The following is a 72,089-nucleotide window of genomic DNA, read 5'->3' on the forward strand; positions in this document are numbered from 1 at the left end:
CGCATATAGGCCCAATACGGGTTGCTCATCTCTGTGTCCCACCACAAACACTTATTTTATCATTTTCCCTTTGTTTGTAAGTATCAGTGTGCACTCTCCCAAAACTGGAATTGTTCTTCCATTATAGTCTTTCATGGCTACTTTTGACTCATCCATTTTTATGTGCTCCTTACATCTCTCTATTTCAGCTTCTGTTATTACATTTACTTGTGCCCCAAGCTCTTGTATATCGCATAAATGCCATTTGTGCACATTTTAATTAGCCAATCTTTTGAGTTTTCAACCTCCTCCATTATTGTGCTTAAGAACAGCTCTTCCTCTTCACCTGAGGAATCCATTTCTGCACTTAATACATGCAGTTTTGAGCTTTCTTTGAACATTTTAGCATAATGGGCCTATTATAGTTTCTACTGATTTACCTGAATGCTGGGCATTTCCTGTACTTATGTTGTTGCCACATTGCTGGCATTGTTTCCAGCTTTCCATTTTTCTGTCCTTGGACAATTTAATTTCAGTGAACTTTTCTCTTGCTGATTGAGCTGTAGTACTCACAGTGATGTACTCTCTGGCTTTTTCTAGGCTTTTTATTTATGTTTGTTTGTTCCACTGCTTGGCATATACCTATTGCCCTTTCTAGTGCCAGATCCATCACCCTTAGTAAACATTCACAGACCTTTTTATTGTAACATCCTAGAACAAACTGGTCTTTAATGAGAAAATCTTTTAAAGGATTGATATTTTAGTTTTAAGTCTGTGACAAACTCCTCTATTGTTTCCCCTTCATTCTTTGTTCTCATCCTGATCACATAGCTTTCAAAAGTAACATGTTTTTCTAGGGACTCAATGATTCTCAAAAACTCATTATTTCTGCAAAGCTTTCCTCTCTTTCGCCACAGATCCACACCATCTTCATGTAATTCTTTGTATACCTCCAATGTTTCTGTGCCTTCCCCTGTTAAGAGCAGAGCCATCCTTTGCTCATCCTCCAGTTTATTTGCCCTTGTGGCTTTCATACACATCTCAAACTGTTGTTTGAACGATATCCAGACATAGTCAGCATTTCCACAGAGTATCAGGGCTGGTGGGGGAGTTATGTGCAGTTGCATGGGCTCTGTAGCAGCCATTTCAATGTTAATTCTCACTGGGTATGCCAGCACGCTGTACCCCCTATGTACCTTGTAGTATCTCTCTGTAGAATGTAGTATCTCTCTGATCAGAAGACAGGTATCAAGATAAACCCTTTGTTATGAACAGGAGCCATGTACAGCAATGCAATAACAGACTCCCTACTGCTCTGTGTAGCTGAAACTGCAACTGGCCTGTCCAGGTCTTCTTTCTGTCCACAGCAGGAAGTGTGTCATGGGAAACCAAAGACTGCATCTGACATATACAGTAAGTGTGGCATCTCTATGCTTCTTGAAGGACTTACTCAACAGCACTTTCCCTTCTTTGATTTGTATATATAACATCTTCTTACTTGCTTAACCATCAATGGTGTCACAAATCTGGTCAGATAGACAAGTGTTTATCATTCCTGTAGTAAACAGGTAACTGCAAGCTGAAAAGAGTCTACATTATTTACAAATCAGCGCATCAATCTACTTTCAGTATGTGCAGTAAAAGGCTCTCAGGCTACATTGTGTATGGTTATGCACTAACAATGATGGATAGCTTCCATAAGTCTGTCCAAAATAAATCTAGATCTCATGGCTTGTCTAATCTAATACCTGTTTACAAATTGTGTCAAATTGTGATAGTCTCCTGCTAACTTGCAAAACTATGCTACTTTTGTCTAGAGTGCAACGGACACTTTATTGCTAATTCAATTGCTAACTTCATGGCGTTCTAACTTCTCGTAATTTATTTCAACAAGTTCCATGTCCAGGAGACCTGTTTACAATGTCTCATAAAACTCTGCTCATGCAGTCTGCTCCCTTTGTTTCTTTGACTCTGGTTTATAGTTATTTCAGAATGGTAGACACCAGAAAAGTAACTTTATGTATTTATATGCACCAAGGAGTTGTTCTTCTGAGCTGCCTTGCTAAGGAAGTGGACTTGGAAGAGCAGAGCATAAAGTCAGCTCCCAAGTGATCTATGCCCACTGGTACCCATTGCCCCTCTTGTTCAGATTTAATAACTTTGCTTCTCCTGGAAGGGCCCATCCTAATCCTTGTGTGGTGATGTCAGCATTGCTCAAGGAATCAAAACCATCCTTCTAAGACTCCCTATTGCTTTTTGGGTGATAGAGTGTGACAGAGTTCTCAACAACAGTAGCTGATCCAGCACTCTGGTCACTGCAACTGTAATTACTTGCTCTAGATTAGACCTTATTAAGATGAGCTGCACCTAGTTGATGGATTGGGATGGGATTAGGAGAGTTAACAGGCTAATTAGACAGAAAGACAGAAGAAAAGACAGGAAAGAAGTACAAAGGGGTAGACAGCCTTTCAGAGTCACGGTCTAGAGGGATCTCCAAGGGCAAAGATTTTTTCTTTTTCCCCTCCCCCAGCCTTTTAGCAAAGGGAGCAAAGGATTGTGTGTTAGACTAAATATGGGGTTACATGACTCTGTAAAGGTAATGGGGAAGGATACTGTGAAATCACATGGGGTGCTTACCAGAAAAAGGTCTCGGAGCTCCATGTGACAGAGCAGTGTTCTAGTTTCATCTCTTTTCAAGTTACGAAAAGCTCAAAACATTTTTCTCTATATTGTCAAGCCTTCTGGTAGGTAACTTGGTGGATATTTTCTTTTTTAGAGGCATGTATATGTACCCTGGGCTTCCTAGGTGCAATTAATGTTTTTGATTTGTGGGAGAATAGCCATGCTGATGACAGGACAGGAAATGCTACCTTTTCTGAGGACATCGACATGTCTGCAGTTGGAATAGTGAGGAGTATTTGGATATAACCATCAATGCTTATATAAAAAAAATCCAAATGCAAGCCAATGATTTAATGAGAAGCTATTACTGTAATAGTAGCTAGTGGTACTCTTTCTGGAAGGGTCTCTACTTTATAATAGAGTATTTTTTGAGTAAACATGTGACTATTTTAAGTACACAATAAAGATAGATAAAATAAGCTCATTTACTGAAGTTACTGGTTAAGTCAAGGCAATAGACATATCAGTACTAGAAACCTGCAGAAGAGTTTGATCTTCTAGCTAGGTGAAGGAAATATTTCACTTGGACTTTAGTCTTTTTAGTTTCAATAACTTCCACAATTTGCACCCCCAGAACTCATAGATTTTTACTTTAATAGTCCTGGGCATCCTATATTTCCCTTTCCTCCCATAAAAGTTCACTTTTTTGGTTATCTCAGGAGTCTGAAGTTTCCATAGAAATTAACTCTTTCTTTGCAAGAAAGAAAGCATGCTTTTCAGGCTTTCCACCCGAATCACTGAGAATCTTGATCTCCTGCACTGATTCAAATTCTGAATGCTTACCTCTCTCAATGACCCAGCTGCGGCAGCGCTGAGACATTAACATTCACATTGATATTCACATTGTGTCACATCCTTCTCAGATTGGCATTTAAGCCTTTCAAGTCATGGGGAAGATCTACAGAGGGAACAAGGAGACTGGGAGCTTCCTTTAACTTTCACAAAACCACAGTGATAGTAAACGACACAGAGGAGAGTACAGGCTTTAGAATCTCTGGCCTCTTTGATATTTGAGAGATTCTGCTATGGAAAGGGTAGAAATAAATAAAGTTAATGTAGCAGTGGGAATATTTCCCAGTTTGAAGTAAAATCTACCTTGGATGATTTCTTAGCTTCTCAGATGAGATGAATAAAAATACCACATGGCTGATAGCATTTCTACTAGCTCTTTGTTAGAAAATTTGATACATTCAAAAAGATATATATTCCAAAATTGCTTGTGAAAGGTATAAGGAGAATGCCAGAGTAGCATACAGTACATAGGGGAAAGATTGTAACAGCTGGCTCTACCCTAGTAATAATTCATAATACATAATTCATTCAGTAAATCTTTCCTCTTTTTCTTTTTATAGGGTGTCCAGAAACAGAGTCCAAAATGCTTGAATTCATTCAATATTCAGTTGTTTACACATTTCTTTTGTGAATAATTCCTTACCTATAGATTATTTGTTAATTGCAAATATCTGAAATATGGTATCTGAAATCATGTTGTATTATTTGCACAAGTCACACGATATTGCTTCTCTCTGCTGCTTGAATGATTTATGTAAATATCTGAAATACAAATTTCAATTAATGATTTTACATCATTGCTGGTTAATTATGCAAGCCAAGATTTATTTTTGGTGAATATCCAAATGAAAATGTTCTTTTCACAAGAACTTGTGATAGTAAGATTGAAATGCTTGCCTTTTTGTGGAAAGAGAATGCAAATGTAAACAGGGTTGAATTAAAATTCACTTTTGAATGCAAGCATTTGCAAATAATTTTTGAGCTATTAACCTGGCTGATAATAGGCAAAGTAAACCTGATACAAAATAACAAAGTCTGAGTTCAAAATCAGGCCAGAGATGATGCAATCCCAGGTAGTGTTATCAAGGGCACCCATAATACACACACGGCATGCAATCTCCTCCCATTAGTTTTAACCAATTTCAAACTACCTACTAGAACTTGAGATTTTTCAGGTGAGTGACTCATTGTGTCTTATTTTTTTTTTTTATGGTGAGCAGTGACTATTCCCTCAAGCACTATTTAATGAGAAAGTGAAGTGGACTATTCTCTGAAGTAGCTACATTTACCGTAGGCCTAAATTTTCAAAGTGACTACTGATGTTTAATTTTTCGCACCTGCTGTTTGAAATTCAGGCTTTTCTAACTCTATCAGGTTGGGAACCAGAAACAGACACCCAAAATCGCTAGCTATGTTTGAAAATTTGGGCCCCTATCAGTTGGACTAACGTTTTGGTTTTGTGCGTATCTGGACCTAAAGCAGGAATGCTTGCTAAAAGCTGTACTTCTCTGGAGAAGAACAGTTTATGGTCATATCGGCAGCCCCAGATGAGAGAATGAAATAGGTCTGCTGCTTGTGGTAAAACCTTTCACTCACAGGAGGTAAATAGATCTACTGTTCTGTCACTGATAATGTGTTGCTTTATTTATTGTTAATTTGTTATTTTAAAGTGAGTAGGCTGTTTAGTTAGAGCTGAGTGATCTACTGGCCAATGAAATAGTCCAACTATAATGATTTGGTTTGTATTCCTCTGCCAAGCTGTTTACTTGGTGTTGGTATCTATTATCCTCAGCAATTTTATTAATGAAATATGACTGTTTTTCTACTTCTAGGTGCCTGAAGCAAGATTGCTTTACATACACCAGCAATACAGTAGGTCTGGTACAGCCAGCACTACTGCTGATGTATCAAGGATAGGGAAAAAAAGGCTGATTCAATAATAAGTTTAATAAGGTTCAGAATATAGAAGTGCTTTTGGATTCATGGTTACTTCTGGATAACCAAATATTGATGGTGACCAAGGTTGCCTTTTAAAAATGTATTTGCCATCTTTCCTTTTGGATGTAGACCTTTCCATAATCCTTCATAAATTTCTCACCTCCAGAATGTACTACTACTACTAGATCCAGACAAATCTAGCAAAAAAGGTTCACAAATAGTCATTCACATTTTAAAATTAATTTGCTTCACCTGTTATATGCCCATTGTGTATTGGCATTCTCTGAATATTATCATACATGAATTTACAAGCAAACAGTAATGAATATTAGAGAAAACAAATTCTGAATTTATAAGTACAAGGAGTCACAATGGAAACCTGATGTTAAGCATTACTCATCCTGTCAGGGAACAGAAGTATACCATCTGACCTCCATATCTGTCAAAGCTAAACAGTGTTCACATTTAGAATATTGAATACTTGCAATGAATGGCTCACAATCTAAGCACTATTAGTTAGTCATGGAAATTAGTCAGCAAATGATTATGATTAAAAAATTCCTGAAAGTCTTTGACAATTTGCAAACAGACAAAAAGATTCAATTCACTGAACAAATGACTCATGTCATATTATTTACAAGCTTTGATTACTGCAACTTCTATGTGGACCTGCATCTGAAAACTACTAAGAAATTCTAGCTAGTGTAGAATGTTACTCCTTGAAAAGCTAACTGTATTTTATAACTGGAACATATTATCCCCATGATCCATAGACTGCACTGGCTTCCAGTTAGTTTTCAGATTCAATTCAAATTATTAGTTTTGATTTATAGAATGGCCTTTTCTGGTTTGTGTCCTGTAAATCTTACAGTTCATGTCCCTTTTTCGTGCTGTAACTGAGCAGTTAAATTCAGCTGGGACATTTAAACTGACAGTCTCTAGGTATGTTTGTTCTGGTGCTGGGGGTGTTTTCTGGATTTGCAGGGGACTCCCGACTCTAGAATTTTCTTCCTTACTCTGTCCAACAGAGCCCAAGCTTTTGTCCCTGAGGACATGTTGCAAAGCTTATCTGTTTCCTCAGAACAGTCCTTCAGGCTGGTTTGAGAGAGGGAAGTCTGAGATTTATTTTTTTCCTGGTAGGCCTGGGACTAGTCTTTATTACTGTTAATTGATATTGAGCCAATTACATATGTAAATATTTTTTATAATTTTTATTTATTTACATGTCTAGAGGCTGCAACAGGCACTTTTTTTGTTATAAATCAGAACTAGTAATAAATCAATAAATTATAGAACTTTGATATTGGCAGCTGTTGCTATGAAACATCCACCTTAGGTTTTGGGGGGTTTAGTGGCATTTTCAGAAGCACTCAGCACTGGCCAAACTGCTCGTTGGCAGAATTCCCATTGCTTCATTGGGAGTAGAAATAGGTCAATGATCACTTCTTTTGAAAATCCCACCCTTAATTAGTATTTGACACTTATATAATGGTAGTGCTGAAAGTGCAAATCCAAGTTGGGTCCCATTGTGCCGGGCACTGTAGAAAGATATAATAAATGACAGTCCCTGCCACAAGAGCTTCCAATCTAAAATGTTGTAGCCTTTGGATTTCTGATTCAGAGTGGCAGAAAATGGTTAACATTTTCAAAAAAGCGTCTAAAGTGACTTAGGAACCTGAGAAGTGACAGACACTTAAAGAGCTGAAAGTTGGGAACTAGCATTGTCACAAGATAAACAGCAGCTGGAGGGCTGAGGTCTCACACTGCTTAAGCCTGTTCGGGGCTTGTGAGTGGAAACAACGGCGGAGCAGTACAATCTGGTGTGTGTTCCTGATATCTGCTGGGTAGTTAGGTCAGCGTATGGATTCAAACTTCATTTGGATTAACTAGAACCAGTGGTATAACTGAAAGAATAGGAATTGGTTGATTAGTCTATTGGACCTAATTTTGTTATCCTGACAAATTGTTTATTTTGTCAAGACCTTGAAAGTTATTTCTGCATTGCACAGTACTGCAGTGAAAAGCTATCAGAAGAATGTGTCACTTCTTGAGAGTTGTGCATCAATCCTATTGTGGATTTCAGAATATAAATGATCTGCCCTTGTCATGTGAACAGCAGTCCTCATTACCTTTCAAAACAATTTCAATGTGCAATGGGATATGGAGTCACTTTGTTCAATTTGCACTTGCTGCATAAAGTGTTGATGTACTAAGACTGTTTGGATTTTCTGAGTCCTGGGACTCCTCCACTAAATCAAATGTACATTCATTAATACCAGATCTCTAGTTAGGAAGGGCTGTTTTAATTAATGATGGGAATCTGTATTTTGTTGTGTCTTCTGGACAGAATGCTGTGTCTGTATGTATCCACCCCCCTGCATTATTCCTATAGAGCAGTCAGAGATGGGGAGAGAAAGTTGCTTGTATTTTTTATTTTATTCTCTCTCCCAGTACTGGAAAATATGGCAGTTTAGCATTTTAATGTTGATACATTCATGTATATCCTCATGTCTCTGGCAATTCTTTATTGTAAACCAAGGAACTGTAGGGATTTTCTCACTCAATTTGTTTCAGAAACTATTATAATTGTTTAGCTGTTTCTAATCTGTTAATCAAAGATTATTTTAATATTCATGCTGATTTTGTAGTGATTTTATGTATGTGGAAGATTTCACATCCACTTTGGAATCACTGGATCTTTTCCAGCTATTTGATATGTAATGCTATAAAAGCTGAGGAATTAAGTGAGACATTTTCATTCTGGATATAGGACCTCTGCATAGCTTGTTTATTTAGTTCAGTAAAAGAGAATAAATACATTTTTGCAGTACATTTTATAAGATCATGCTTGGTATCTTTGTTTTCACTGCTGTTACTATTGTATTTTTGATGTATTTGGGACAAATTTAGCTCATTCTGAACTCTGAAACATTCAGCCTTTTTATTATGAATGCTTCTATATCATCCAAATGGCTCCCTCCTCAGACTAAAATATGCTTTTCTTCCTTTTGTGCAAAAATTCCCACCAGTACTAAAGTGGGGCTTAAATGGTCTAAGGCCACCTGCAGTGAGGTGAAAATGTTAACATACATCACCCCCTCTTTCCAATTTTCCATTTGTGGCTGAAATATTGAATTATTGTACTGCAGTCTTTGTTTGTACCTTCAGCTCATTTGATCTAATCTGAGAAACTCTCATTGCACTGAGGCTTGTTAGGCTCTTAGCAGTGTTTAGTTTTAGGTTAATTCTGGTCCACTTTCATTTAAATAATTCTTGAGTTATTTGGCACTATAGACAAGAAGGGACCTGATTTTCAGAAGGACTAAGCCCTGAAAACCCCAGATGGAGTCAAGGGAGAGCTGAGGGTGCTGAAAATCGGTCCATAAATTCTTTTGACTGGTTAGAAGACCGCATAGGGTGCCCTCTTATTCTTCTGCATAGTCCGTCTGAATCAGGGGTCAACAGGTCTGCTATTTCCCCACCCGCCCATGTGGGTGGAGACAAGCAGGTAAAGACCAGAGCCTTGAATCTGCTCACTTGAATGTACCAGCCAGCATGGAGAGGGAAGCAATCTGCCTCTGGTATGGCTACTTCTTCTCAGATCAAGGGGAGAACCAGGGAAGGAAACAGTGACTCTACATTCACAAATCCTTCCCTGAGCTCTCCCTAAAATGGCACAGTTATGTGCCTCATCTTACTCGAAGCGAAATGGTAAGTTCCAGGCTTGCCCATAGGAAGTTAAGTTGGAGTGGGCTAGGGAAATCTGCTGCAGATAAAGGATTGTTGAAAGATGTGACTATACTTGGACATGTTTAAAGCAATAAGCATCAGTGAAGTAATCAATGAATTGACACAAACAAGGGTTAGTTTGCTTTTATGTACATCTAAAGGGGATTTTGTTTTATTTTTATCTGTGCTAGATCCACAAAGAGGAAGAAATAATACACATGAATATTGATTTAAAATTAAAATATATAGTGCAGCAATTGTTAGCTAATGTTCCATGTTGCATCACAGAGAAGATTTCAATTACTGTGCCTTATTGTTAAGCCAATTCCTTACCTAGGGGTTTATTTTTAAAGATAATCAGGGAAAGGAAATGTTTGTTTTGTTTCTATTCGGTAAATATTTTAAGTTGCAGTGTCCGCAAAGTACTTATTTCTTTAATTGCTTTTCCACGACACTCCGATGCAATGACATTTAATAGTCCCTATCAATGCTGTTGATGATTAAGAATCTTCCAGCTGCGACAAATCAAAAGGCACATCTGTAATGTTTTTGGTTTTTAAAATTGTACTAATATAAGAAACTCAATTCCATCTTCGTTTTATGACTATAAATATACACAATCCCTTATGTATAAATTAGTGACCACTGCTTCTCATTTGATATTGTCTTCTGGTTCTTCTTGTACTCTTTTTATTCCTCATCATTCATATTTGATAGACAGACTTTTATGTTTAGCTCTTTTATTACAGTTTTCATATTTAATATCACAAAGATCATGTCATTTTCCTGATGTCCTGCTTCTTAACAGCGCAGCCTTCTTCTGTAAAGTATTTATTTACATGTAAGTTTTGAGATGAGATGTGTGATTAGTTGCTGCTGTACTTTTTCCATCAGTGACAGAAATTTCTGTCATAGGTTGGTTAAACCTCATTGAAACTGGGGGCGGGGAGGAGGAGGGGGACAAGCAGTGAGGGTGTAACCAATGTCCTTCATTTTAAGATAGCTGCAAGAAGCCATTAAAATTCTTTATAGAACCAGGTTGATGGAACAATAGGGGCCTCCAACCAAAACATAGGCACATATGAAGCCACTCAGGAATCCGAACTATGTGGGTAGAGGGGCTTTGCTGGTAATGTTTTAATAGAGGGCTGTGCATGTGAGAGAGAGAAAAGCAGGAGAAACACCCCAGGAGACAAAAGACAGCAACGAAGCATCATCACAGCATGGAAGTACTGATAGCTTGAACATGAGAAAAAGTTAAGAGCACTTCAGGGTTGTTGACCTTTGATCTCAGATCTGATCTTGGAAATCCATATCTAAGATCAAACTATAATCTACATATTTAGAAAAAGCAAAAATGTTTAAGAAAGTGATTGTCAAAACAATTAAAGCTATAATGGAAGTTAGGAAACATACAATATTAAAGAATTGAAATAGGCTTTGTAATAAGTTTGAGGCCTATAGGGCCTAGTAGTTAGCATGAATGCTTGATAGGGGGTTATAAAATTTAGCAATATGCATCTTGTGATAATATGCATCTACGTATTACCATGGAGCAAAAGCACATTTACATATCAAAACCACTGAGAAATGTATGAAGCAAATAGCTTATGCTAGCAATTAAAATCTTAATATGGTCCCCTGGAATGAAACATGGACATAGGGCTGAAACCTAAATCAAATATGGTCCCAGATGTGTGTGTGTGTCGGGGTGGAAAGTAAGGAAAAAAAGGGCATAAAAACACTGTCAGACCAACCTCTAGTGGGGACATCAGAAAAACAGGAGGGTGGCAACTGGATCATTATACCTATTTATGGTGCTTCCTCCACTACTGTTTTTCTACCTTTGTTTCTTATGGTCCCCATAGGATTGTAAGTATTCATAAAGTAGAAAACAATATTACTATACTTATTCTCATACTGATTTTTCTACAGTTGCAGTCACTGCTTGTTCGTATAATAAGCCTTCACGTCTCTATATGTGTAGCTTATCAGTCTCACTCTATATAATAATTTTGACGTAGCCACATGAACAAAGAACCTTTGGTTAGTAGCTTGTGGAATTTGCAGCCAAATTAATCAAAATGATACAGGATTAAATGGTGGCTGAAAAACCATTGGAACTGTGACAAAAGAAACTGTCTCCTGTTGTTTGTTTCCTCCTTTGTTCAAGGGAACAGAGCTTTTGCGCGTTGTTTATAAATAAACAGGAATGCATCAAAGAAGATACCTGACTTTATCATCAATTTCTTCTCTTAATGGAAACAACCCACAAGATCCCACATTTTGGCTAATGCCTTGTGTCCAATCTTCCACCTGCAGTTTTATTATCTTTTGCACCACTAAGGGAAGAAGGGATGGAAAAAACTAAACACGTATATAGAGAAGGCTGGCAACATTGAAAAAAATCTACAGCCACTATGCAGAGGCCAGAATAATCATACATGCAAACATGCACGGATGCGAATGCACGTGCCTGCACATGCACACACACAAAGCAGCAGAAGTCAGAAAACATTTTCATATCCACCCACTCGCCCACCAAGGAAAAGCATATTATCACATTGGTATTTCATGCCATTACTTTCATGAAATTGATTCCACACTTTCATATGCAAGACTAGGTTGGCTTGTGATTTACTGAAACATGCTAGCATGTGAATAATGCAGGAGTTTTCTGCCACCAGTAGGAGCCCTCCAGTGCAGGCAACCCTGTTCTAACTTTCTTTAAATGATCAGCGGCATGATCAGGTATTACCTCTCTCTGAAGCCTGCAAGAACATGTATAATCTTACAGAAAATAGTCAAACTATGATTAGGGACAGATTCTCCCATATGATCCAATGTCTTTACACTGCTTGGACACTAACCTTTCCATAGTTTAGGTTTTAACCAGCTGTCCATTATAAGCTTAATATTGGACAGACAAAAGAACAGACTTGTGAACTCCACAGGTGGCAGGGTGGAGCCTGGATTCTTTTCAAAGGCTTGGTAGAGCTTTACACAGTTCATCAGAATCATTATTCAGAGCAAAGATTCCACCATCTCTCCAGCACTTACGCATGAGCATACACTCCTGTCTTCACTTGCATCCCCTACCCCCATCATCACCAACATAATACCCCTTGTCTTTCTCTCTGAGGTGGCCATATTATCCCCTCCATGGCTTTCTACATAGCCTTGGCATTTAAGAACCTTACTTTCTGGTGTCCTGGCTACATGCAAGAGCACACACAGGTGGTGCTGCAACTCCCAGGGCTCCTTAATAACCCTCCAACTAAATTCTTTTGTGTCCTAAGTTACTAGGAACTTCCAAAATCAAAATACTCGGATTCAACACTGAGGTATGCAACTATCAACTTTATTGAACACCATACTGCATGAGTATTTACAGTTCTAAATATACTCCTAAAGGATTTTCCCAGCCTGCATTGGATTCAATGTAAGATCAGGGATAGATTATTTAGGAGTAGTTTTTGCTTTTGGTTGTTCCAAAATCTTGGCCAGGAAGAGGAAGATCTTTCTTGGACATCATCATGCTTGTATCTTTGGAGGACACATTAGCTAATTTAGCCACTTCTGAGAAACACGGACTTCTGAATATATCTCATGTTACAAACGATTCCCTTTATTTAAAGAGCTCTTCGGTAGCAGAAAGAAGGTTATAAAAGAAACATATCTACAAAAGCAACATCTGAACTATTTGCTGCATATCCCCTACTTTGTCCTTCCCATACACACATACACATGCCTCTTTTCATTCATCTCTTGACTATGTAAGTCATTTCCAAACTCAGTTTAGATCTTGGCACACCATGATGTTTTCCCATCATTTTGTTCCCCCTCCACACATACATTAACATAGTAACCACTTCTAATGCTGCTATTTTATTATAAATTGTCCTTTTTTTTTGGTCTGTAATTTTCAGAGCCAGCTTTCTATTTAATCTGTTATTTCTGGACCTTAGGCACTGTAATTAATCTGTGATATGGAACTGTGTCAAAAATACTTTCTGAAAACAGTGCTGCCATTAGAAAAATTGCAATTGCATTCAGCAAGATTTCTTAATTCAATCTTCAAGGTTACAGTATCTTCAATATCAATAAATAACCATTTGATTGTTGAATGAAGGTTAAAGTGATTTACCTCCACTGACACACACTGCAGAAACAAACAGTTTTTTGTTATGTTTCAGGTGACTGAACTGCCAAACCTGAATTTTTATGGGTGAGTTAGGTAGCTTCCCAGAAATGGGTCATTTTTTATTAAACAGGCAGAGGGATTTCCATACACCCATACAGTATCTCTGCTTTCGACATAGATGCCAGGGGCTTTGGATCAACTGTGGTCTGTTCCTTTCAGCCTAATGCTGATTTGAGAACTACCTCCAATTTTAAAAAGGCAAGTGATATAACCTGGTGTAGCTGAAAATCTGCTCCATTGCAGTCAACGGGACTCCAGTTAGGGCTCCATCTGATCCACTGTAGAGTAGAGTTGACTAAAAAGTCAAGACGATCTTTGTATGAACATTTCTCCCCACTTTTCTTTTAGAAATAAATGTTGATGGAAATTTTATTACTCTCTCTAGCATATGCTATTGTTACAATGGTTAAATGATGTCAGAGATTTAAAACAGCTCATATATTGCAGATTCCATAACAAACTATTACCTGTCCATTGTGGAGCCCCCTGGATTAATATGTGGAGGTGTGAAAATTTCCATTAACTTTAGGTATAAAAAATTACCTGCCTCTAGTAGGGGTTATATAAGTGAAATATTTGAAGGGCCTAATCTTCCAGTCCTTATTGAGACAATGTTTTTTTTTGTTTGTTTGTTTTTTTGTTTGTTGTTTTTTTTTTGCATGAGCATGACTACAGGATTGGGCCTAAATTCAGTATTCAAATTATTAATCCAACTGAAACAGTCTTTACTAGTAGTATCAGAAGGAGAAAATTAATTTAACCTACTTGTCCCCACTCTGTCAATTGTAATGGAGAAAGCATTAGACTACAGTGACATACTGCTAGCATGCCCAAGTTTGTTCCAAGATAATTTTTTGTAATGTTAAACAAGGCACTGTATTCCTGGAAATAATGGAAAACAAGAGAGTAAAGAATAAATAATGTAAAGATAGTCAGAAACTGGTGATAGGAAAACAGCAGCACTCAATGAAAACACTAGCGTTCTGGGTTGGATTTAACAAAAAAAAGTTAACTGCCTTTTAAAAGAAATGAAGAGAACATAACTACCATTGCTCCTTTAGAGATGGAAAGGACGAAACAGAATGAAGTGAAATAAAATTCAGTAGCAAAACCTTCATAGTGACTAGCGAAGGAATTGGATTCAGTGAGAGTAATAATTTCTTACTATGTAATATAGAGGCGTCTGTGTGTCGTTTTAGCATGCAAAGTAATCATCATACAGCAGAAAAGAACTGGGAGTTAGCAGTCAGATGGTTTGCTTCATACCACATTTGATCTGCAGAGCTAAGTGACTAAAAAAAGGGGAAAAAAAACTTTGGAGAAACATTGGCAGCAAGGTAGAAAGAAGCTGAAAACTCAAGCCTATCAGTTTTCAAGAAAGTGTTTCAAGTGATTCCCAGTTGGCCACTCTCTTAGGAGAAATTGTTAAACATGGATTTCTGCTGGAAAAGCCACGACTGAACAGACTGTGCTTGCCAAATGACCTTTATTGTCATCTGACCAAGTCCATCAGTCGTCTTTGCAAAAGAATATGAGTGAAATTTTGGCCCTATTGAAGTGAATGGCAAAATTTGCATGAGACCAAGATTTCTCCCTTATATGTTTTTAAAGGGACATAAGACTTATTTTAATACAATTTGTAATACATGTTAAAAGCTCCTAACATGAAGTCTAGCTGTCTTTGTCACATATAAAAAATATAATCCCATTTTTAAAAAAATACATGGTAATATCAACTACCTATCAACCCAAACCCAGTGTAAGCGTGTTGGCTCCGGGGGAGGCCACAGCAGCTTCCTACAGACGGGGGGAATAGCTCGCGTTCGGCGAGTTAGCAGTCTTAGCAATACCCCTTTATGCAGGGTGAGCAATAGTTAATGGCGCAGGCCATTAGTCAGGGCGAGCGAACACGGAGTTTATGCAGGGTGAGCAGTTAATCAGTTAATGGCTCAGTTGCCCTCAGTCAGGCCCTCAGTCAGGGCGAGCGAGCACGGAGTCAGCCAGGAGAGAGATTCTCCTGAGGGTGGCTAGGGAAAAGGGGAAGGGGAGGGGGACGCAGGCCCACCCACGTCCACTGCGTCCCAGCCCAGGGCCCTAGTAGTGGCAGAAGCGGCTGCCACTGTGTCGGCGGGGCTCCCGCCGCAACACACCGACTATACTGTGGCTTCAGCCACAGGCCGTAGCCGTCCCTGGGCTACTTCCTCCCCACTGACCCCAGTACCTGCCTCCTCCAGGCTGCCAGGGTAGTCCGCCGGGCGTAGCGCCGCCAGTCCTTCCGCATCGACCAGGGGTAAGGCGGGGAGTTCCTCTTCAGGGGGCAGTTCCTTGAGGTCGTTGTAGGCGGGGAGAGGCTCGGCCTCTGGCAGCTCCTCCAAGTCCTGCCCCGACTCAGGGAGGGGCTCAGCGGCCGGCAGCTCCTCTAGATCCGGCCTGGCCTCAGGGGGTACCCGCCACTCAGGCTGCTCTGGGGTCTCGGCCCAGTCCAGGAGTTCCGGAACACGGGCCCAAGCTCGGGGTCAGGGTAGCTTGGCCCAGTCGTCCTGGCCAGGTTGCTGGGTCCAACTCCGTGAAGGCCCTATCAAGTCCCCGGGCCCAGGTGGCTCTGGCCTAGGCCTCTGCGGGCAGGGCCGCACGTCTGTCTCTGACAGCAGTCTGGGGCCTACTGGGCTCAGGGGCCTGGCCTTTGTACTTCCCCTTCCTGTCGGGGCTCCGCCCCGCTGCCGCTGATTGGACTGGCTGAGTGGTCCTATCACGGCCCGGGTCCCTTGTTGCCGGGCAGACTCCGTGGCAGGACGTGAGGTGGTCCAATCAGGGCGCTCGCGCCCTTCCTCGGGCTCTTGCTCCGGGGGAGGCCACAGCGACTTCCTACACCCATAAAATAACTGATGAGAGATAGAATCAAAATCAAATCAAGATCTCCTCTCCTCAGATACCAACCTTATTGTTTCCCTCTCAGTAAAAGTATAGGTAAATATAGGAGTTTTGAAACATTCTCTTAGGACAAAAATCGTGGCTGTTTCAGATCTTGCCAAGGGAGTAGGTCCCAAAGCTGACTAATTATCATGCATAATGCCTTGTCAGTAGCTCCATCTATTTTGTAAAAAGGGGGCTTTGCTGTCTACAATGGTGTCAGGATAGACAGTCGGTTTAAGTAGCCAGTGCCAACTAATTTAGGACTTCATAGGGTCAAAGCAACATCTTTAAACTAAATCCCAATGCCAATATGTAGAATTTGCCACACTGGATTAGACTCAATGTCTGTCTAGTCCAGTGACCTATTTTGGACTGTGGCCCATACCATACACTAAAGGAAAAGTACAATAAACCATGTAATGGAATAAGTAGCTCATACACAAAGCTTTTTACTAACATCCCGCACTTACTAAGTGACATATTAAGCCCTTAATCATGAAGAGTTAAATCTTTTATACATTATCCTATCTAATGTAACAATGGTTGTTCTCATTTTCCATAGATATGTCTAATTCTTCTTTGAATCCAACTTAGCTCTTAGACATAATATTATCTTGTAGTAAAAAGTTTCATAGGTAATTATGCCCTGTGGAAAAATTATTTCTTTTTAATCTGGTTTAAATTTGTTGCCTTTGTTTCATTTGTTATTCTCTTGTTCTTGTGTTATGAAAAACAAAAGTTCCCAGCTGACTACCTCTATCCTATTTATTATTTTATATATCTCTGTCATGTTCCTTCTTATTCATATCGTCTGTAAAATAAACAATTCTAATCTTTTCAATCTCTCTTCAAACAGAAGTATTTTTATGCTTGTGATCATTTTCTTTGCCTATTCCGGCCCCCTTCTGTTTCTATTCTCTCGCAAACCAGAGCTAGCAGACCAGAAATGAACTTGGTATTATAGCTGTATGTGTACTATTGATTTATATAATGGCATTAGAATATTTTCAGTGTTATTTTCTATTCCATTCTTTATACATTCTAAACTTGTGTTTGTGGTTTTGATCAGAGCTGTATAGTGAGCAAATATTTTCATCAAGCTTGGTCTTTTTTCTGGGTGGTTAGTTAATTTAGAATCAAGGAATATTTATGAGCATGTAACCAGGTTGTCTGAATGGCACCCCATTGGTGGTTGGAATGGTATGATTCATTCTACGGTGGGTCCCAGGCATAATGCCTCACAGATTAGGGGTTGTGATGCTTTAGCTCTACAGCTATGGCACACTCAAGTCCTACATCCTTTCAGGGTGGTAGTGTCCAAAACAAAAGGAAAACAACAAACTTCAGAATCAGGATCATCGATGGGATTATCAGTAGGACCTTTGTCCATCTGCTCTGGGTTTATCTCTGGGTGGCTAGTCCCTTTCTGTAAATCCTTCTGGGTTTAGTCGACTCCTCCTTCAAATGGTTCACCCAGGAAGCAAGCTGCCTTCTGCTCTCAGGTGGAACCAGGCTTCCCTCATCAATGAAATAGCAGAGCTCTGCTGCCCTTCCTGATAACCCCTGGAATGGGGGAAGTCTCCCCCTTTCATCTCCCTTCTCCATGCCTGATACTGCCTGCAGGTGTAGTAGGGTGTTAACTGGATCCACAGGCTCTTCTTAGCCCTCTCATTGCCAGTGTGGTGCAGAGAGGACACATAGCAGAGCAGTACAGATTATTTTTTCCAGTGAGCATTTCCTTCCATTTGGCAACACTGAATTTCATCTACCATTGTGCTACTCTGTTGCCTCACTTTGTTAGGTCTCTATGGACTTCCTTTGTCTTTTCTAGTCTTGAATTACTTTTTTTTTAAAAAAGGTATAAAATGTTACTAGCTCAAATTGTTCACTCCCTTTTCCAGATCACAAATATATTTGAAAATAGCATTTTTAATATGAATCTTTTGGATAACCTACACAGAGTAAAAGAAGTTCCTTGCTTCAAAAAGCTTATCTCCAATGCTAGTGGTAAGGTCTTTTATTTCATTATCATTTCTGGCCAAAAAAACAACTGGTCTATTTAAATCTAACCTATTTTCTGGGACTTTGCTGGACCAGAGTCATCCAGAATATATAATCCTGTCTCTACATCCTCAGAAATCCCAAAAGTCATGTGATTGCATGTCATCAGCAGATTATCAAGAGGTTGCCAGGGGCATTAAAACCTCGAGACGGATTTCAGCAAAGGCAGGAGATCTGTGTGGTTTGGGAAGGAGGAGGAGTGAGGATATTACTTATCCTGACCTTTATGAACTTAATAAAAGGCTTATATTTAGTCCTCAGTTATGGCTGTTTCTTCTTTTTTTTGAACCAGAGAGCTTATCCCTACATAATATACAGGTTGAAAAGATAGTTCAATCAAGGCAGATAAATGATGATGAGCCTTTAGAAAAGTAAGTGTTTATCATTTAAACCAATGAATTAAAGAGAGTCAAAAAGTTAAGTGTGTGGAACATTATATTATGGATGATGAATACATGAATAAAAAAATGAAGGACAAGGCAGCTTGTTTCAGCAGAGTCTGCATGATGAGGTAGTACCATCAGTAATGGGAAAGATAGCTGGCATAGGTTTATAATTCAGAAGAGGTGCATAGTTTAAAGAGCAATGTATTAAATGCTAAATAACATTCATTAAAAACCTTTTCTGAAACAAAAGAACCACTAATGTGATTTTTTATTTAGAACATCTAAGAGTATTTGAACAGCATGCTTTTTCTCTTTTCTTGGGTCCAACAAAACCTAAGGTAAAGACTAATACTGCCAAAAATTAGAGAGAGGATGAATAATAAGAATATAGGCAGATAGAAAGAAAAAGACTTGAAACATATTAATAGATGAAACAGACAGTTCAATGCAGATAAGTGAAGAATAATGATGACTTTGATGAGTCTTTATCATACAAGACCATGTTAATAATAAATTATAAGCTATAAAAAAAGGAATTCTACAGTCAAGACAAGTCTGTTTGTATCATTAATTATTGATGAACAGACGACACAAAAAACAAGTCTCAATATGTAGAATAATGACAACTTTGATAAGACTATTACAGAAGTCTCCATCACTCATTAAATATGAAGAATTAAAAAGACAAAGATTTTAAAAAAATTCCACCAGACATGCCTTTGTGTAATTAAAATGTAGGGCTCCTATTGCAATATTTTCTTTTAATGTTTCAAACTAAGGAGTTTTGTCATCATATTAAAGAACATAATACATTATTTTATGTTTACATTATGTTTACTTAAGAGAACTACTCCAACACTTTGTGCCCCAGAACCCCTTTCAGAAATAAAATTAGAAAAAAACCTACCATATAAGAACTTTATTTTTATGAAGAAAATACCACTTTTCGTGGTGTGTTTTGCCTCTGAGTCACCTGCTTGTGAGAGTGCCACTCAAAGTCCAGCTATGGTTCGTCAATAATTCTTTCCCTTTTGTGCAGGTCTATGCATCTAACTACAGTGTGTGAGGAGCTCACAAAGGGGCAAATCCTTTGCTCAGCATCAAGCTGGACTGGATGCTGGGGAGGGAGATCAATGGGGGAAATGGGAATGGAATCCTGCCCGCTCCACTGAGGCTGTAGGGTAACACTGAAATGGGTCCCTGGGGTTATGCCAACCTAATGAGTAGACTAGCTAATGGTCTAAGTGCTCCCGCTCCTTGTTTAGATCAGAAGGAAAACATTAGAATCACATAGATGAAGAGTCTCTAACGCCATACTTTCTGCATACCCCTGTGCGTCCTAGCCCTTCCCTGTGCCATCCTCACCCTTCCCTGTCCCAACAATGAGATATGCTCTGTGCCATGCCTATATGACCTCACCAAATCCTGCTGACACTTATGCAGTGGAAATGCACTGGTTACATTGAACGAGGGCCTACACAGTTGCAGTGAGGGAGGGACAAAATGTGTCCCATAAAAAGCATCTTGCATTAATTGCACTAGAAATCATTGTTTAATTCATTGTTGTCTAAATCATTGTTGTCTGTTACATGTGTAAGCTTTCCTCTCCTATGAGGCAACAGTGACTGGAGCACAGTGGACATTAAGCCCTTTTAGATGTCTAGTAGTGTGTGTGTGTGCGCGCGCGCGTGTGTGTATGTGTGTGGTGTACCATAAGTAGAGCTGGCAACATTTTCCCCTCAAAATTATTTTTTTGACATAAAATTGGGTTTTCGACCAAATACATTTCTCCCTAATTCTTCTCCGAGTGGTCATAGAAACTTTTCCTGCTGCTAACCTATCATCAACCAGAACAGAAGCCAGAGTCAGGCCTTGCTAGATTCATCACACTGCCCTGTGCTGGACTTTTGAGTATTCAGCAATTTGATCACATATTGTGAATTAGGGATAATTGAACTTCTTTCACTGTGATTCAGAACCATTGAACATCATGTGTTTAAAAGATTGTAGCCCTTGTTTTTAAATCTATTACAGATATTTTTGAATGATTGTAGTTAAAAGACTATGGTATTAAGAGCTAGGATACCAGACATATCAAACCTGGCCTGTTCTATCCCACATAATAATTGGTGATTGCACTGACACTAGCAACAATTAGCTATGTGCCAGGTGAAAATTTGTTTTTATAGTTTGATGACCTTTTAGTCATTTATTTTTTACAACAGCTCTGTACTGACTTGAAGCAGGATTCGTCAGAAAAACAGTCTGCAAAACATATACATATCAACTTGCCAAACTAAAGAGGGAGTGAAAATCATCATCATGGGGTTGATGTCTTTTACTGCACAAAAGTTGCTGGATATGTGTAACCCTTCTGCCAGACAAAGGCAGCCTCAGCAGAGGGCTGGGTTTTATATCTAGGGGTCCTTGTCAATGATACAACACCAAACCGGCTCGAGTCCCCATTCAGTCACTTGGGAAACCACATACTATTCCCTGGGCACCCCCAAAAGTCAATACTCTAGCAAGCACAGAGTCTGGTGTAGAAAATAAAGCTTTTAATAAAAGGAAGGAAATAACACAGCACTGGTTTTAGAACCAGTGCAAACAGAATTCATGAACTCAATGAGCTGAACGCACCCCAGAGTGTGAGGGCATGTCCTTCGCCTCTCCCTTCTTGCTTTCCCTTGTACTGACCGTTGTAGTTGCAGTGTCCACCTCTCAGTTGGGAGCACAGCCAATCCCCTTCTGCAGGCTCCTGGCGGACGTGGGCTTGACCAGGCCCTCTCCGCTACTGCCTCCTGCCACCTGTGGGACTTGCCAAGTGCCCATTACTGGCTCCCACCATCTGCAGGCACTGAGTGTTCCTGGCTCCCGCTGCTGGTTGTCAGTCAAGGTTTCCCAATTTCTCTAGTGATTTCAGCTCTTAGTGAATTTCAGCTGTCACAGAAGCAATGTCCCTGCTTTTAGCAAAACAAAAGACTCCAAGAGAAATCATTAATTCTACCTTTTAACAGTGGAAGGAGATAGTCAATCCATGCCTGAGGGTAACCCTTTGCCAGGACTAGTGCAATCTCAACAGGAGACATCTCACCTCCTCCCTGCTGCCCTTACAATGCTGAAACATCTGTCCGCCACCCTTGTTGGGCTCTGTTTAGATGAGAATGAATTTTTCATCAGAACAGGCTAAACACAGATCTGCTGCCATTTGTTCATACAGTCGAAGGACAAGGTTTCATTACCCCTGCAGTTAACACAAAAGTGATTTGTAACCCAATACCAGACACATTGACCATTTCCCATCATGCTCAGCACCTAGTGTGCTTATGCAGTATGCTGAGTACTTAATTGTACTCATGCAAATACAAAGTCCATGCAAATAAAGTGCCCGCCTTTCAGCTGCTGAGCAGGGGAAGTGCCACTCAGACCTTGCTTACATATGGAAATCCACAATGCTGAAGAGAGGGAAGGGGGCAAGGAGTAGCTCATCTGCTCCACTTCCCTTGCCACTTTCTAATACTGTGTTTAGTCCATGTTAACTAAATGCTCAGAAAAACAAAAGGGCCATATTCTCAACTGATGTAAAGTAGTGTAGCTCAATTAACTTAAATATAATGCTTAATACTAATCAAGGATCTGGTTCATTGGATTTTTCTTCCTTTATAGAAAATTTCTTTCCACTCTGGCCAGTCTAGGATTCACTCTCTCTCACAGATCAGATAGTACTCTCATAGTCAAAAATATACTACTGAAATAAAATGGAATATGTGGATTCAAGTTCTTAGGAATTGTGTTAATCAAGGTATGTTGGGATTTACTTTTTTAGGCAGAAGTATAAGTCGCTCACTAGTCATCTTCTGATGCTAGCCCTATTTTGTGCAAAAATCAACTTTATTTTGTTCGGTGTTTTTTTTTGTTTTGGTATTTTTCTATTCTGATTATGAGGTGATTTTTCCAGTTGCTATCTTCCTTTTTCTTTAGTCAGTGTTTCCAATATTTCTGTCCACCATTTATCTATTGATCTACAGTATTTTAGACTTGGAAGGTGAAGTGATCAAACATTGTAGTGACTCTCAGTGCTATAATTTTCAGCTTTTACATTTCTCATAGGGCAATTTTCTGTGGGTAAGCAAATAGCTCCTCTGAGTCTGCTGATTGTACTTTCTTAGGGTGGCCTTCTCAGTGCTTGATTGCAGTGCCATGGACCATAGTGCAAGTAATTGGTTTAATGGAACTGAGCAAGATCTTTACCAAAAAAGGTCTTGCTCAGGTCCATGTTTTATTTCAGTAGTATATTTTGGTTGTGTGGTTCTGATGAATTTCCAAGTGTCGTATAGAATTGCAAGGTTTCATATTGGTTCAGCTATGTTCTACTTCTCATTTCATTAGAGCTTTGTAACTGCATTTCCTCCTTACTCAGGATCTGTGCACCTTTCACATTTATGCATGGCACTTGCTTTATATTTTTCTGGAACTCAGTGTACTTGATGCTGTATTTAGCAATGTACATGCTTTCAGTTAAACCGTGTTACAAATAAATACCTGTTGGTATTTAAATACCATGATTAAAATACCATTCTTTGAAACAGCAGAAACTCTCACAAAAACATGTCACTGACAAATGGTTTAGAAGTACGATATAGTTTTACAGACTCGGGTAATGCGATGGGGTGGTTTTGGTTCAACAAAACCAAAACCACAGAGGCTGATATTTGGGTCCCATTTTATCTGACTCCCAGGAAGGGGCAATTTGAGGTAGATAGTATGGACCCAGTACACTAGCAGTCTTTTGCAAATTTATTGTTTCTAAATGATTTATAATACTTAATAGACTTCTACATCTCTTGTGATGCAAGCTCTCTGCTGCCTTCTACCCATACCAGAGCCAAACCTTAATAATAATGCTCCACTGCTACTGTGGACATTTTCACTGACATTTTCATTGGCTTTTTCTCTCATTATTGTGTTATTATCTCTTATCTTTCCTGGCTTGTTCCCTTGGTCTTTTTTGTCTTTCTGCTTCTGAAGAACACACAAAATCAATTATATCATGAATACAGGCACTAAAAAGATCCAGCATTAAAGATCACAATGTTTTTGAAGAACTGCATGGGAGCTCTAGGCTCATTAATACATGTTTTTGAAAGACCTTAAAACAGAGATTTACATATTAGGTCATAATAGCTCCATTGGTTTTATTAAAATGTATGATGTGTAACTTTGGTCATTTCTTTAAAAAATTAATATAAAAAGGATTTTTTTAAATGTGTCAGGAACATTTACAATGTAATTTTATCAGGGGGAAAAAAAGTAAGTGATATAGTGCTCATGAGAGGTGTTGGGTGAGACACCCTGAAGATGGAATCCTTTCTCCACAGAACAAGAGCTGCAAGGAGAGAAGCAGTACAGTTTGCGCCACTACAATGCATACGCTCCAATATGGAGGGAGCATTTCTTGGTGTGAGAAGGCAGTTTAGGTACCACTTCTCTGCTGATATTCCAAGTGAAGTTCAGAGATCACGGAACAGCCATGAAATTCTAATGAACTTCAGTCACTAAACCTGAGCCAGATCTGAACTAGTAACCTATATGTAAGAGGGGATCTTATTACTAGTTCCCTGACACATCAAGTGTAACATATCTGCTATTCTTTTTATTTAATACACTGCAAACTCAAAGGATATAACATGAAAACTATGTGCAAATGAGCATTTTAAAGATCTGCCAGTATGAAAATACAAGCTAGAGGGGCCGTTCTGCTCTCAGAAGTGACTTGAAAAAAAATTGTATTGTGAGGTTGCTTGTCTATTATATAAGGAATTTCTTAATTCCTTTTCTTTATTTTGAAGCAAGGAGGAGATTTAAAAGAGGGGAATAAGATATTAACAGCAAAATCATATCATGCTGTGGTCCTCTTACCAGCATTTCCTGGTATTTTATACTGTCTGATATAGCACCTAGCAAAAATATAATTTTTTTAATCTCTGGATTTATCCCTGTCCGTTCCTCAAACCAACCAACTCTCAGTTTGGTTAGGAACACTACTGTCATTTTCCAGAAAGTAAGAATTCAAATGATTTCACATTTTGCGCACTGCCTGCACCACAGAGTATTATCATAACAGGCCTACCACCTGAGCCTATCCTGATTACTTGAATCTTGCCTCCTAAAGGGAAAATTACTTCAGAGAATTAACCTCTTGCTCAGTTTTCTTTTTAAAAGACTTCAGCAACTTGAAGCTGCAAAGACTCACTGAAATTCTTTGACACAAACATTAATGATAGAAAATAAACATGATCCCCTGTAGAAGAGTACGTAAGCATGGCATAAACACTGGCATTACTCACTTCCATTCTTTAATCATAGCTGCAAGGTCTTTTCTCATCATATGCGGATATACAGAATATACCTTTTAGACTGCACACTTGATTTTACATAGTAAGTTACATATCTTAAATATTTTGCAGGCTTTCCTCCAAGAGCTCATTTGTAACAATTTAAAACTAAGATTTAAAAAACAGATCTCACATCTAATGGAAACTTTTAATTAGTCTTAGGTTATTTTTAGACTGTCTCAAGGCTCCATAATTGAGCCCTTTGCAGTTATACAAACAAATAAAAGACCTGTGAGATTATGAAATCCATCATAGTTTACTAATGAAATCAGCCTGGAAACCTCTTCATTGAATACTGTAATTTGATTGCCATCATATTCTGATTGGACCCTTGTTTTGCATTCTAATGAACACACATTATTTGAAATGCAAAACAGGGTGTTATCAGGGGTATTTCATTAGAACCGACAAGATTAAAATGAAAAACATCTAATGTTCTGTTTTATAAAAATATTCAAAAATGGAACTGCAGTGCAGACACATTTTAATTCATTAGGAACAGCTTATAGTAATTGGACATTAATTAATTAATTAATGGTAAATTACAAGAAATTCCTGTGACAGAATACATTACATTCTCCTCAACAGTACTAAATGGATTCATTAAGAATATTGTTTTTACAGTGCATACCAAAATAGTTACCACTGATTTTTTAATTCTTATTGACTTGAGTATCCATCTATAACAAAGTAGAAATGTTGCAAGATAAGAAGCAAGAATCTTAAATCACTGTGTATACCAGTGCTTTGAATTTCATCAGCTTCACTATTGGTTAAGGGATCTGAAAGAATGTTCTCATCTTCTGGCCTGCTAGACCTATTACCTAACTGTCGTGAACTTCCTGGTACAAAGGAGTTTCCCATTAGTGTCTGCAGATCAGGATATATTCCAACTGGGATGGAAAAATGGAAGCTTCTCAACTGTAATATTTGAAAAATTGTTCTTGTTTCTGATCTCAACTAATGAATTACTTTCTGCGACTAACAGATGACATACAAGAATAGCTCATGGTTACATTTTTGATTTTATGCAAAAAAAAAAAAAAAAAGCTAAGAATTAAATTATCTTCTTATGTAAATGGATAAAACTCCACTGAAGTCAATGAAGCTGGTCTACAGTGGAGTTTAACCAATTTACAACAGCAGAGAGTGGACTTCAAGATCCTAATTTTTACAGATTTTCTAGCGTTCCATTAAGAATGTCAGAAGTCTCATTCTGGCTAGTATTTTTTTTTCAGGTGAAGAAATATAAATGAAGAAAAAACTACCCCTCCACTCCCAGTAAAGATTGTGGATTCAATTCTGATGTGAACATGATCAATCTTTTAAAAGATTGAATATCTTAAAATAGTCAAGCATTCACCTTTCTTGAAAACCTTTCTACCTCACTAATCACTTTTTATTCTTTTCATCATGAATTCTGAATGGGTACTTGGATAATGCTTCTCAACTATAATGAGTGAACAATATATGTAAAGTACTCCCCCACAGAAATTTTTACATATGTATTGTTAGGTGGAATGAATTTCTTGCTTGCTTCCATGTAGCATTGCAAGTGTTTTAGGAGGGCTTATTTATGAAGGAAGCATAAAAGTTTTGAGGAATTTGTCGTCTGAAATTAAAACAAATTGAACTTTCTCTTTTTCTCTCTACTGCCATTTTTGCTACACCTGATAGTATTTTGAAGGTATCAAAATATACCCAACCAATGCATTAATATCCATACATTTCTAACTTGCAATCAATGGGAAAAAACAAGTTTAGGATTAGGGGAACTAGGCAACTGAGGTGATGTTCAGTCAACAATAATAGCTGTGAATATGAATAGTTACCATCTGAATCATGCACAATCTCTACATCTATGCAGCTGTATTTAGTTCTATTTTGAGTCTATTAAAGAAAACCTCTGATGACAAGGTACTGTAATTCATAGAACTGGTCAATGATCTTTTCATTTTTCTACCATGGTTCAGTTACAGCCCTCCTCAAAAATGATGAAAACAAAACAGCAATAGTTGTAAAAAGTCCAAGTCCATTTATGTTAAGTCAGGTCTGACAAGCTTGCTTTTAGCTCATTCCACATCAGAAAGCTTATGTGAGGTAGAAGCCAATTCTCGAGAATAGGTTCACTGAAATAAGACTTTGGATTATGAACAGAGAGGCTAAAATAACTTTGACTTTCTTTTATAAAAAAGTGTTAATTACAGCACTAATTTTGATTGTTAAGATGCTCATAATAAATGCAGGAGACAATTACACATAGTTCCTAGTGTAAAAAGTGTCCTACTAATACAATGGAAGGCTTTTAAGTGGAATTAGAGCTGTAGCATATTGCCAGCATTGAGAATTCTGAGTAAAAACGCCCTCAAAGCTCCTGAGTTTTATTTGCAATTAAATCTTTAGATTCATTCTACTTTACAAGCCTGAATGTGCCCATTAGACTCAAACTGAAGAGTAAACAGTGGAAAAAAAGGTACAAAGGCATGTGACAAAGCTGCCAGGGAATTGAACCTTTACCTAGCACTAGAAGCAAAGTGACTGCTGATACATAGCTGAGAATTCAGAAGACAAATACTGTGTTATGACTTTTTTTTTTCTGAATGTGATGGATGTTTTCATTGATAAGAATTCTGTGAGACAAACGTGGACAAGCAGGAGGTGTTATCCCTATTAAGAAAGGAAAGGCTAAAGGATATCACCTAGACAGCACTACTGAATGTCTTTTTTTCTCCTCTATAAATCTATGCCAGTGACTGAATGAGTTTTTCTTAGCGATCTAGGGCTTGTCTTCGTGGTAGGGTAATGTGCTCAACAGGGGTGTGATTCCAAAGTGCACTGATGTTGCACATTAATTGGTCTGTGCTGGGGCTCACTAAAGGTTCTCTAGTGTGCTTTAACATACTATTACTTCAAATAGCACTACATTAAAGTGCACCCATTTTACGAGCCCACAGTATGGTATATCTGACAATAGCCAATGACAGTTGAGTAGTAAAAATTCCAAATGCCCTCAAGTGACTTACATGACTAAATCCCACTGGCTTTCCATGGGACTGCGACATGTAGGTTAGGGTGGTTCAATGATTAGAGCGATGGCCGAGGACATGAAAGACCAGGGTTTAATTCCTTGCTCCATCGTGGGCTGGTTGTGTGACTATGGACAGGTAACATCCATTCTATGGCTTAGTTCAGTGAAATGGAGATGTTAATAATGCATCCCTACCTCACAGGGGTGTTTTGTGGATAAATACATTAAATATTATGACATGCTCTAAGATCTACTGATGAAAAGCTTTGCATAAGAAATAGGTAATATTAAGTCACTTAGGCATCTAAATCCCTTAGTGAATCTAATCCTAACAGCTTCTTTTGGCACTAAAGTTCAACATTTTGGTGTCACTGACATTCGCAAAACCACCACTTAGCTCTCACCTAACTCTGTAGATGCCTAAAGTCCCCTAGACACCAATGTTTTCACCAATAGGCATACACAAAGCTGTCCATTTCCTGCTAAAGCAGCTAATGAGCTGTTCAGAGCCCTCTTTCATGCTAAGTCCTAGCAAACTAGGTGTTCCCCTGCCTATCTTGCCTGTGGGGCCCGACCTGGAAGGCATGCTCAGAGAAGACACAAAGGAAGAATTTTAATATTGTGTCCAGAATTAGTGTTGGATGAATCTCAAAGTTTCCAGTGCTTGAGATCAGACTGGATAAGCATCTAAACTTTGGGATATTGATACAGAATTCTGCATTCCACAGAATTGGACTGGGAGGTCTCATGTGAAGAGGCTTTCTTGAGTAACGTCCTTTCTTCCAGTAAGACCAGGAATATCTTGAGCACAGCCTGTCTTACTCATATTATTTTAGTGCTTTGACAGCTACTGTTATTAGAAAGGGCAACCAGGAAAAAGTGAAACATTTATGAGAAAAAAAAATTATTTCCTCCTAACATCCACAAAAAATTCAGCTGTGGTTTTGTTCAGATTTTGGTTGAAAGTTTAAATTGGTTTTATCTGAACAGATTCACTCATCCCTTTCTAGAACAAATCTAATATCTCAGGACAAATATAATGAAAAATAGGACACTGCAAACAATGAATTGGACACAGTGACTATTATGTGTCTTTCTCCTGCAATTTATAAACTCAGTCTAAGTTAGAAGGGCACCCTCCCACCATTACTGCTGTGAGTTCTCTCTGTGTTGAATTATTCCTGGGTGTTTCGGCACTGTATGGGACTGCCTACCTAGTAATGAAGTGCCCATCAATTACACTTTCATATTAAATTATTTTTATATCTCAAACAGAAATCATGGTTATTTCTCACAAGTGCTTGTTGTATTAGAATTTGCTATTATGCTCAAGTGTTCAGGAATGCTTTTATATATGTAGGGCTGGTCAAATTATTCAGTACAGATAATATTTGTTACAAATTTACTCCCTTTTTTGGGTTAGTAAATTGTCCACAAACCAAACCAGATTCTCTTCAAATGCATTTGTTGTTCAGCACTATTTGCTAAATAGTTTTGATAAATTATTTTCAGATAATGAGTTGTTCCCAAACAATTCACTTTTGCTATTTGCTGTTCATTATTCATGGTGTGTAGTTGGCCACTTAAATTTCATGGTATTTTTTTCTGCTCTAGTTGGATGACTGACACTTTTAAAAAAACAATAAAAATCTAAACTGAGGAGGGAATAATAAATCCACTCTGATAAGAATTCTTGGATGAGTAATAATTGGTATTAAAAATTATGATTTTTTATGGGATTCACAGTGTCATATATACCCAGCTGTTGTCTGAGTACTCACAAATATGGCTCCCATAATCATAGTGACACAAATTCAGTGCTTCAATTTGCCAAAATATTCTTGAATCATTGTTTTTAGTATTAAACCAGCTCTGGTTAACAGGTACAGTATGATCAATGTATAATCAGTATAATAAATGTATGCAGAGCATGAGATACTAATATTCAGTGCTGGCACAAAGGAAAATCTTTCAGAGGAGATGACATTTTCAGTGCTATATTTATTGCTTATCTAAACCAATCACAGCCTTACTCCCGTGCTCCAGGGAAAGATCTTTACTTATGACTTGGCACAGTGTGAACTTAACAGATGGACATAAGTATAAGTAGACAAAAGCCAGAACTCTATGTACATTTAGGGTGTTTGCTGATGACAAGATTCCTAGACAGGAATTCCAAACAGCTGTCAATCCTAAATCTATAAGCCTATGTTTAAAATGATGTGTCATTGCTAATCCTGCTCTGAGAGATTTCCATTTACAAAAACAATAACTTCCCAGGCTGTGTAAAGATAGCTTTTGTCTCTCTGAATGTTGTGTTGCATGCCAGGTATATGATACAGAAAAGATTGGCTCTACAGACATTGCATCCTGGCTGTTATTTATTTTGTACCATTGTGAATATAAACAATTGCACGATATTTATTATAAATAACATTGAAAATTAAGGTTGTGACATATTTTGAAACCAGATCAAGTAGGGTGGTGCTATTTCACCACCAATATATGTATTTGTGCAGCAGACAAAGACAATTTTAAATCTCACTGCCCATTGGGGTCATAAGCTCTTTTGATTGTTATACCCAAATAGAGATATAGAACATGCAATGTGAATCTAACTTTTTGAGCTTCTTTAAGGTTCTGTTAAAAGCAGACGCTGCTCAAGACAATCTGCTACTCTGAGCAAAAACCTCGGTGTGCTGCCCCCTCCTACTCGCTAGAATAAAGGTTCTCAACCTGGGAGGATGAAGAGGTCAGATTTTATGGGAGTCTTCTGTTGGTTCAGTGGTTACAATAAAATTGGGGAGCAGGGCAAGCCCCAGATTGCAGCATCACTCCCTCCCTCACTCTGTCATCAAGGGAGAATGTCCAGATTTGAGTGAGCGGCGTTGCAACCTGATGCCCAGGATTGTACTGCCACTCAGGTTTGGTGTGACCATCCTTGCCATTCTAGGTAGCTGCCTAGTTTTCTTGCAGCTAGTGAGGCCTTGCTTGAAAATCCAACTGCTTCTAAAATGTCTTTCTGTCCTAGCAACTGGGGGATTGACGTGCTGAGCTGATTGAGTCTCCCACTGCAGAACAGAAATTTCTTTGTATTATCTGTATGCCCCTAGTGCCTAGCTGATATTGAAAGGAGACCTTATGATCTAGTGCAACACCATTATCAGGAGTATTAAAAGCAAACCTCTCTCTCATTTGAAGTACTGCTAAGCTCTTTTGTTTTGCTTGGATGTCATGTTTATGTACATGATGGTAATCCATAGCTTCTATAGTGGAAGACAATGTAATCAAATGGTCATAGAAAAGAACTGGGGCTCCAGCATCCTGGGTTCTGTTCCTGCTTCTGTCTCTGATTTGCTCTGCCATTTTGGTCAAGTCATTTAATCTCTCTATGACTCAATTTACCCATTCATAAAATGGTAATAATAATAGTATTTATTGATCATACACAGGGATTGTGAGGCTTAATTGAAGTTTGTAAAGTGCTTCAAATCCTCAAATGAAAGGTGTTATATTAGTGCAAAATACTTAACAAGAATGAAACGTGCTCAAATTCTCATAGAACATGTTATTACATTTTTCATCCATATTGTGGCAGTAACAGGTAACCAAAGACCTCCCTTACTAATACTGGAGGAATGTTTGTCAAAATTAAATTTCAAATGTAGAAAATCATACAATTTATTAAACTTTCCCGTGTTTAGAAAGTGCAAATGTGTTAGATATGTTTCTAAGGCTTTGTGTACACTTTATGCATTGAATTTTTGTTAATGATAAAACCAAAAATGCTCATAAAATAGAAATTTGGAAAAAAAAAGGTAATCCACAAACTGCCTTGTAGATTTTGTCAGTTACAAAAATTGTCAAGACAGCTTTGAGTAAGGGTCTTTTAGCATACCTTTAACTTTTCCCCAAAATATTTAACAGAACCTTAAAGAAGCTCAAAAAGTTAGATTCACATTGCATGTTCTATATCTCTATTTGGGTATAACAATCAAAAGAGCTTATGACCCCAATGGGCAGTGAGATTTAAAATTGTCTTTGTCTGCTGCACAAATACATATATTGGTGGTGAAATAGCACCACCCTACTTGATCTGGCTTCAAAATATGTCACAACCTTAATTTTCAATGTTATTTATAATAAATTTGCAATTGTTTATATTCACAATGGTACAAAATATTAAATATTCCATGTCCATGTGAAATACACATCTTTGCACATTTCTACTTTTGATGTTAATGAAAGAAAAGTCCATTTGCTAGAGAGTGAAATCCTGGCCCCACTGAATTGGGATAAAATGTACATTGACAGGAGCCAGGATTTTTCAAATATATGTTTGGGGGTAAGATGAGAAATTAGATAATTGTTAACACTTTTGGGTAGATGCCATGTTAAAGAATGACTGAAAGAGCTATTGAAATAGCACACTTGTTCATAGAGTGAGGGACTGGGATTACAGGTACGGGGCCAGTCCTATATCACTATGGTTAAAGGGAACTCAAAACCCCTGCAGCTGGAGAAGGTACTACTATTGGAGACTGGCACAAAGTTAAAGTCGGGGAAGGGTTACTTGAGGGATCCTCAAAATTCCTGCTTGAGTTCTGAAAACATGAGTCTGATAAAACTAGGTGGAGAATGAATGAATGATGAGTATATGTAGTAAGTGATATTTTAACTACAGTTTTAAAAATGAAATATCTCATCTTTAAATATCCCATTAGGATAAATAATATCTTGTCTCACTGGGGATCATTTTGGGCATATTATATTGAAAAGTGCTTATTTTTCACTCACTTAAAGGTGTCTATTTTATGCTGTGTGATGGAGAGCAGTTTCTTGTTACAGCAGTCTCTTGAGCATGAAAGAAATAGAACATCCTGTTCCATCCTGCATTTTGGCAAGTTGTTTAACTGTTCTTGCTGATTCACATTTTTAAGCCTTGACAGTGACTTGCTCCAAACATAGCATAATGTCATAACTCTGGCAAGGCAGTTTAAACAGTGCAATGCAGTCTCTATGTGAATGTAGTCACTCATCCCTCTTTAATAAGCATACAGATAAATCTATTCTATAAAACACAGCAAGGTAGGGGAAAAACACCCCATTAATCTCTCCAGCAACTTGGGCAGTTTGTTTGTAATGAAATTTTGTTCTCTCTAATACAAACTGGTGTATGGTTCCTATTACTTTTTAGGTTTAGTGGAAGACATGTCTAATAGAAAACCGCCCTTTTACTCTCTGTAGGTCATGCATGCTGCTCACATACACAGCTGCAAAATAGTTCTTCTGTAGAAAAATATTCAACCAGGGAACAATCTGTTCTGAGCTTATATTCACCCATCCGTCTCTGTTGACTACTTTTTCCATACTCACCTTGATCATTAAAGGATAGAAAAAGTATTAATACTCTCTCTCTCTCTCTCTTTCTCTATATATATATATATACACACACACACAAACACGCATATAAACCCTTTAATTCTGTCATTTTTAACCTTTTAAATATGTTTGCACTGATGAAGCCAGGAGATCAAGGGATCAATATTTTAGACACTTCCTCTTCCCTTCCCCAATCACTGGTATCGTTAGTTAAACAGATCACCCTCCCCCACTGATCATTAATATGTTGAGTTAAGTGGTTGATCTAATGTTCATTCTCAGTCAGCAGCATTCTGAATGTGCTTTGGCATTTTTCAAAGGGGGTGGGTAGGTATGTGGGTGCTGAGCCTAGAGGCCTGCTAGGCATGGCTGAGAGCTTTTTAACAAGACTTTGATCCCTAATTCTTTTAGTATCTGTTAACCAGGGGCCAGGGCTACTCATGGAGAACAGGGGTTTAAAAAGCCAGCTTCTAGGTGGTCGGAGGAGCTAATGAACAGGAGCAGCAAACGGGACTTTTGTGAGGGAGCATGAGAGGCAGGAACCCCTAAAATTCTCTAAACTTAGGCCAATAAACATCCCTTCCCTCCCCCCCCCCCAAAAAAAAAAGGCCCAAAAAACAAACAAAAACAAAAATGCTGCAAGAGTGAAAATAATGCAGGCAGAAGTCCAGCATCAGAATGAGGGCTACCTGATTTATTGCACTCTATGACGCATGTTTAAGTACCTGCCTTGTGGGCAGGCAGCATATGTAAGTACTTGGTGGAAGCAGCTCATGGCCCTCGGAGCTAAGGGAGACAGAAAGACATATTCATGAGAGTTTCTGGGACACAGTAGAGCAAGCCCAACCCCAGTCTGACAACTTCTCTGTCACTGCGACTGCACTCTGGGATGAAAATCTCAAGAAAGGAGAACATCAAAATGGAGTGGAGGGAAACAATCCTACATTTGGGACCCTCCTTGCCAATGATGTCTTGATATCCTCTCACATTGAAGATACTCTTCTGGAGAAGGGACTCCTATGATTAGGAAGGGACGTAATAGTTATGGGGAATTTGATTATTAGAAACAAAGATAACTGGGTTTGAGATTACCAGGAGAACCACATGGTGAACTGCCTGTTAGGTGTGATAGTTGCGCACCTCTTAAGACTTCTAGATAGACTTAGGTGCAGTGCCAATGGTTGTGGTACATGTGGGTACCAGTGACTTAAGGAAAGGTAGGAAAGTGGTTGTGGAGGCCACATTTAAGCTGCTAGATAAGAGATTAAAACCCAGCATTCTCTGAAATGCTTCCAATTCCACATGCAGGGCCAGTTAGGCAGAACTGCAAGGTTTCAATGAACAAATGAGATGACGGTGTTTTAGAAGGAGGGAGAGTTCTAGGTTTATTAGGATCTAGGGAACCTTTTGGGAAAGGAGGAGCCTATATAGGAAGGATAAACCAAAATGGAACCAGGTTGCTGGAATGTAAATTTAAAAAGGTCATAGCAGGGTTTTTAAACTAAGAGCTGGGGCAAAGTGGATAGGTGCAGAGGACTACAAAGTTCAGAGATAACCCTTAGGGGAGGATCTATTAGTGGGGATTCTCTATATCCTAGTAAAGAGGAGAGGATAGGAGTTGATAAAGTACAGGCAGGAACTGAAGAAAAACAGTCAAATGAAAGAGTCACATTCAATTACATTATGTGAAGACAGACAACTAAATATTGACAGATTTTACAAATGCTAGAAGTCTAAATACTAAGATGGGTGAAGTCCAGTGCCTGGTATTAAATGAGGATATTGATACAGTAGGCATCACAGAAACTAGGTGGAATGATTATAACCAGTGGGACATGGTAATACCAAGGTACAAAATATATAGGAATGATAGAGTAGGTTGTGTTGGTGGGGGAGTGGTGGTATATGTGAAAGAAAACAGAGTAAAATATAGTAAAAACCTTAAATGAATCAAACTACTATAAAATCTCTATAGATAAAAATTCCATGCTTGAATAATATGAGTATAGAAGTAGAAATATACTATCACCACCTGACCGGGATGGTGATGGTGATTGTAAAATGTTCAGGGAGACTGGAGAGGCTATAAAAATAGAAAACTCAATGATAATGGAGGATTTCAACTATCCTTATATTGACTGGGTATATGTTACCTCAGGATGGGATGCAGAGATAACATTTCTGGACACCATAAATGACTGCTTCTTGGAGCAGCTAGTCCAGGAATCCACAAGAGGAGAGACAATTCTTGATTTTGTCCTAAGTGGAGCACAGGATCTGGTGCAAGAGGTGAATATAGCTGAAATGCTAAGTAAGAGCAACCATAATGTAAATAATTTAACATCCTTGTTGGGGGAAAAATACCAAAGAAACCCACCAGAATAGCACTTAACTTCAAGAAGGGGGACAACACAAAAATAAGGAAGCTAGTTAAATGGAAATTAAAAGGAACAGTCACAAGAGTAAATGCCTGCAAGCTGCATGGAAACTTTTAAAAAACACCATAATAGGCACAAATTAAATGTATACCCCAGAAAAACAACAACAACAACAAAAAACTGTGGAACTCATTGCCAGAGGATGTTGTGAGGTCAAAAGTATAACAGTGTTCAAAAAAGTATTAGATAAGTTCATGGAGGATAGGTCCCTCAATGGCTATTAGCCAAGATGGACAGGGATGCAATGTTCTGTGTGTCTCTAAGCCTCTGATTGCCAGATGATGGGACTGGACAACAGGGGATGGATCAGGTGATATTGCTCTGTTCTGTTAATTTTTTTTGAAGCATCTGGCGTTGGCCACTGTCAGAAGGCAGGATACTGTTCTGAACCGGTATGGCCATTGTTATGTTCGTATGATGTTTCATTTCAAAGTCCAGTATTTTTTAGCTTCTAGCAATAAATCAGAAGCATCTCACTTTTAGCATAGACTAGGGTCTCTATTTCAGAATTTGGGAGCATTCAGGCTGCTGTCTAATAACATTTTGGACTTTGTCGGAGCAGGAGAGAGAGTAAAATTTTACCCTCCCTCTAATTCTCCTTCCCAAACCCTCATTTGGAATCTGCTGTCTTCCTCTTTTCCCAACTCCCCTTAACATGGGATGGAATCATTTCCCTCCAACCCTCAGCTCCTTGTATGGCAACAGACTCCTCAGTCTATAGACCTACCTCCTCCTGTGAAGAAGGTAGCCTTAGCTGCCTCTAGAACATCTGCACTTTCCCATGGACCACACAGAGCATATGCCGCTGATTGTTAAGGGCTAGGTCCTGCAAATGCTTCCCATTGAATATAGAGCTGATCAGTACATGGTCAATGGGACTATTCAAGGAGAAGCCATGGTTGTGTAAGAATGTGGATTCAGAATTTAGGAGGACACTTACTACAGTGGAAGGAGAGATTCTGGATGGCAAGCTGCAGCCAACATCAAGTTTTAGTTGCTGTTTTGACAGAGTTATGTAATGTTTAAATAAAATAATTTAAATGGTAAAATACAAGCTTCCTTCACTTAATACAAACAACACAAGCACTAAGCTTGTTAGGAAGTGTTTGCAACTTCAAGCCCCAATACTGACTGAGAAACTGGAGAATAGTGCTGGACAAATAACTGACCCTCAATTATTTTGCTATCTTCATAAATAAAAGTGCAAGTTGATTTTGCTGTGATACATAGGGTCATATTTGTTGTTTGAGAGTTTTCTGACAGCTGCTGGGTACTTGTGAAACTGTGCATGGCTCCTAAAAGCCTCATGAAGTTTAAACACAAGTGTTTATCTGAGTATTTGTATTGGAAATACATTTACTATCCACTGTTCTCCTCTCTAAGGCTACCTCTACACTTGGAGCTGGGTGTGTGAGTCTCAGCTCAAGTACATACTTGTGCTAGCTCTCATTGACCTCGCTTACTAAAAAATAGCAACGTATCTTCAGTGGCACAGGTGTAGGACCCAAAGCTTGATTCTGTTACATTGATTCTGTGTGAAATACCCTTATTCTTTTGGTACGTGACAAACTACCAGAGCAGTTTCTATCAGGGTTTGCATTTTGGGTATGTAGGGTGATCTGTTCACTATTGATAAGTTGTCCAAAACTAACATCTGATCATTGATTATCCTATTTGTAAAGTTACCAAAGATCATTCTGTGAAACTGTTGCTATTGTTGAAGAACACGTTTTAAGATCACTGCTTAAAGTAACATCAGCAAATGTTGTGAAACAGAAAGATTCCATGTTAAATGAGGATGTTTTGTAATAGTAGTGAATGTTTTAGATTAAAAAAATGTTGTGGTTTCTGAAGGACACTTGTGTCTTCCAGCTACAGGTTTTAAGTAAATGTTAAGAGATTAGGGTATGAATAAATGAATGAGTGATGTGTGCATGTGAGACCAGGGAGTGATGGGAAAAATAACAACAGCAGTCATGCTTGCAAAACATGGGTGATTAATAATCACACCAGCATGCAGATGCAGCATGACGAAGCAGAACACAGAGAGTGGCATAAGAGCTTACCCCTATAAAAAGGGGACAAAAAGATGAGGACCTTGGGTTTGGTTCTACAATCATCCTCCAGGAGCATCGGTGCACACCGACAGACTCCTGCTCCCTCCCTCCCTCGTGTCTTAGCCACCTGGCCAGTGGACTAACATGAGCAACTGAGGCTGCTAACTATACTTCATCTTTGTAGAATCGTGTGTGTGTGTGTGTGTGTGTGTGTGAAAGTGTGCAGGCAATTGCTTTTTGAAATCTTTGTATTCACAATAAACCTGGCATATTGCCTTGTCCCTCTGAATAAGATCCTGCTGTTTATTTTATAAGTATAACACAGGTAGCAGTGAGCAGTGGCAATGGCCAGACACCCCAAGTACATGCCTATGGGGTCAGGGTAGGTTTCTACTCAGGGTGGCTAGCCTGTACCAATGCTCACTGTTCCCTGTTCTACTGTGGCTACACTACTATTTTTAGTACCCTAGCTCAATCAGAGTTAGCATTTGAACTGGGAATCACACCCCCAACTCGAAGTACAGACAAATCCTAAGATGGTTCTTTCATCCAATCGAAGTATATAAACAATATCATGTGACTCAGTTGACCAACTACACAACGTGAACAATGGAATGCCAAACAATTTATGAATAACCCACTAGGAAAGGTTTTCATCTAAACTATTCAGTGACTACTTCTGAAAGAGAAATGCCGTCCAAGGAAATGTGTGGCCAGTTCACAAATCATTGGCTAATGGAAAAGGAGCTGAATTTGCAATTAATATGTGATAGGGTGGATAAACCCCACTGTGGAAGTTAAGAGTGCAGGAACAACTGTGCGCCTGGGAAACCCTGCCTCAGCAGGCCAGCTGGGCATGCTCCAGTTGGAGGAGGGACTTAACAGGGAGTCTCTTCAGCACAGCGGGGTGGCGGGTGGATAGAGGCAGACTTCCACTCGCTGCTGCAGAGGGACTACACCAGGGAGGCTTCCCAGGGGATATCTGCTGCACAGAGCTGAGACTCCCTACCCTGCTGAGACCTGTGGACCAGCTTGCCAGAGACAACTGCCAGCCATGATGCACCCCAAGGAGAAAGACAGAGGGGTCAGAAGAGCCCAGGGGATAGTGTTTGCTGGACAGCAGGCAGCTGACTCATGCATTACGGTGGTCAAGAGTGTCCCAGGGTCAGAACCACTGAAGTGGGAGGGCCCAGGATCCCCTAGCTCAGAATTGCTAGGTGGGGCTGCCGCCATAGACTGCAGCCACGAAGTGGGGAGGCTTACCCCTCATCATGTTATTTATTAGACACTTGAATGTGGAAGTGGTGGGCAGAGCATAAAGAGATGAATGAAAGCCCCATCAGTGGCACCAGAAATTACCAACAAAATGGTGTTCAATCATTAATAAAATTGCAGCTAACTTTGTTTTGTGTGGCAGCAAATATTGCTATTATTGGAAGGATTTATTTAAAAATTATCCTTAACTTTTAAACCAGGCACATGCAATTTTTAATGTGGAATCTAATAGAATTAAATTTATTCCATGATGATAATGCTGGATTAATGTTTCTATTTTTGCAGTGCTTAAATACTTCTAAATTCACGTTAACTGAAGCTTTGCAGATGATTTACAATGGAAAATTAAGACAACTGACTGAACTGTCATTCTGGATTAATTAAACCCTAATATAAAGAAAATTAATTTAGTGAATATCTGCAGTCCTCCTTTTGCTTGGAACTATAAACAAAACAAAAAATCTTCTTGAACATGAAGCTATTTTTCCCCTCAAGTGTTGCTCTCTAATCCTGTTTAGCGGCATCAGAATCCTATTAATTCCAGTGGAGTTACAAAAATCTGCAGCTGTGTAGGCAGTTGCAGTAAATATAGAAGTCAAGTCACATTTTGACACGGACATGGAACAGGCCTCCATAAATCTTCAGAGGCTTCAGCTAATGAGATTAAATCTTTCATTTTTAAAGAATTTGCTAACTTTCCAGTAATTTTACATATGTTACAAAAATACTTTGGTTTAAAGTGAGAAAACGGTGTTATTGATATAAAAAAAATAAAAGCAAATATTTGTGCTAAAAAGGAAAAAGAGCGTGGAGATAAGGTGCACAAAGTTTACAGAAGCGCCACAAATTTATATTCATGTTTTTTCCCAGAATTATTCTCCAGGCAAGTAGGGGAACTTTCAACCCACTGCAGCACTGGGCAGGTTATATAAGGTTCAAGAGGAGACAAAGAGACATTCTACACCATGCAAGGGGGGAAAAAAAAAAAAAAAAAAGACATAACCACCAACACAAACCACCAACTACTCTCAGCTAATACAATTAACAACATACAGAAAATGGAGATGGGTGCTCAGGAGAGGGCCTCGCCTGACCCAATCCAGGGCCCCTGATGGCCTCTTCCAATGTAGTTGCACTTGTCTGCTCGTGGCTGCAGCTACTGCCCTAAAATATGTTCAGTTGCCAACTCTCCAGACTCCAGGGATGGCCAAGAAGACTGGTGAGGAGGAGAAGAGAGAGCTAGAGAGGGAAGGCAGAGTGTTGGATCTGTATAGTACTTGATTAGGGACATTGTGCCCTCTGAGGAGCAGAGATATTGCCTTTTGGGTGGGGCATCCTTAATGCACCACCTCACCCACAGTTGTACATGCAGGACACAAATAATACACCTCAGGGTCCAGCATAAGCAGCTTGACTTAACTGATATCTACCTAGAGAAAGAGGACCACTAAGCCTGGAAGAACTCCCCCACACTCCCAAGAGCCGATCCCTTAGGATGCAGGACTGAATTACAAAGGGACAAGTACCCTGAAGAAATCCAGCCGTTTCCTCCCAAACCAGGTTTGTGGGGTAGCAGGACAAAAGCAGGGAGGAAGCATGTCAACAAGAGAAAGATGGAAAGATATTGGGGAAGGGGCAAGGCGAGAGGAGAAAAACAAAGAGAAGGGGGTTGCACTTCCTATAAGGGAAGCTAAGTCTATTGTTGATAGTTATTGTCTACAATGCTCTGCGATTAGCTGTGTCTGCACATTCAAATGGGAAACAACATGTATATAGGGGAGAGAGCAGGAAGGTATTGACAGTCCATTGTACAATTGTGATCCCACAGATCATATCTATCATACTTATATAGGCCCCACCACTGTAGCCCCTCACAGTCTAACATTTAGCCTCATAATACCCAGGTATTATGGTAGAGAAGTAGAGGTAGAGAAGTGTTATTATTCCCATTTTACAAGTGGGGAACTGAGGTACAGAGAAGCTAAGTGACTTGCCCATGGCCACAGAGAATGTTTGTGACAAAGCAGGAACTGGATATGGGTCTCTTACAGCCCAGGCCAGTGCTCTAACCACTGGTCCATTCTTCCTCCCTAAAGAAATGACTGGTACCATATGCAAGTTTCAGTTTTCATGTAGTGATCTAGAAATCCCTCATGTATTCTATTTGCTCTTAATTGTAGAAAGAAATGAAAAATCAGACCGAAATTATATTTAAAACAGTTTAAGCCGCAGGTAGATATGGGAACAAATGTAAAATGTGTTATGTTTCCACTAAGAACCCCCTTAGGAATGCTTTGGTAGGAATTTTCAGCCTAGCTGGTCATTCCAGTACAGAATCCAGAGGCTTGGGTTACATCACCATGCTGCACAAGTTCTGGCTCTGTGAATTTATTGATTTGAAATAAAAGTAGATATTAAATTAACCTAAAAGCTTTACAGAGTTGTAAAACAATAACTTTGCCAAACACATACAATAAAGTCACAGTAATTGCATATTCCTCCATGCAACTAGATGATTAAAAGGGAAACATTTGTTCACACTTCATTTACATTTATTAAAGTGCTAGTGCAGTTACTCATCTAAGGAATGGTTATATTCAGGATAAATAAGTTAAATGTGGAGAAATTAATTACTTCTACTAATTATGCTTATTCTTATAAATTAATAAACTTCAAGCAAATGTGCACACAAAGCTGCATATTTATTTGCCTCTATAATTATGTATGGAAAGCATTAATAACTCATGACATAAAGGTTCCAGGGCAAATTCAAATATATTTCTTGCAGATATAGGAAAAATAAACATTGAATGACATGTTGCAAATTTGTTGATTCCTAGCAGACCAGGAAGTGTTTTAGATAAAGGCCAATCATACATTCAGAATGCCCAGATTGTATTTGAGATGATGTCACAGGACACACCAATCACCACCAGATTAGTGCCTCCTCCTGGCAATCTGGGGATTAGCTCAAGGCCGATGCCCCCCAATCTACAGTTTGCTCACAATGACTGTTTCTGATGTTCACCTGCAGCTCCTCCTGCAGCCTCAGGAACCACAGCATCCTCTTCATGGCTTGGTCCTCCGGTCATGTCACTGTCAGTGTGTCCCCTTCCAGGGGAAGTTCAACTCCTCAATAATTCTGGACTGTCCTCTTCCTCACTGCCTTGGTGCCATTTGCCTAATGGCTGGTAGGGAAACCCAGACCTATCCTCTTCTCCAGGTTCCAGCCCAAGGACCTTCAGCTCAGCAGTCTGGGCCTTCTCTCTCTGGCCTCATTGCTCTATCCTTAGGCTTCTTCCTCCCACTGGTTCCCCTTTTCTTCCTGGGCCCACCAGTTCCCAAAAGCCTCCTCCCTCTTCTCACAGAGTGACTGCAGCCTGCAAGCTCTATCTACTTCCCTTCTCCTAGGAGTGACTACCTTTTCCCAGCAGCCCCTTCAGCTTTCACTCCCAGGCTTTATAGGCCCCACGTATTCCTACCCAGTTAAGCCTCCTTAAACAGCTGCCCAGTGAGTTAATTGGCCCATTTGCAGGGTGAGTGTGGGGTGGTCACCCCATCACAGATGATAATAATATATAATGTGCCTGGAAAAAGCACTGCAATCTCCATGACTGCCAATCTGATAAACATTAACAAAAAATTACACACCATTAAAATATCAATAGATATACTCAAACAAGCAAATTATAAAATGGTTGGATCAAATTTTCAAAAGTGCTCACTACCCACAATTGGGTCCATATTTACAGATGCTCTCCTTTAAGCATCTAAATGGAGTAGTGGGAGGCTGAAAATTTTGAAATTCTAGCCACACCTACAAGATGTCAAAATGGAAAAATTAGCCACTTATTTAGGTGCCCAAATGGGAGCTGTTGAGCACTGGGCTTTTTTTTTTTTTTTTTTTTTTTTTTTTTTTTAAATATAGACCGTTGTGCTGCTTAGGCCAGAAAGAACATTTTTTTCTAAATCAAGAATGCAATTAAATATTACTACCTCACACTGTAGTTTACCAGTTATATAAAGAAATTAATATAATTTAGAACCTAGTGTTTATCTGTATCTATTCTCATATATTTTCAAATTATTTCTATTTTCAGCTACACTATTAGTCCACTATAAGGACTATTTTTTGTAAAACATAATTGGTCAGATTCTTCAATCCTTAATCAAATAAAACTTTGTCATTGAAGTCAAAGGGAGTATGGTGCAAATAAAGATTGCACATTTTTAGCTAATGCAAATATTTATAGAAATAATTTATATAGAAGTGGGTTGAAGCTGATGACTAAGGGGAATGGTAGAAGTATATGAAGCCTTTCATAGCAAAGTCATTAGTCTGACTCCAACTCAGGTGGTTAATGACCATCTGAGGGGGAACTTCTGCCTATTTCACTGACATTAGTAATACCATAAATGTCTTTGGACTATTCCCATAAGTAAAATGAGTAGGAGAGCCTAGATGAGATGGGTAGACTGTCTCAGTAATTTTCTAATGAAAAAACCATCATTACACCCGGCTCTGCTGATACAGATGTTTAAAATCTCAGCAGAAAGAGAAAAACATGGAACAAATATGGTTGATATTCACACCTTTAGAGGTGGTCTGTTCAAAACAGGTTTGAAACACATTAATAATATGTGTCGTTCTCCTCTGCAATCTGGACTGGTGTATTGCTGTATCACTCCAATCTCTCACTCTTAGAACCTGTCTTACTCTGCTCTGCTGTGTGAACCGCACTCCTAGGTCAGCCCACACACAGCCTAAAGCAAGCAAGCTGATCCCAACTAAGTGAGTGAGTGATTCTGGCCAAGCCACTCTTGGGAATATGCACTGGTGTGACCCCAGTCAACACCCCCAGTCCCAGATGCAACCCTAGGAACTGCCATCTTACAATGTTCAGTGCTGCCCACTGCACACTGCAAGCTTATATATTCATCAATTTATCAAAGAAATTGATGTGCACCAGCCTTGTCATGTCAAATGGAGTCTTAACACACCTTAAAACACGTGCACTACTTTAGATAAAACAAACAAACAAATTTATTAAGTACAGAAAAAAATTTAAGTGATTATAAGTCAGAGGAAAATAAGTCAGGTTTGATCAAGATGAAACAAAAGCCAAATACATTCTAAACTAAGCTTAACACTTTCAGCAATGTTAAAGTCTTAGTGATTCTCACCACAGGCTGGCTGGATTACTTTCCAGCCATGCTCTCCCATGGGTCAGCATTTCAGTTGCTTGGTGGTGTTTGTAGATGGAGGTGGAAAAGAGAGAGAGAACAGCAAAATGTCTCTCCTTTTTAAAAATGTTCCTTCAGGTGACAAACAATGTTTGTGTATAGCTCCCTCCATACCCTGAGTCACTGTGTTTCTCTGTGGATTCGCTTGTTGATGTCTAGGTCAGTCCTTTGTTCCTGTAATGTTGAGCTAGGTTGTTCTATGCACGCCTTAGTGAGGCGCAAACTGCTCTTCAGCCCTGTAGAGTTTTGCCTAGATCTGTCTCAAGCCATGAGACACATAACTGGGAATATGACATAGCAGAGCCTCACAACCATACACATGACATTGTAACAAACATACTACTATCATAATAATATTCAGTATGCCATGAGCATTCCAAAAACATCTTGCATGACATACTTTGCATTAAAAAATACACAATTATACTATAAAGGTGAACATGAATTATACAAAGTTCCAGAGGGGTGTCCGTATTAGTCTGTATACAGCAAAAACAACGAGAGTCCTGTAGCACTTTAAAGACTAACCAATTTAATTTCTGCAGGCATAAGCTTTTGTGGGCTGTAACGTCTGACGAAGTGGGTTACAGCCCACGAAAGCTTATGCCTGCAGAAATTAAATTGGTTAGTCTTTAAAGTGCTACAGGACTCTTGTTGTTTTTGATGAATTATACACAATTACCCCATAAGGGTGTACATGGGATGCAGTGTGTCACAATAAGGATAAGATGAAGCCTTTTCACTGTCCATGTCTGACAATCCAGTACATTTCAGGAGCACAGAAATCACTCATGGCTCAACAGTGCCACTTAAGGACAATCCTGTACGGGGTAGATATGAAGACATATTGTTCCCAGAGGAACACTAAAAAGGACTCTGTCTTATAGAAAAGGCATTCCAAAGCCATGGCTTCACCTCTTACCTACCCTCTTTGAGGTGCTGTGCATCCCCTGGAAAGTAGAGTGCGAGCGGACTCTGAGCTCCCTGGAGTGCTAGAGCTGCAATTGTACCTGGGTCTTTGTGCAGGCAATACAAAGTGAGGGGAAGGAGGCATCTTATTTCACCTTATACTCACCACATGCCTACAAAAGGGCCATGACTAATATGGCTGTCAAATATTAACAAAATAGTGGCCTAATTCTGCACATACATGTATATAACTTTATTCATGTGAGTCAAATTACTCATATGCATAGTACTTCAAAAATCAGGCCCTAAATAATCACACAATTCTATAACAGACAACAGAACCTCAGACGTTTATCAAGCTCAATAAATTTCTTCATAATATTTCTTCTTTCCTTATTATTTGCTATTAGTATAGCTGTGGTAATTTGCAAAGTACATTGCTTTCATATACGATCTGTATGCTTAGTGAAGCAGTGTGGCTTTAAGCCACTGGATAAATTGTATGCAAGGGTAAGGTGATTTCTGCACTAGCTGCTACTGTCATAAGCAGACTGCTCTTTCCCTGCTATTTTTGACAGTGCAATCTTATATTTACTTGCAATATACTGTTCAGTCACTAGACATCTTTATCTGCTATATGAAGCTCCTGGTGAGAGTGGTCTCTAGTAAGGACCAGAGACAAAAACTGGAGCTCAAGTTGTGGGGAAGCCTGTTTGTCTGGAGCTTTGGCTGTTCTCTTTAATAAATGTACCCTCTGTGGTTCAGTATATCATTACAGGCAGCACAAGAACTGGGATTCTGCCTAACACCCGTGTAAGATTTCAATGGGTGGTGGAAGGTACACAAAGAACTTTTCACCTTGCACTCCCACTGTACACACCCATGCAAGGTTAGGCAAACTAGCCCTTTAATATTTTGGAGACATTACTGACTCTGAGAATTCTTTACAAGTACTTCTACCAGTATATGACTTTGTTTTAGGAAAATGACATCTTACTAAATCCACACACAATGCTTGCATGCTACTTAAAAGGGAACTCTGAGAATTCAAAACACACTGCTTTCAGTTATATAATGTGCTTGACAAATCACAATAGGACTAAATCTGTTTTGGAGTTATAGAGTTTTAGCTTTCAGTATTGTTAATGTGTAAAAAACAAAATGTAGCAGGTAGCACAAGAACTGCAGTAATTAGTGGTGGTGATGATGATGATGAAATATAATTGGTACTACATTCCAAAGATGTCTGCCTTCTGAAAGGTAGGTCTTTAATCTGTATTTTTTGGGCTTAAATCAAATAACCAATCTAGAAAGTGTGACAATATTGTTTTCACAAAGGTATGACTCACTCTCACTTCTTAATGCTAGGTTATCCGCCTACTATTTTTCCCTGCTTCAGGAGTTTTATGCACATAACTCCACTTGACATGATTGAAGGCCTCCTCCACATCAAGGGATAGAAACATTTACCAGATATATCTTTCAACAGACTGTGATGCTTCCCAGGGGTATCCAGAGTGGTGAGACCCCTGGCTAACACCTGCCCTTAGCAGGAGGAAGTCTCATCTGTGCCTGACCAGGATCAGCTCCATCAACCATAGGCACTGCAAGCACTCACCTCTCAGCCTACTCTGGCTCCACTGTTCTTCAGCTAATTAATGATAGGCACACTCCAATCCCCAAGTCCTCCAAGTGTCCCACTGGAGTGCCCAGCTCCTGTTCCACAGTATTTAAAGATACGCTATTTCTAACGTTTATACCTCAGCTTACTAATTTCACCTCAGGATCGCTGCTCCTCACACAGCACTTAGATTCTTTTATAGTGAAAACAAGTATATGTTTATTTAACAAAGAACAGAGATTCAAGAAACAGCAAGGAGTTAGAAGTATTGGAAACAACTGGTTATATGTAAAATAAAATCATAACGTGCTTTCTAGAGCCTAGACTTACCTAACAAGACACTTTCCTGGTCTTATGAAGTTTACTGACCCAAAGTCTTTTTCTCAGAGGTTAACAATTCATTCATAAGACAAGCATGATGTCATCTTGTCCCCTAGGTGAAGGATACCAAGTGCCTTTCTGCCTTCTCCTGATATACCAGACTAATCCTCCATATCTTAGTCATAGATGGGACACGCTCCTGCTGTATGCTCCTTCCTGTAGATTTTGTGAACTCTTGTTGACTTTGCAATCTTGATTAGCTGGTGGCTCCATATGCAAATAGAGTTAGTTGTAAGATACGCAGTGGTCAGCCAGGGAGAGATAAGCACCTCCTACTCCCTGCCTGAACAGAACCTATTTATCACCTTCAGGTGACCTGTCTAAACTTATATACCTTAAGAACATAGTTTTCAGTATAGATACACAACTCCTTAAATATTACCCATGCATACATCTCACAATGATTAGGATGACCAGTGCATTACTGGCTGTTGGTAGAGATCTCACATGCTGCTGTTTTGTAGACATCAAATCCAGGGGATCCCTGTGCACCCCTTATGCTCTGTGCCAGCTGACACCCAGGGGACTCTGGACCACACAAGACCAACTGATTCATTACTATAAATCTCAGTATGCCATCCACAAAGCAATGTGGCCTTGACTATACCTTGTTTGATCTCTGTTAATGAATTCTGGCAGCAGAGTCTAACCTAATAGTACCTTGGCAAATATCTTGACATCAATGTTTAAAAGGGAAAGCCATCTTGAAGAGTCACAATCAATTTGATCTTTTTCAGGTTTCAAAATCAATTAAATATACACTTCTTCCATTGATTTTAGAATCCAATATGATTTTAGGTAGCTGTTAAATAAATTGGCAAAATTTGGGAGCCAAATCCTTTACTAAACTTTAAAATAGTCTTCAGACAAACAATCAAGGTCTGGCAACTTGCTGACAGTCATCTGCTTTATCACATTATGAGACTCTTCTGCATCTGTATATCTATCTAAGCTTTTCTCTAAGTCCTAAAATCAAGGCAGGCAAATTAACACCTATGATATATGTTTTTTTTTAAAATCTGGTCTCATTTTTTGGCTTTCACTTATAGAAGAATAAAAATGCTTACACACCTCACAACTTCCTTTTTTAGTCTTCAATAGTTTAGACTCAAGGTATCATAAAGGACCATTTCTGTCTGACCAGGACCATTGTGACCATCAATAACAATGGAATGGATAACAATGAGAGACTTCTCAGAGATTAGGTTACAACTATCAAAAACCCCACTCCAGGAGATTAGAATGATTGCGATTACCCAACTTTCAGGACACAATATTAGGCTCATCTTTTCCTGCATATCTTTCCCAGAAGAACAACTTTGTCTCAACAAAGGAGGTATATGAGTAAAAAAGAAGAAAGATGCTGGAGCATAGGTACTGGAGAAGATCCTCTGAGGACATGTTCAGAACCAGGAAAAAGGGTGACAAAAGACATAGTACAAATATTTTGTCAGCTTTGAGAAGTGTTTTTTGTTTGTTTTGTTTTGTTTTTTTGTAGTAAACAACTTGATTACTCCAGTGAAAACACGAACAATATAAATCTCACAAGAGCAAGGCATTTGGATAGATTTCCAGGCTGTTTTTCCCAAATGAGTACAAACTTTAAATCTGCTGAGGTTCAAGCATCCATAAATATGATGGCCTCTAATTTCAAAATATTTAAAGGTGGCCTCTAACTTTGGATATGTAACTTGAAAAGCCCATGATCTGATCTGAAGAGTATATGAGCACATAGCGCTGTCATTAAAGTCAGTTTGAGCTGCATGGGGGTAACAATGTTTGAAAATAATAGATTCATAGATTTTAAGGCCAAAAGGGATCATTAGATCATCTTGTTTGATCTCCTGTACATCTGAGGTCATTACATTTTATCCAGTTAACCCTATGTTTAGCCTAATGAGTTGTGGTTGACTAAAGTATATTTTCCAAAAAGGCATACAGACTTTCATTGGTTGTTTGTTTCACTGGTTAATCACTCTCTCACAGTTAAAAATTTGTGCCTTATTTCTAATTTGAATTTGTCTGGCTTCAGCTTCCAGCTATTTGTTCTTTTTATGCCTTTCTCCAGTAGATAGAAGAGTCCTTAAGCACTCAGTATTTTCTCCCAGTGAGTATACACAAACACTGGAATCAAGTCATGCCTCTGTCTTCTTTTTGATAATTTAACTGATTGAGGTCTTTGAGTCTCTCACTGTAAGACATTTTCTCCAGCCCTCAAATAATTTTTGTGGCTCTTTTCTGCACCTTCTTTAATTTTTCAACATCCTTTTAAGTATGTGGACACCAGAACTGTACTCAGTAATTTAGTATCAGTCTCACCAGTGCTGGATACAGAGGTAAAATAACTTTCTTACTTCCTTGTTTATACATCCAAGGATCTCACTGGCTCTTTTTGTCACTGTATCATACTCGGAGCTCATGATGAGTTCTCTGTCCACTATGACCCTTAAAATCCTTTTCAGCATCATTGCTTTCCAGGATACAGTCTTGCATTCTGAGGGTATGGCCTGCATTCCTTGTCCCAGATGTATGGCCTTGTGTTTGGCTGCATTAAAACATATTTTGTTTGACTGCACTAGCTTATCAATTGATCTAGATTTCTATAGGTGACTGCCCTGTCCTCATCATTGTTTACTATCCACCAACCTTTGTGTCACTCGCAAATTTTATCAGCAGTGATTTTATATTTCCTTTGAGATCATTGATAAAAAATGTTCAACAGAGGTGGGCCTAGTACCAGTTCTTGTGGAATCCGCTTAGATATGCCCTCATATGATGATGATGCTCTATTGACAACTACTTTTTGAGCTCTGTCAGTCAGTTCTTAATCCATTTCATATATTTGATTGGTATTGGACAGTGCTAATTTTTTAAATTAGAATGTTGTGTGGTACTAAGCCAAATGCCGTACAAAAGTCCAGTTATATTACAGCTGCAATTTTATTTTTATCAGACTTGTAATTTCATCAAAAAAACAAAATCAGGTTGGTTTAACACAATCACTTTTCCACAAATCCATGTTGACTGGCATTAATTATATCCCCATCCTTTAATTATATATTAATTGAAACCCATACAAGATTGTCCATTATTTTGCCCTGGATTGATGTCAGGCTAACCAGCCTATCCATTTTCACAGTGATCCAAGATTATTGAAAATAATAGCAGGCTAGAGATCTCCTCAGCCAAATTTTTAGAACTTTTGAGTGCAAGATATCCAGGCCTGCTGATTTAAAAATATTGATCCCTAAAATCTCTAATTAACATCCTTCTTAAATACTAATGGCCTGGAAAGTTCTTCATTATCTTCATGTGATACAAGTACATCATTTTGTTTTTTGTCAAAATACAGAAGAGGTATTTATTGAACATTACTGGCTTTTCTGCATCATTATTAACAATTTTACCATCTCCAACTAGTAATGAGCCTATACCATTGTTAGGATTTGTTTTATTCCTATTTTTTGTAGAGGGACTGCTCAGTGCACAAGAAGCACACTTGACTTTTAGAACTGAAGGCTGGGGACATGGCACTTTATTCAATTACATAGAAACAGAGTAGCAGAAAACACACACTAACTAAACAGGAAGAAAGGGAGGGGTAGAGCATGGCTCCAGCCCATAATACTCTGAGTAAACCATATAACACTTTGAATATCCTTAGGAAAGATATTTAGTTGTTTAAAACACCATGACTAGATCCTTCTGTAATAAGTGCATCCATAGAAATGTCTTTCTTTAGGGTCCAGATCATACATTTTATCTGTTTGAGAAAATGCTTTCACAATACGTGCAATCCCCCCGGGCCGTTTTAACACAACTTTCTTGGAATAAAAAGAACTGGCTTATTTTGGCTTGGGCTTTCTGAGGCAGATGTTACAAATGACTTGACTTGTTTATTCTGGGCCTCAGTGTGGAAATTATTCACCACAACAGACGTGGTCCTTTCAGCTTTACTGCCGGTTATGATCTGGTGAGTAACATTCCAGGCTGCCCTGATTAGTTGTTGTTTTCACTCCCTCATCATCATCGTTGGGACTGGAGCAGAATGATAAGGATATTCTTCTTGACAGATTCAGTTTTGAGAGATAGCTCTCATTTCATTGTTGGTTTTGTTTTTTAAATTCATCCAACTGTTAGCTGCATGATATTAAAAAGAAACAAAAAAAACCCCCAAAACCAGCTCACCCCTGTTCTTCAGAAGCACTGCATTTCCAACATAGCTTCCATATCTCTATCCTGACTAAGGTTTGAAGGCACCCAGGGGACAGATTCACGGTTACTGCTGGAGCTATTAACATGTAGAATGTATTGCTGCATAACAGAAAACATTCCTTCACCTCCTGTGCACATTGCATAATCTCTTTTATTAGTATACAAAGTCTGTTTTTAGGATCTTCCTCTTGTCTTCATGTACGACCAAGGAACGAAGTGTCTTTTGGTCATATCTCCATATTTGTGTCCATTCACTACTAAATTTAAGTTCACTGAATCCTGTGTGGTGACTGTAATGACAATACTTTGCATGTCTACAGTACCAATTCCCAAAGTGCTTTCCACTCATTAATGAATTTAGCCTCACAAACACCCCTGTGAAGGAGGGAGGCATTATTATCCCCATCTTACAGATGGAAAAGAGAGTCATGAGCAATTTGCCCCAGGTCTCACAGGAAATGTGTAATAAAAGGCAGGTGTAGAACAAAAGGGTAAAATCCTGGACACATTTAAATCAGTGAGGATTTTGCTATTAAATTAAAAGGGGGCCAGGATTTCACCCCAGGTCTCCTGATTTCCAGCAAAATGGCTTAACCACAAGACCATTCTGTAAACTGCTATGTGATACTGTCCCACCATTATATCTACCATGTAAGGTCCCAATTTTAAAGATATTTACATGTGTACTCCATTTCATGTGTATTTGCACACAGTATAATAAACTGTATCATAAGCCATAGCAAAATACTGAAATAACTGTTTTTAATCATATGTATAGCTTAGCCTTTATATTTTTGCCCCCAAACTACCAAAGGAAATGAAATCACTTCAGAACCAATTCTTCCATCTCTACTCATGTTGATAGTATCTTAATTCTCAATTAATTCTCATTGACATTTAATATGAATAAGAATGTCAGAATTGGGCCATTGGGTTCTGTGGTGCAGGATCCGGGCCCATAATGAGGAATTATCTTGCCAAAAATATTTTTTTAAATCACAGGCATTATTGTGTTATGAGAAAGGGGGAGGAAAGAAAAATGCTAAAAGATTACTTTAATAGCATTCAACTTAAAATGGCAAGACAGCTCTACCCAAAAAGAATCTCCCCTGAGCTACAATTTTTTGAAACAATTTTCAGACTAAAACTGAATTGTTATAAATGTTCAAGATGACAAGTTTCATAATGGAAAAGCTTACAGGCCCTAGCTACTGTACCAAGCTCCAGATTTGAAGGTCAGGGTTCCTGTGTATCTTTCTTGGTTCACTTAACTGCATCATCTAAACTTGATAAAAATGACCTTGTTCTGGAAACCCTCATCTTGGAAGTATCAGGATGTGCTAGGAAACAATAGTCAAGAGAGTGGACAATGCTAGTATCTATCAAAACCATTCATTTTGGGGAGTCTCATTCAATTTAAAAAATATCCAGATTGTATATGCCTGTAGTTCTACCTCCCCTCATGAGGTTGAGGAAGGCACAAAAGAATCAATGTTATTGAATTGGGTAGAACAGACTATATTTTTTAATTTCAAACCAGCTATTCCATTAGGTGACTGGACATGTCATGTTAGTAGGTTTCAAATTATATAAAATATAAAATCAGGGTTTGTCTCTTTGAATATTGGAGCTGCAATTTGCTTTATTTTAACTACAGAAAAAGCAGCAGTGTTTGCCAACTTGCTATGTGTTTGTTTCCATTCTGATTTGATAAACACTTATTAAGAATAAAAATTATCTCTACAACCCCAACTATTTATAAAACTGATGGGAGCAAAGCTAAACAAATAGATGACTTATTTTCCCTAGCAACACACATTCATGTACAGAAATAAATGTCACAGCGGTTTAAAAAAAAGAATGGTTCATGTTTAGGTTTAGTTATCAAAATCCACAGCATATAGGCTGACAGCTTTTGAAATACATAAACTGTTTCTGTCCTTTTTGTTTCCATGGCAACTGAGTGCTCAAAGCTTTAGTTTTGCATATGAGAAAGAAAAAAAGTCAGAGTAGGATCTGGAATTGTCTGGAACAAAAGAAGAATGTGGAGAGTGGAAAAATAAGCATCTACACTGCAAAAAGACTAGCACTGAGCCTCTTTCTTTTGCTTTGATCTTATTGATTGCTTTTATGGTGTTTTGGTTGCTTTGGCATGGACATTTATATAATCAAAGGTTAGACTCTTTCATTCTGCAGTGCCTTAGGAGAGTAAAAATCTCAGACATTTATATATATGATCACTGTTCACCTTGAAATGGCATTTCATTTTAAGCAGAAGCTTGTTTGATACTCTATTACTTTCTGTATTATAGAGTGTCGCCATTAATGAGTGTTGCCAGAAAAAGTCTGGCATTGTTTCAAGTTGTTGTTGTGAGTTTAGTTTTTTTGTAAATTCTTGGGACTTATAACAGCTCAAAAATCGTTTGGGCTAAAACTGTCACAAGTGGGAGACTATTTTACCAGCTTTCTCTCATTCTCTCTCATACATACACACAAACACATTTTAAGGTGCAGGGTATTTGTGGGGAGCAGGGGTAAAACAGAAGCTACATTGCACTGGAGTCCTAGAAGCGTTGCAAAGGACCAACATGTTGGACGGGGAGCTGTGACATACTTCAAAAGGGCACAGAGTACACTACCATGTGCAATGGTCCTGCTCTTTTTGCTGATGCAGAAGGCAGCACTGCCACTGCCCCTTTGGAGAATCTAGAGTTTAGCTCCACTTTGCAGCACTAGAAACAATCAGTCCCAGGCCTCAGGAAAACAGAAGGATCTGAATAGTGACTAGTCCCTCTGCGGGCATGCAGGAAAGTGGAATCTTCTTTCCCTCCTATTGCACATCCATAAAGAGCCAGGATTAGCCTCTGTTTTCCATTTGTTAAATAGACATTAATAATATTTGCCTTTCAGGAGCAGCATGAGGCTTTAGGTCAGATCCTTAGCAAGTGTAAATCAGAATAGCTCCCTTGTTTTCAATAGAACAATGCTGATTTATACTAAGTGAGAATCAGGATCTTCGTAAGATGCTTTAAGATGCTGGGATGAAAGGGAGTATATACATGTGCAAAGTGTATTCTTAAGTTTCAGGTGCTTATTTCTTTTCATAAATTTTTCAAAAACATAGAACCATCTAATATGAACCAAATCTGGACTTGTTGCGTGCAGTATTGTGAAAAAACATATATTAAAAACAAAGCTTAAAAAAAGCAACTATTAAGTAACTTTTCCTAAGACAGTTTTTACAATGAACTTTATTGGGTCATGTCTTTAATATATATTGACTAGATTGACCAGTACAGTTCAGAGAGAGCCATTCCAGTGTACTGGATAAATAATAGAGCATTTTAAAAAAGCACATGAAGAAACGTGTAGATTGGAATGGCTTCTCAGGGGCTCTTCTGCTAGATAAATGCATGAAATATTATTTAATTAATATGTATTGACTCAGCAGACCACAAAGACGTCTTACTGGGTAAATATCTGTCCTTAAAGGAAAGAGTCTGTCTAAGTGTTTGCTTTTCTGGTAAACCACTGTGGCTTTGAATGAGTACTTCATGTTTTTTAGGTACATAATAGTAATTTATAATACATCTGAGTGGTAAATTTAATTCCACAAACAAATTTATTTGGGGTCAATAGATCTGTGCTTTGTTGCTCCTTACGAAGGCTGTCATCACATTCCATTATAAGACACATTTTTAGCTGCCCTATAGCTCTGACTAAGAGAAATTATTTGGATTGAAAATTCCCAGATTTACTTAGACTTTTTTTCCATTTTTTAAACAAAAGTTCTCCTTTACCTTCTAACTGATTATGATTAATAGATTAGCATGTAAGCACTTTTGAAAATCCCACTAAGTGTCTGCATCTTTAGGCTTCTAAATACCTTTACAAATTTAGCCATTAGGAGCCTAAATCCCTTTAACTTGCAATGAGAATTAGGTTTCTAAGTGCCTAAATCACTTTTGAAAATGGGACTTGGGCTTCTTCAGCAGTTTTGAAAATTTTGCTATAAAATTACATTAACCAAATCCAAACATTGTCAAATGAATACTTTATCAGAGTAGCGCAGTAAAGTCTAAATAACACAGTGAATAAATATGGATGTATAAAGCAGATGTATGGAGTAATAGCAAAGTAAGGTAGTGATTGAGTATGATGTAAACTTCTCATCTTTCTTCCATCTCATATTGTTTGTGAAAGTCTAGAAGAAATACGCTTTGGCAAACTAGCACAAATGTGGACTTTTCTTCCTGTTCAAGAGCATAGAGCTGGGTTTCTGTGGAGATAGTACTGACCACAGCAAATAGTAATGGATTTTACATGGCTGAAGCCTTTTCAAATATCTTTCTGCTATTCTTATATGATGATACCTTCTCTGCTGTCTCATTATTTACTAAATGTTTGTGCCATGCTTTGAAAATGTAATCGCTAAGTAAGTGCTAAGCATAGTAATAAATCTGTGAGCGCTTAAGACCTACATGGTTATCACACCATGGCCATTTGATACTTCATAACAACAGCTGGGATAAAACCAAAATACTATTGCTCCCAAAACACAGGCCCTAGCAATATTGCTAAAGGGAATTTCTAGGAGCTGTTAACCATATAGGGCCTTTGAATACAAGTACCTTGTTCCTATTCTGCCTAATGGACAGTTCATTGCAATACATCAGTTCATTGCAATACATCAGTTCATCAGTTCATTGTAATACATTTGTAACAGGAAAGATAAGTTGATCGAATCCAGTATATTTAAGTGGCTAGTGCTTTTGCCAAGCCATGGAGGACTCTGGGATACTTTCTGTAGAACAGGTGTTTTATCACCCACGTATTATTTACTGTAATTAAGCATGTATTGTCACTAAATGACAAGGGAATATAAATTTAAGTGAAATAAATATGACTGACTGAATACATATGTGACGGGGTTAGTTTTGCAATATATTCAGTGGACCAAGACATTAAAGTCTAGCTGTACAAATTGGCATCAGAGGATTTATCTTTAAGGGAACCTGCTCTGCTTATTTAAGAAGCTCTCTTTTGCCATAACAACCAATCCGTTCTTGGTTTTGCTAGGATAAACACGAGTTATTTTACTTTGATTATAAGATAGGCAACAACATGTCCACAGCATTGGTTGATCAAGGCAAATATAAGCATGTTTAATATGTGATAAAAGGGGGGAGGGTTTGGATTTTTTAAAGGATTTGATATTTTAAAATATCTGCCATGGAGATAGAACTGCTAGTTTTTCCATTTGTGATTGCAAGGACATCACACCAGGACCATGGCGAGGCAAAGACTGCTTGTAACTCCCCAGCTGGGATTATCTTTGGTGTAGGGAAGTTCCCAGTCTATAGAAACAACAAGGTTGACTCCCATACCTCCTTTGCCATATCCTCGGGTAGGGAGGGGCATATTAGTGTGAGGAAAAGGAGTGGCTAGAATGTGATGTGCTCTGGCTATTCCTTGCTGGTGGACAGTATTTTAAAGGCCTTTGCCAACTGGCAACAGTTGAAGCAGCCACTGGTTGTTCCTGTACCAGGGCTGGGGCAAGAATCAGAAACTGTAATCAGCTCCCTGATAGTGTCCTCAGAATATAACAGAGCATAGGGAAAGCGAAGTGTTGCAAAGAATTCAGTCTGTCATCCCCATCCACCTCAGAGTAACCATTTTCTGTCATAACCTATCAAAGAGAAAGGTCCAGAGAAAGATGATGATTTTCAAACCCTTTTACCAGTACTGGATACAGGCACCCCCAAATCCTGGAACCAGAATATTCAGACAGTCACATGCCAGGGTAATAATGTTGTAAAAATTGAGGGGATTTTTTAAAAACCTTTCTAGATTGGTTTAACCATACACAAACTGCGGCTATACAGTACATGCAGTCTTTTAGGGAACTGAACCTTCACCATCACTTTTCTTTACTGGAATTTCTAGAATGGCTAATTGACTTCTATTAAAGAATATTGTTATAGAAAGGATTGCTGTGTGAGTGCAATAGGAGAAGCTTTTGCACACAACAGGTTTACCCGAGAGATATGGATTCATATGATTTTAACCCAAAATTTTCCAGTATTTTGTTAATGACAGTATTTTAAGGAACAATCTTAGTAGTTTCTCTCTCTCTCTCTCATGCATTTTCTTCAACACTGTGGAAGTGAAAAGCAAGCTGCAAAGAAGGTGTTTGCTAATTTCGAAGTGGCTTCAAGTGAGTGTTCCATTTTGCCTCACATTTCAGTGCCTCCTGATTTGTTTACTGAAAGAATCTGTTGTGTGTTGCACCACTGCTCTTGCTAAATCCAATCACTATGACCCAGTGTCACAAAACAACAAGCTAATTAAATGGTAATAAATGACTGCTGAAGAAGTGTAGTACAAAAACTGAACACAGGCACCACCAACAACAAAAAAAGGTACAAACACCATCCCCTAACATTCCTTCCTGACATAACCCCATCTCTCTTTATAATCTACCTGAAAATCAGACACACCATACCATGTCAGTGGCCTGCTATATTAGCATTAAATATCATATATTCCATTCTATGATATCTTTTTCTGCTATGAATTATTTTCTCTTCTCACTCACACAGTGTTCTTCCTCTGCCGCCACTGTTACTTTTCGATATTTGGTAGCTGTGGTTTGCAGACATCTCTAGATATGCCATGGGTTTAAAACTTAATAGAGTCCCAAATAATGGGTTGCCAACATTCGTTATTGTATCTGAAGCATATAGCATTGAGGCAGTTTTGAGGGATTTAGTATGATCATATGAGAAGTTTGAGGCGGCTCAGACGTTACATGTTGGCTCAACCCTTTAACACAGCTTGAGATTGGTGTTCCAGGTATAGAGAAGCAGACAGCAACTACCCACAATTACCATTCATTCAACTGAACACTTGTTCCTACAGAACAGGAGAGCCTTGCGCTAGGAGAGAAGAACCTGGAAGCCAGTCATGCCCATTAGAATGGTACCCTTGTGTACAATTTACCAGCCTCTCCAAAGGTAGGTGCAAAGAGAATGGGGGAGCTGTGGGAAGGTGAAATCCCAGAAGTTTGGTTCCACTTCCCAGTAGCTGAATGGGTACTGTCAACAAGAAATAACTTCTTCCTGAGAGCTTGCTGGAGTCTGCTATAGGCAGAGAATAAGAGTTTTCTGGGAGAGGGAGTGCTACAGCATTCTGCAATAGAGTGAAGAGTCAGGTTTTTCCATGTGTAGGACAGCAGGTTGTGGAATGTGGAAACATGGTGGAGTCTGACTTAGGGAGGAGGCAGAAGACCTGGTCTGGAAGAAAGTCAGACCATATGGAGGGAACAGCAAAGGAGGTAGGGAAAAGTCCTGTAGGAGGTTGCCATGGGAAATGTGAGCTAGACAACATGACTGGAAATGAAGGGGATGGTGTGCTTCTATGGAGCTGGGTGTTAGAGAGGAAAAGGAATCATACAAAGTTTAAAAGAGGAGTGTCTATATCGGAAGACAGCGTGGGCAGGAGACCCATCTATGCGTGAACTTGCATAGAAACTGTTTGTTTCAGGTTCAGTTTTCATTCTGCAACACGTTCATGTGTACTCACGTATGGAGATCAGGACATTTTCCACTAGGTGTTCTAGACCCTCAAAGATACATTGTGTGTGTGCTGGGGGGTGGGCATTCATTTATTTAAATGGTCAGATTTTAAATGGGGAGTCTGTCTTGTGGTTTTTGAACTCTTGATACTGACATCAGAGACCAACAGACACACTGATTGCAACTTAGCAACAAATTCTTCCTTTTTTTCTACTACTGAGAGGCAAACAGAGGATAGACATTGTCTTCTCTGTCTTTTTAGATTTATGCTAGAGTATGTAGGTGGATTATTTATTGTATAAGAGCCCACACAGAATATCAACATACAACACTGTGGATAAAAACCTAAAACTCTGAATCCAGACATTCCCAGATCTTTGGGGGAAGCTCAAAACCTGAGCCAGATCCCTGTCCACAAAAGTCCACTGTCTTTATAGTGGACCAAACTAAGATTTAGGATTGGAACAACTACCAGACATCGGGGTGCTCAAAATCTGAAACATAACCTCAATTTTCTGTCCAATTGTAGGGATTTGAATTTTTTAAACTATGCAGCAATTTAGGAACTTGTAAGTACCATACTGCACTGAATTACACTTTTCAACTTGAGAGACATAAGACTAAGCACACCTGGGCATGCAATTATTATAATCTCTGCAATGTCAAAAATTCATTCAATTGCAATAACTAGGTCTTCAGTTTTCATCCAGCATTTATCTTTGTTATAATTAGAGTCTGGCTAGAGCTCTTCTTTTTGCTCATTTGGCTTTCTGTGTTATAAATATTTTATCTTATCAATAAACATGAATTTCCATGATCCTCAGATATTTAGGTTCTTAATTAGGTAGGATGTCTAAATTGGTTAATCAGAGAGTTCTTCTTTGAGGTTTAAAACAAAAATTATGCTCTATATCCTTCTGCAATATTTGAGCTGAAGGAACTTAAAATTCTCATCTATTTACAATATATGCTAATCAAACTGCTGTCATTAAATTAGGCATGGACTTCTTCAATATCCAGATCCACTCTGCATTCCAGCTGTCTCTACATGCATGTTTGACACCAGTATTTAAATATTAATACAGAGCAAAAAAGAGAGCAAGCACCTGAAAATAAATGGTAAGAAATAGAAAATGTCATTTTAACACAAATTTAAGAAAAGTTAAGCAGAAGACAAAGAAAAAATAAACTAACACTTTTTTGTGTCTTAATAGCTAGTTTATGATCTCTGATCTGATAGGCCTTGCCCCATTAACATCAGTGGGTATTATGCAGACATGATGAACATAGGATTGGTCATTAAGGGCTGTATCTTGCATCATGGAAGTCAATGAGAATTTTGCCACTAAGTTGCATGGTTCACGATCAGGTTGAAAGATACACAGAGATGCATAGTTATGGCTGGTAAATGTCATTGTGACATAAAGATTCAGTGACCAGACCCTTAACTGGATGCAAATCAGCATAGTTCCATTGAATTCAGTCTGATTACTCTAATCCTAGTCTCGCCTAAGAATATTATTCTCCTCCGCCCCTGCTACATACACTTCTAAATGGCCATGCAGCACTTACACAGCAAGACAATGAAAATCAAAAAAACTTTGTGCAGGCTGTACATGTCAGAAAGATGTATACTACATAAAGGCTGGGCAGTTCCATTACATTCTATATAGGCAAATCATCAGGAATTTTAAAAAAGATGGGAGTTTTCTGTTTTTTATTAGACCTGACTAGGTCTGAAACAGGTGGATTTTCAAATGCTTTTTCATTTTCAATGAAGAGGGTGGAAAGGAGCGAATGTGAGACTGGATGTATAGCTGGTGCCTATCCTTGTACAAGATAGAGAAATTATATTTGTTGAAAGACTGCTCTGTTCAGATTCAGAGAGAGAGAGTATGCCCTCAATTTCACTGCACTATACTAGTGTTCATTCAACTGATGAAGTTCTCAACTCAAAGGGCAGCATACACTTTGTTCTAAGTTTCTCCTGGAATAGAAAAGCTGACAGGGGAAAACTTGCACAAAGGATATTGTGCTGTTAAAGTTTGTTCAAAGCAACACTTGTCAGATCTCTTTGAAATGAAATTGAAAAGGAAAAACCAATTTTCTTTGAGGACAAAGTTCATCTCATTTGGCGTGCTGCACCTGTCTAATTTTCTTTTCTGTAAAAGAAATCTTGACTAGGAATATTTGAAAACGTAGTTTATATGAGTGCGGTATATATCATAATGTTTAATTGAGGCTGGTATAACATTTGTGGACAATAAATATAAATGAATCCCCTCTTGAATGAAGCTGTGATACATATCCCAGTTGATGGAAATTACTGGACTTTGTTCTGTTTTCCAGAATGTCACTTAAGGGCAACTACTTAAACTGTTCTGAAAAATAAGATTTTTAATGTTTCCTCTACTTGCCTTGTCAATAATGGGTTAAATTTCAGAAGCACCTGAGTGATTTATGCTCCTAAGTGCTATAAACATTTTTTAAATGGGACCTACGGTCCTAAGTCCTATTGATAATCAAGCCTGAGTGACGTAGGTACTTTTGAAAATGTTACCCAATGTATATTTATAAGGATTCGAATGATATAGAATAAAAAATGCAGCATTTCAGGTTGGACTCCTAAAATTATTTTAAAGAAATTTTAAATAAGTGGCATCCCTAATGTTTGGTGCTTTTGGAGAACAGCTGACTGACATTTTAGAGGTCAACCGGTTTTATGTTTTCTTTATTTTGCACGGGAGTGTTTTTGATCTGCTCTAGTCCAAAATGTACTTGTGGTATTGCTGTTTGAAAGATTGTTTATGTATAGAGGACTTCAGTTTATAGTACTGTCAATCCATCCCCTTTCATGAGCACTAACATTCACTTATCAAAATATATAATCCAAAAATATTGTTCCAAAGGATGTTTTGACCCTACTTTTATATTTATCAATATGAAAGTTACTGTGCATAAAAAGTAGCAAAAACAGGAAAGATTGAGAAGTTATCTGTCTATATTTATTGCTATTCTACTTATATGGTGCACATTTTACTATGCCATCTGAGTGCTTCACAATCTTTAATGTATTTATCCTCAGAAATATGACATTTATCCACATGAACACCATGTGAGTTATTAGTTTCCCCATTGTGCAACAGGGAACTTTCTATGTGCATGTAAAAGAACGATACCACACTCTAAGTGGGGGAGCATTGCCTGGCTTGCTGGGAGAAGAGTATAGAGGTAGAGGAGCACGGACTGTGGTGCAGCAGCAGAGTGGGTCAGTGTGGGGATGCTGATTCATCCCCCCCAGGTGATCTGACCGGAAGGGAGGGAGAGAATATGGGGTAAGCTTGGTGGCAAACATGTCGTCTCTCACCTGGACCAAGCAGAACAGCTCCTGCCCTCTCACCCATGGAAGTGTCAACATACCAGGTTTGGTCAGGATGCACTGTGGGAACAGCAATAGTTACTCCATTCTCAGGAGGATGCCTCACTGCCAGATTGGCCAAGAGAAAGTGAGGTTTTTTGCCTTCCTCACAGCTGGTTTGGGGAGGCGTAGTTGGGGGCAGCATGGAACAGAAGTTAAGGTATGATGTCACAACTCATTATGTAAGCATGGGGTGTATGTCCAGTGCAGGTACTCCACAGGAAAGGGATACCATGATCAGATAAATGGATAGGTAAAGGCTTTATAGGATGTTTTTGTTAAAGGAGCGGAAGGCTGGGGGCGTGGAGGGGGTTCAGAGCTCCCATAACTGACATGGCAGGGAGCCAACCCCCCTCCTTTATAGCCCACTTTAACCCTCATTTGAGGGGGAAGATGGTAAGGTCTAAGCAGCAGATTGGCTGGGGACAAGGATGGAAAAGGGGGGGAGTATGTGTCAGAAGCCCTTAGGGTAGATATTGAAATGATTATGAATTTACCTGCACTGTATACTTTTCTGTGTGTACTCCCAGACAGTTAATAATAATGTGTGGCCTAATTAAACCATATCCAATGTCTCCTGTCTTTCTTTTGGTATAGGAAGACAAATACAATCAGGAAAAAATTTCCCTATACATTTGTTCTTTGCTGCTTAGAAAATAATTGAATGGTCATGAGTACTGATAGAGCAGATTAAAGAATTAATTTAAACAGATGTGTGAAGCTTCTGTAAAGAATCCTGAATATTTTTGTTAATTGTATATTTTACACACACACACACACACGTAACAATATCCCATCAATGAACAGAACAGTATAATTATCCAGCTCAAACAGCTGAACTGGTTTGGAAAGCTAGCAGTATCCAAATGCTGTGCTGTTCAGGAGCATGTGGAGGCAATATCTGGATGTCATCAACCTTTCCGAACAGCTGCATTTTCTCTCAAGTTGGAAAGAGTATGGCTGGAAACTGTTGCTTGAGAAATACTTTCTGAAAATGATATCTGGCACTATCAGGAGTCAAAAATCTCCTCTTTCAGGGGTCATAATAATCCTGGATGGACATCAAAGAGAAAGAGCATGTATGGATTAAGAAAACTCTACAGTGTTTGTGGGATGCTCACATGGAAGAGGAATTTACTGAGTCATTCTTCTTGACCACCACCACACTTATTTCTATTACATCAGTTTTATTTTTGTAACATGTGTTGTGAGCTGAGAGAATGCCAGATTTGTGTTCTCTTTCCCTACGCTAAATCCAACCAGCTGACGAGACATCAGGGCTCACTGCCACAAACAGAACGTAGTGTTAGACTCAACCTATTTTCAGTGGGTAAAGCTGTGGTTAGTTCCTATCACGGTTCGCATTGCTGTAAAATGTCAACAAACTGGCATAACAACAAATAGGTTAAGCTTCTATTTAGTCTGCAGATTGGCAAACAGATGAGGATCACTGGTATTTCAATTACTAGTGAACCAATGGCCTCCTCTGGATATAAAAGAAGCAGAAATGTGTTCGCTCTTGGAAAACTCGATGGTATTATAACATTTACTCAGAATTATTTCATGTTTGACAGGATTTATGATGGAAATTGAGTTGGAAAATATCACCATTCCATGTTTTTGTCACTGCAACTTCTGTGATCTTGTAGACAGATATAAGACTGGAAAATAAAATGATGCAATTTAAGTAACAGGACAATTTTCTGCCATTTAGAAAGAGACACCTTATATTTTCAGAGAGGAGGCTAGATGATGTCATATGTACATTTATATGGTGGGACTTGAAAGATGTATTTTTTTCATGAAGTACTCAGAATAGTTATGTTGCAACTGAGAGATACTAAAACGATCTCTGCCAAGAAATGTTGTGAGCCCCCGAGAGTAAGGCAAAATGAAAACAAAAGTCTTATTACTGATTGTTTCTATTTAATATAGTGCCTATATAGTGAATTCAATCTGCAGATCTCTAAGCTTGTTATAAACATTAAGGGACAGTTTTTAAGATGTTCTCATGCTTGGGAAAGTAGCAAGACGCTCCTCTCTCCTTGTGTACTACAATAGCAGTCCCTGGGCTTTCCTGTCATGAGGAGAGCTAGGGCTAGTTGTTCCTGGCTCCATGCCCAAGGGATCAGGACGCTGAAAAGGCAACCCCTTAAACCCACTGCTGCCGAATGGTACTATTGTTCACATCCCTGTAAGGAGAAGCCCTGGGAGCAACTGTGCCTTCCTGAAGCACAATCTCTTTGCTGTTCCTCAATGCAGGGATCTGAAAGCCATAACCTAGCTCTATGTACCTGAACCTCACAATGCCCCAGTGACGGAGGGAATTATTATCATGGGTCTTTCACAGGTATGCACAGAAAGGTGAAGTCACTGTCCCAAAGTCACAGGGAATCAGTAGAAGGACTAGATAATGAACCCCAAAGTTCTGAGAACCTCCTCTAACCTCCAAATATCACTCCCTACCTTCCTAAACCTAAAAATAAATCTTGTTTAAGTTCCATGTTTAAAAAGAAAATAAGTTCATTAAAGGTTTAGATGAAACCATATCCAGCAAGGTATGGTTACGTTGTTATGCCTTCACTCTATATATGGTTTTAGATGACAGACATCAAAGTGGGTGAGTTGCCCCATTAATGCTTTATGTTTTAAGCATATGAAATTGTTGATCAGTGGGTCAGCATGACTTTAGTCTCATTGTCAGACAGCAAAGAACCACACGGTTTTGTAATGTGGAAGTCCTGAAGTTGGTATTCCTGAGGAAAAAGAAGGCAAATGGCCTAGGGAAGGCAAAAGCAGAATTTGAGCTATCCTGTGGCATTTCAATGTCACACACACTGCTGATTTGACAATAGATTGAAAGAGAGCAGCTGTGTAGGAATTTGTAAGTGATTATGTCAACAAGTCTCAAGAAAGTGTGGGGAAAAGTGGAGAGAACAAGGCAGAAATATACATTAAATAAGAAAGTGTTAGATGCTGAGCTGTATACAATGTATATACAAGAAATAGGTCTATTTCATATTTTTTAATTGGCAATTTTCAGAGTTCATAAAGCAGCCATCTATAAATAAGTTTTTATAATAATTCACAGTACTATCACTAAAGGGCATGTGTTAAGTTTTTATGATGGTTTAGCATATTAATATTTTACAATCAGACTTTAACATACTTTTATCTTTTTTATACAAGATTAATATCCTGCTTCAATTCATTTTATTACATGCTATTTCAATTTTCACTAAGCTGTTCTCCCTGCTTTAAAATTTAAGCTCTCTTCTGTACTATTTCCTTGTAAGGTTTAATTCATTTTTCCATTCTGAAACTTTCCATTCAAGCTTGCAGATCAACCATTCTGGACAACATGTCACCAGAGGAATTAGGAGCATTAGTTAACAAGTTTACTGAACTGCATCAATGAGGATAGTTTTGAGGATTCATGGAGAACTAAGAAAGTATCAAAAAGACTGGGGGAAAAAACCAGTGATACCACTAATTAAAAAAAAAAAAGAGTAATAGTAAAAGAGTGTTCCTAGTAATTATGGTCCGCATTGTCTGTTATTTATCCCTAGTAAAATAATGGAACAAATATTAGAGAGACAATGTGCCTTATTCAAATATCATGGGAATATTTTCATGGAGTTCACTGAGCTTTAGATATAACACCAAATGACTAAACCTCTGTGGGGTAATAGAATATAAGAAAAACAACATGAGCTTACAAAGAACAAATCTTGCCAGGAACACTTGCTTTTTTAAATGAAATTACAAAATCAGTGGGTGAAGGTGAAGCAAATATAAGTATATTTAGATAGTAGCAAAGCATCTGATACTCTGTACCTACATCTTTTTATGGAAACAATTCAAATTGGCTTGGGTCAATGTCGCTGTCACAGTGACTGAAAAATGAAGACTGCAAAAGAAAGCAATATATTAAGTTAGGGGGAGTCAGCTAGTAGGGAGTATTGCAGGGATTAATTAGGGACTAGGCCCAGTTTTATTTAACATCTCTATTAATAATTCAGAAGAAGCAGTGAGCAACATGTCATTTACATTACAACATCGTGGTAAATTAGAAGGAATCTAGAACCCAACTCATGACAGAAAAGGAATACAAAGGAAGGAAGAAAATAACAAAATATTTAGTGTGGCAGGCTGAAGTGGTACGGCCATGTAACAAGATCATCTGGCCTATCTAAGATCATCCTCCAAGGGACAGACAGAGGAAGAGAAAAGAGGCAGGCAGTAGAAGAAATGGACTGACAACATAAAAGAGTGGACAGGAATTAACTTCACAGACACTTAGGCACTGACACACAATCATCGGGATGGAGACAACTGGTTGATCGTTCATCAATGATGGTGCCCCAATGACCAATGAGGTTATGGGAGCGATAGTGATAGTGTGGCAAAATTCAAGCTAATACATGTAGGGTAAATAATCCAGTACACACACACACACATAAACAGATGGACGGGAGAGATAAACCTTGGAAGAAGTAAAGATGAAAGAGACCCATTATAGTGGTGATAGGAGACAATAAATTAGACATGAGTTTGCAATACAATATTGTAGCAAAAAAGCCAATTCAGTCATGGTGCCTGCACATCAGCATCACTTCATGGAACAGAGCTAGTACCTCTCTATAGATTGTATCCTGTTCAGGGAGTTCCCATGCAATTCAGTGGCAAAATTCCCATTGACCATAATGATGCAGGACTGAGCCCTATTTGGCTCTTATGCACAAGGACTAAGTATATCTAGCTTGGCGGCAAATGCTCTGTGATCTGAGCTTGAGTATCCTTGTTGCTTTGAGCCTGAGGAGTCGTAAGGGTCCAGCCAATCCACAAATGAGGGTCTAACCAAGTGATCCCATGGCAGGTATATAGGCTGCTAAAGAAAGCAGCCATTCCAGTCTGCTCAAGGTCACTATCATATTGGGAATGCTCCCTGCTATCTGATACTTCTGACAGACTGCTCCTGCCCCTGCTCCAGCCATAGCTGATTGCCTGGATGTTCTTACGCAAGGAGAGTGCAATTGCCAGCCAATTATTTCCCTTCTCCCAGAACAAGTAGGCAACATAAGAGGGATTGTGACTGAGGCCTGGTCTACACTGGCAATGGAGGTCAACGTAATGCGCATGGAATTTGAATGTGAAGTTATCCTCCTTCCTTCCCATTAAAACGGGTCACAAATAAAACTTTGTAGCATTAAAAAACATCTGCCTTTATTCATTCATAGCTTGGGTGGAGAGATAAGGGGAGGGGGCCCTGGAGCAAGGGTGGGGGATGGGAATTAAAGGCACAGGACAGACATACATTACTGCAGTTCATTGCAAAATCGGTTTTCAATGCTTCCTGAAGCCGAAGCCTCCACAGTTGACTCTGAGCATAACGCTGGAATCTGGCTTCTCAAAATTTGCAGCCAGCCTATCAACCTTCACTGCCCAACCCTGGGGAAACTTTTCCCCCTTAGTTTCACACAAATTATGGAGCACATAGGATGCAGATATACCTGATGGGATGTTCTTTTCACTGATATCAAGTCTAACAAGCAGACATCTCCATCTGGCTTTTAAGCAGCCAAATGCACATTCCACCACCATTCTGCACTTGCTGAGCCTGTTATTAAAATGATTTTTCTTGCTGTCCAGGTGCCTGGTGTAGGAATTCATTAGGCAAGAGAGCAAGAGATAGGCAGGATCCCCCAGGATCACTATTGGCATTTCCACATCCCCAATGTTTATTTTTTGGTCAGGGAAGGAAGTGCCCACCTGCATCTTTCTGAACAGACCCAAGTTCCTAAAGATGCGTGCGTCATGCACCTTTCAAGACCACCCCACATTGATGTCAGTGAAACATCTCTTGTGATCCACAAGGTCCTGCAACACCATTGCAAAGTATCCCTTCCAGTTTATGTACTCTGTGGCAAGGGGCTCAGGTTCTAGGAGAGGGATATGCGTGCCATCTATTGCCCCCCCCCCCCAGTTTGGGAACCCCATTGCAGCAGACCCGTCCACTATGTCCTGCACATTTCCCAAAGTCACTACCCTTTTTAGCAGAAACCTATTGATGGCCCTGCACACTTGCATCACAGCAGCTCCAATGATAGATTTACCAACTCTGAATTGATTCCCAACTGACCGGTAGCAGTCTGGGGTTGCCAGCTTCCACAGAGTGATAGCCACTCGCTTCTTCACTGTCAGAGCTGGTCTCAAGCAAATATTCACATGCTTCAGGGCTGGGGACAGCTCTGCGCAAAGTTAAAAGAATGTGGCCTTTCACATATGAAAGTTCTGCAACCACTGCTCATCATCCCACGCCTTCATAATGATGCTATCCCACCAATCTGTGCTTTTTTTCCCGGGACCAGAACCAGTGCTCCATGAACTGAAGATGATGTGTGACAGCCAGCAGCAAATGGGAATTGTTCCACTCTATGGCTTGTAGCAGGGCGGCCTCAATAACATCACTATTTTCTGTGCTGCGGCTACTCTCTTGCCTTTGAAAACACTGCAGGATAAGGTATTTGTGATGTTCACAATGATAGTGCAGAGTTGAGTGGACTCCATGTCCTTCAGGCAATGGCATGCGTGCGGAAAAAAAAAATGGTGCAAAAAGTGTTTGCAATTTGTTTGGGACAAGAAGGGAGGGGGAGGAAGCACATTGCATCATGGAAGGACAACAAGTTTCACAAAAGCCTCTGCGGCTTGTTGCACTGTGGAATAGCTACCCATGGTGCACTGCTTTGAATGTCGACCCAAGCGTGGCAAGTGGGGACGAAAGAGCCCTCCACAAGGAGCATGGTATGATCATGTTCCTGTGACTTCTAAAATTCGATGGGTGAAAGTCGATTTAAAGTAAATCGATTTCAGTCTGCAGTGCAGACATACCCTCAGAGATGTGTCTCTGTGTCATTGCAATTCCAGTGTGGTTGTGCCCAAAATCTCAAGATAGCCTTTAACTGACACTTGAAAAAACAAAATAAAAGAAACCTCTTGGTTCCTCTTTTATTCCTATTATTAGTACTGTATTTACCTCTTTTTCCTAGCAGGCCTTAGATGAAAACAATTCTAAATGAGGAATGAAGTACACTTTTCCATTTAGTGCTTTCTCAGAGTCAGAATCCACACAAGTTTACAAATACTTTAAAATTAAAACTTCTGAAGAAGAGGATAAAATAAAATCTGAAATAGTTACTTTGCGTTCTTTCAGTTCAGACATACTAGTGGGTTGGAGAGTGTGATCTAGCAGTTAGGTTAGTGCAGGAAACTGAGTTCCTAACTTATACTTCCTAACTTATACTGAGATCTTTGGCAAGTCATTCAGAGCTCGATCCTGCTTCATTCAAGTTAATGAGAATTTTGGTATTGACCTCAGTGAGAGCTGGATCAGATACTTAACATTTCTGTACCTCAATTTACCTCTCTGCAAAACACTACCTCTCTGCAAAACAAAATACCTCACAGTGCTGTTGAAAGGATTAATTAATTTTTACAGTATGCTTGGAAGTTTCTGGATGGTGGGTGCTAAATAAACTCAAAGTGTTATTTCTTAACTACTATTATTCTGTATACCATAGGTATTTGTTTTGCAGAAAAAGAGAAAGGTTCATAATGATGCAGAAAAGATGAAGTGGTCAATAAATATCTCTGTTCTGCATTTGGAAAGAAGCAGGATGATGTGCTTGTATCACGTGAGAATAATGAAGTACTTTCCAGTCCATTAGTAACCAAAATGGATGTTTAACAACATTGACTAGGGATAAATGTGTTTACATCAGCAGGCCTGGATAACTTGCACTCAAATCCTAAGACAGCTGGCTGAAGAATCTTTGGTTCATTTATTTTACTTTTTAATAAATCTTGGAATACCATGGAAATTTAAGAAGACTAGAGGGGTTCTAATGCTATGCCAATACTCAAAAGGGGCAAGGTGGATGACCTTGGTAACTATAGGCTGGTTAGCCTGACATCAGTGAGGAGCTGATACAGCATTCAACTGATAAAAAAAATTAAATTATAGGAATATAATTCATGCCAGTTAACATGGTTTAATGGAAAATATATCTTCCAACAAACCTGATTTAATTCTTTGAGGAGATTACAAGTTTGATCTATAAAGGTAACTGTGTTGATGCATTACACTTAGACTTTTGCTCAGCATTTGATCCCTGGTGTTCTGATTAAAAAATAGCACTATACAATGTCAATAAAGCACATGTTAAATAGATTAAAAAGTGGCTAACTGACAGAGCTCAAAAAGTAGTCATCAATGGTAAATCGTCATTTTCCCGTGGGGTTCTGCCGGGATTGGTCCTAAACCTGATGCTATTCAACATTTTCCTCAATGATTTGGAAGTAAATATAAAATCATTGCTGATAAAATTTGCAAATGACATAAAGACTGGCAAAATAGTAAACTATGATGAGGACAGGGCAGTTATATAGAGCAATCTATATGGCTTTATAAATTGGGCCTATTCAAACAAAATGTATTTTAATACAGACAAATGTAAAGTTATACATCAAGAACAAAGAATGCAGTCCATACCTACAAAAGGGGTGACTCTGAAAAAGATGTAGGGTCATAGAGGTCAAGCAACTCTATCGGAACTCCTTGATGCAGTTCTATGGCAAAAATGGCCAATTCAATCCTTACATGTATATACCAGAATAGGGAGGTTATTCATCAGACCAATAGTGGAACACTATGTACAATTCTGGTGTCCACATACATGTTTTAAAATAATATTAGAAATTGGAATTGGTTCAGAAAAAAGACAACAGATATATGAGTGCTGAAGAAAACAACTTATGGTGAGAGTCTTACAGAGCTCAGTCTGTTTTGATTACCCAAAGAAGATTGAGAGGTGACTTCATTGTACTGTATACTTTTATGGGGATAAAATACTCAGTATTAAATGGCTTTTTGATCTAATGGAAAAAGGCATAACAAGAACAACAGCTGAAAGCTGAAGCCAGACAAATTCAAATTGGAAACAAGGCACACATTTTGAACAGTGAGATTACCCATTCGAACAAACTACCTCTGTAAGCGGTGGATTTTTCATCTTCTGATGTGTTCATAGAATCATAGAGTTGGAAGGGACCTAAGGAGGTCATCTAGTCCAACCCCCTGCTCAAAGCAGGACTAACCTCAGCTAAATAATCCCAGCCAGGGTAGACTAAAGATAGACTTTAATCGAACACAAGCGATGCTGTAGTCAAAAAAGTTATTGGACTCAATTCAGGATTAACTGGGTGAAATTTAAGAGCCTGTGATATACTAGGTCAAACTAGATGTTTTAATGGTCCCTTCTGGCCTTAAACTCTATGAAAGCTGAAATGGTAGTGATGGAAAATCAGATTATAAGAGAATTCTTTTGAGATGCTGCTGCTGAAGTTTTCATTTTGAATTGAGGATGATGTGACTGACTTTAGCCCAACTCTCTGTTTTATACATGA

This window comes from Emydura macquarii, unplaced genomic scaffold (assembly GCF_026122565.2).
Source record: "Emydura macquarii macquarii isolate MOO-44397 ecotype Brisbane River unplaced genomic scaffold, CSIRO-AGI_Emac_v2 contig_1876, whole genome shotgun sequence".
Taxonomy (NCBI): domain Eukaryota; kingdom Metazoa; phylum Chordata; order Testudines; family Chelidae; genus Emydura; species Emydura macquarii.